This window comes from Gossypium hirsutum, chromosome D08 (assembly GCF_007990345.1).
Source record: "Gossypium hirsutum isolate 1008001.06 chromosome D08, Gossypium_hirsutum_v2.1, whole genome shotgun sequence".
Classification (NCBI taxonomy): Eukaryota; Viridiplantae; Streptophyta; class Magnoliopsida; order Malvales; family Malvaceae; genus Gossypium; species Gossypium hirsutum.
In genome coordinates, this window is record NC_053444.1 from 55,499,899 (window position 1) to 55,571,987 (window position 72,089).

At 36.1% G+C, this 72,089-nt stretch overlaps 2 protein-coding genes and 2 pseudogenes across 3 annotated transcripts; 3 read left to right on the forward strand and 1 right to left on the reverse strand.

Annotated features, from left to right (window-relative positions):
• The first annotated feature begins 7,076 nt into the window (after positions 1-7,076).
• Positions 7,077-21,292, forward strand: LOC121219870 (CSC1-like protein At1g32090; annotated as a pseudogene).
• A 1,642-nt stretch (positions 21,293-22,934) lies between these two features.
• Positions 22,935-26,257, forward strand: LOC107942427 (4-coumarate--CoA ligase-like 6). 2 transcript variants are annotated; one of them, XM_016876093.2, is made up of 6 exons: positions 22,935-24,164; positions 24,299-24,488; positions 24,773-24,918; positions 25,024-25,091; positions 25,468-25,570; positions 25,738-26,141. In XM_016876093.2, exons 1-6 carry the CDS (start codon positions 23,106-23,108, stop codon positions 25,849-25,851), a joined length of 1,680 nt encoding a protein of 559 aa, XP_016731582.2. In that variant the 5' UTR covers positions 22,935-23,105; the 3' UTR covers positions 25,852-26,141. The 2 variants fall into 2 exon arrangements, with proteins under 2 accessions (XP_016731582.2, XP_040954384.1); XM_041098450.1 differs by lacking the exon at positions 25,738-26,141 and adding an exon at positions 26,189-26,257 and having other exon boundaries at positions 22,976-24,164.
• An 11,563-nt stretch (positions 26,258-37,820) lies between these two features.
• Positions 37,821-47,069, reverse strand: LOC107939718 (uncharacterized; annotated as a pseudogene).
• Positions 41,109-43,484, forward strand: LOC121219872 (uncharacterized). Its single transcript, XM_041098451.1, has 3 exons — positions 41,109-41,263; positions 42,466-42,674; positions 42,784-43,484. The coding sequence occupies exons 2-3, from the start codon at positions 42,648-42,650 to the stop codon at positions 43,402-43,404; spliced, it is 648 nt and encodes a 215-aa protein (XP_040954385.1). The 5' UTR covers positions 41,109-41,263; positions 42,466-42,647; the 3' UTR covers positions 43,405-43,484.
• Positions 47,070-72,089: the final 25,020 nt, after the last annotated feature.

Consider the following 72,089-nt stretch of genomic DNA (forward strand, 5'->3'; position numbering starts at 1 on the left):
GCTGAACTAGTTCAAGATCATATTGCGCAACCAAGGCTAGCAAAATCCGAATAGACGAATGCTTCACAACTGGAGAAAACACTTCATTGTAGTCTATTCCTTCTTTCTGAGCGTAACCCTTTGCTACTAATCTAGCCTTGTATCGAATTTCATTTTTATCAGGAAATCCTTCCTTCTTTGCATATACCCATTTGCATCCAATTGCCTTCTTTCCCTTGGGTAGTGTCACCAACTCCCAAGTCTTATTTTTATGAAGAGACTGCATTTCTTCATTCATTGCTTGCTTCCACTTTACACCATCAGGGTTACTTATTACTTCTGTGTAAGTAGAAGGAACATCATCATCTGTAATTGGAAGTGCATAGGCCACTATATCATCAAAGCGAGCAGGCTTACGAATCTCTCTTCTTGGCCTTCTATATGCAATTGAATCTTGTTGCTGTAGAGATTCTTGGGTAGGAACCTCTTCATCATTTGTCCCTTCAATATTAGCTGGATCATCGTTAACCTTTTCAAGCTCCACCTGCTGCAAAATACTACTGGTTTTGTCATCCTTTTGTGAATCCTTGTACTTCAACATGGTTGATTCATCAAAAGTCACATCTCTACTGAAAACAATCTTCCTTGTATCAGGACACCAGAGACGATATCCTTTTACTCCATCAGTTATACCCAAGAATAATGCTTTCTTTGCTCTTGGGTCTAACTTAGATTCTTTTACATGATAATATGCAGTGGAACCAAATACATGCAAAGAATCATAATCAGTAGCAGATTTACCAATCCACATCTCCATAGGAGTTTTTCCATTTATTGCAGCTGATGGCAAACGGTTAATTAGATGGCACGCATATGTAACTGCCTCAGCCCAAAATTCTTTGCCCAATCCAGCATTGGACAACATACATCGAACTTTCTCCAGTATAGTTCGATTCATTCGTTCTGCCACCCCATTTTGCTGTGGTGTATCCCGAACAGTGAAGTGTCGCACAATGCCCTCATCTTGGCATACTTGTAGAAATGGATCGTTTTTGTACTCAGTACCATTATCTGATCGAAGTCGTTTGACCTTTCGACCAGTCTGAGTCTCCACCATCTTCTTCCATTTCAGAAATGCATCCAAAACTTCACTTTTTCTTTTCATTAGATACACCCATACTTTTCTTGAATAATCATCAACAAAAGTAACAAAATAGTGCATACCTCCCAAAGAAGCTACTTTGGTAGGTCCCCACACATCACTGTGAACGTAGTCCAGAATTCCTTTCGTATTGTGAATTGCTGGACCAAATTTTACCCTCTTCTGCTTGCCCAGAACACAATGTTCACAGAATTCCATTTTGCAAGAATTTGCACCTTTCAATAAGCCTTGCTTCACCAATGTCTGCAAAGCTTTTTCACCAGCATGTCCCAATCGCATATGCCATAATCTGGTAGCCTCTGAATCTACATCTTTTGTAGAAACTGTTGATGTTGATCCAATAACTGTACTTCCATTTAAAAAATAAAAGTTATTTCTTCTTGTGCCTTTCATCACCGTCAGTTGCCCAGCTACTACTTTTAGTAATCCATCTCTCAAAGTGATTGTGAGCCCTTTAGATTCTAGGGCACCTAATGAGATGAGATTTTTCTTCAGGCTAGGTACGTAGCGAACATCTGTCAAGACTTGGATTGAGCCGTCGTGATTCTTCAATTGGACTGTACCCACTTCCATTGTCTTACAAGCACTATCATTTCCCATAAGAACAATTCCACCTTATAGCTCTTTAAGACTAGAAAACCAGTCCTTATTAGGACACATATGGTAAGTACATCCTAAATCCAAAATCCACTCATCCGTTTGACATGCCATTGCCATGCCAACCAAGCTAAAGTCTGACTCCTCATCATGCTCCACTACACATGCATCAGAAATAGCTTTACCCTTTTGTAACTTAGGACAATTCTTTTTCCAATGCCCTTTCTCACGACAAAAAGCACATTCATCTTTGGCAGGTCTCCCTTTGGACTTACTCCTTCTACCAGATTTGTTGCTGCGCGAACGACTTCTTACTGTTAAGACTTCTGTAGTTGTATCTCTGTGATCTTTTTTATCTTTCTTTCGAGTCTCAGATCTATACAACGCACTACAGACTGCATCAAATGTGATTGTATCCTTCCCATGAAGCAATGTGGTGGTAAGATGATCATATTCATCAAGAAGAGAATTCAACAACAGTAATGCCTTGTCTTCATCTTCAAAATTCTCATCCAAATTTAGCAAGTCTGCTAAAATTTTATTGAATGAGTTCACATGGTCATTCATCGACATACCGGGTGCATACGTGAATCGATAAAGTTTCTTTTTCATATAAAGCCTATTTTCAAGACTTTTTGTTAGAAACTTTTCTTCCAGTGTATCCCACAACTTCTTCGCTGATGTCTCCCTCATGACAGAGTACTTCTGCTCTTTGGCCAAACATAGGCGAATTGTTCCACATGCCTGTCTATTGATCTTGGCCCACTCCTTATCATCCATCTTGTCAGGTTTTTCTTCAAGGGCTATATCCAGCTCTAGCTGACATAAGACATCCAGGATCTCACATTGCCACATACCAAAATTATTGGTACCATCAAATTTCTCTACTTCAAATTTCGCATTGGTCACAGTAGTCTTTGACGATGACTTTTCCATTTTTTTCTCCTCAATCCCAACTACAGTACGTGAACAGTGCCGTGAACGATCGTATTCCCCAAGTACGAATCTAGCTCTGATACCAATTGTTGTGCGGAAGCGTGTAAAAGAGTAAAATTATTGTACTAAAAAATCACACTAAGTTCAATTCCCAGGAAAGAGAGGTGGATCACAAGGATCGCTTAAGTACCAGGTCTTTCCTAGCCAGAATATCCCTCAATCGTAATTTAATAGCACAATAAATCACTACAATCACACACACAATTCATGCAGAATAATACAATAAAGAACACAAGAATTTAACGAGGTTCAGCAAATTTTGCCTACGTCCTCGGGCACTACCAAATATATTTCACTCCAAAATACAAGTGAGAATTTACAAAGAGAGAGAGAGAAAACAATGCCTTAAGTAGAGAATGGCAAGTTTGAGATACAGAATGAGAGATGGTTATGCCTATTTATAGTTGAGGTTCAGGGATCAACTTGCAAAGTCACTTTACAATTTAGGGACCATATATTGCAAATATCTCAGATTTTATTATGCCAATATCTCGATACCCATATCTTTGACTTTCCAATATTTGATACCCATATCTTTGACTTTCCTATATTTGATACCCATATCTTTGACTTTCCATTATTTGGTACCCATATCTTTGATTTTCCATAAATATCTATAATTCCCAATAATTTAAAAGAAATGGTTTGTTGTTAATAGTTTGGGCTTCAACTGTCATTTGCTCTAAAGTTGAGAATATGGTCGAGATGTCCAAGATTTTAGCCCAGTTAAGTTTTCTTTCGGCTAGACTGGCCGATTTAATACAAGAGAACCACCACCTTGTAGCACATGCAAGGCCACGAACATGAATATAAATTATGGAATATTATATCATGCTCCACCCACGTAAATGAGTAAAATGAGGTTGTGATATTATTGGCAAAAATTCAATCTTTGACTTTTGGAATACTTAGATTTAAGTTTTATTATTCAGTCATTGGCTGTGGGGGTAGGTGGGAGCATTCCCTCAGCTTTTTAAAAATTTACATACCACATCCTTTAAAATAAATTAAATTCTACCTCCAAACCCCCCCCAAACTAACCCTTTAAAGTTTTAAAAAATAGAAAATAATTTCTCTCAAAAATTTCAAATTTTTAAAAATTTCAAAGAAAGCTACAATAAAAAGAATAAATCATCAATTTTTAAAATATATATATAAACTAAAAAAAAATTTATCCAGAAAATTGAGAAAAGACAACAACCTAGAACAAACTAAAAGAAGAAAAAGAGTAGTAGTGGAAGAAAGCAACCAATTGACTAGAAAAGGCCCATTTCCAAAAAATTATATTGGAAACGGGTCATTTATTTCAAAAATAACAGGAATAGTCCGAATTTATTAAAATACGCTGAACTGGCATTGTTTTTAGGGGAAAGTCAGAAAAATGCATCTAGCTCAGTGCTTTTTTTCCCTCTGACCTGTAAAACACGTCTAGGTCAGCGCATTTTATTAAAGAGCTTCCAGGTCAGCACTCTTTTGCTCGTGTTCCAACGACTAAATTTTCAAAAAAGGTAAGTTTTTAAAAAAATTACAAAAATAGACATTTTTTTGAAAATTTACAAGAACGGGCCTTTATATAGACCCAAAGTTGCAGCACAATTTTTTTTAAAATTTTTTTAATTTCACCAATTAAAGTGGAAATTTCTAGCTTAGTGCATTTTAGTAAAACTGGACCATTCCCATTATTTTTGAAAAAAATGGCTCATTTCTTCTTTTTTTTTTGGAAATAGACCTTTTATGGTCAATTGGTCGAAAAAAGCTATTAACAAATTACAAGAGAAAGAAAAAGATATCATCACCAAAGAAGAACAAGAAAAAAAAATTAAGATATTCTTTAAATATTTTGACTTGCATTCTTTATTTCTTTTGTAGTCCTATACTTCCATATTATCTATAAGTACCCAAAAGAAAAAAATTTCCAAATTTTCCAAATTTTAGGGTTTAGAGTTTATAATTTTGTTAGAATTTTATTTTATTTTATTTATATGTTTTAGCTTAATTTTTTATATATGAACATGTAAAGTAAAAAGTATTTCTTAATTATTTTACTATATATAGTATTTGATATTTTCTTAGTTAAATAATCATGGTTTCCACTAAAAGTGAATGATTGCATTGCAATGACTTAGGTTTTGATATTTATTATATCAAATTTTAAGTTTTGATTTGGATTGTTTTAATGAAGAATCGAACAACTAATTATTTTTTCAAAAAAGAGCTCTCCAATTGATACGTACTTAATTGAGCCATCAATAATAGAGAATAAAAATTTTGTACATGAAGAACCCTCAACCAAAGCTCTTTGGATATTGGATGAAAAAGAGATGATATAAATTCTTTGGAATGTGATCCTGAGAAGCGTCCACCAATTTAGAGTTATTCGGTACACTAACAACTACTACTGAACGTGTATTTTTTGCTATGAAGATTGTGAAGCCGAAACTTCGAAATAAAATGAAAGATGATTATTTAAGGGGTTACTTGATCACATACATTGAAAAAGAAATTGCACAGACCTTTGAATATTTCTGTGACATGAAAGAAAGGATATTACAATTTAAAATGCCCAACTTGTTCAAATAAGTGAGTGATTTCTCTCTCTCTCTCTATATTTTTGTATTTTAGATCTTATGATTTCTATATGCAAAAATTATATTTTAATTTTGGTTTCTTTTTTTTTATAGATGGTAGAAGATCATAATAGTTTTTGGATTTGATATGTTGGTATTACTTATTAGAAATTGGAAGCACAATGCAATTATCAAGGTTAAAATGTTAAACTTGAATTTTATTCATATTTCAAATTATAAATAAATAAATATATATATATATATGTATACTTGAATTCTTGAATGGTTATACATGAAAATTAATAGTAAAAAAATATGTAGTCAACAATACTAATATAAGTTTATCCCTTCATATTTCTAGGTTTGCCATTGTGCACAATTGTCGTGTATGAACCTTTAAGTCCTATAATGCACATTTGTAGTAATGGGTGAGTTTTTGTTATTCGTACTCAGTATTTATTAAATTCAATTACTTATGAATATACCATATTTCTAACTATAAATCCTTTTTTTAAAAAATTAAAAATTATATAAAAATAAATTTGACAAATTCAAGATTTTTTTAAAAAAAATAATAATAAGCGAAAAAACATGAAATTTTAGAAGTTGGATAACAAGTTTGAAAAAATGTATAATTGTAAACTTAGTCTCTTAATGTTTATAATTTTTTATCAGTTGTCTTTTTTCTTTTTTAATTTGGCTCTTAAACTTAAAAAAAATAAAATAAAATTGATCATCATCAAAAAAGTTAAGTTGACTTCTTAATGGGAATATTGAGTAAAAAGCTGGGCCCACGGAATAGGGCTGTAATGGCATAGTTATTACACCCAACCAAACATGTTCTCATTCTTACTAAACACATACTTAATTTTTTACTTTTTCATATTTTTAGTTGTCCACTCACTGTTAATTTATGAATTTATGAAGGGAATAATCCAGGTTAGGTTTTCAGAGAAAATAAAACGAAAGGGTAAAGGTAGCAAAAGATGAAAATCATTTTCTTTAATCTTAAGTATTTGTGAAAGCAATGTTAAGTAGAGTAATAAATTATTGCCAGAATTTGAGGCGTTGATGGGGGCAACTTTGTCATCGTTTCATCCCAACTACGACTCCATGGAGCTTCCCTTTCCACCGCATGCACAAGGAAAACATGAATACCTGAAATATAAGATACCTCTTTTCACATTTCTTTAATTCATCAACAGGCTTTGACAAGAAAACAAAACATGAACAACAACAAATCAGCACATTAATCAATCCCATAAGCAAACCCCATAGTTGTTATTTACACCCCCAACTTTTCTCTTCTCCTTATTAAATTCAATAAACAAGTCATGTTCTCACATTCACATGCACATGGACATGAAAGCTTTTCCTAGTCAAATTTAAGTAATACACCCTTTTGATTAAATTATACAACTTGACTATGATAGAATCAAAGACAGAGTAGCAGCCTCGGTCCTGACAGATCAATTTTCCATTAATTTCCCACTTAAACAAGAAAAAGAAATTAAGTTTTGTATGTTTAAAAAAATATACTTTTCCTCTCTGGAACTCGGGAGCTCTCATTCTATTCCTTACATCAACAGTCACATAGTTTGGACAATTTGGTTGCTTCTTTGCATATCCTCCTTTGTGTCTATCTGACTATCTCTCTATCTCTCTTTATTTTTTAAAAGAAAAAAGAAAAAAAAACTTACTCACATATTTGGTTTGGGCATTTTGTTTTTCCCTATAGCCTAGCCTAGCCTTTGTCTTTCCTTTCATTTCCTCCAATGGCTACTCTTAGTGATATTGGGGTGTCTGCCTTAATCAATATTCTCACTGCATTTGCCTTATTGTTGGCTTTTGCTGTGCTGAGAATTCAACCAGTTAATGGTAGAGTTTACCTCCCAAAATGGTATATCAATGGAGGAAGGTCAAGCCCAAGAAGTGGTGGGAACTTTGTGGCCAAGTTTGTCAACCTCGAATTCAAGACTTATCTTACTTTCTTGAATTGGATGCCTTAAGCTTTGAAAATGAGTGAGAGCGAGCTTATCAACCATGTTGGCCTTGACTCTGCTGTTTTCTTCAGAATTTACTCTCTCGGGTACTCTTTTCTTTTCTTTTCTTGCGTTTATCTACTCGTTACTTCTGGTGTTACAAGTTGAAAAGTTAGCAGAAGACTTTTGCAGAGTTAATTGAAACGGGGAGTTTTGAGAATTAGTCATACGGGGCGTTTTGTATTTTTGTTGTTATAACAGAATTGTCCACGTCACTTTGTTAGTTTCCTTTATATTTTGCATGTATTGCATGGAAATATTTTATCTAGAAAATATTGAATTAATCCCTCTAATTCCAGAGTTCTTTTCATCCTCTGTCTCCTTTCTTCTTCAAATTTCTTCTTCTTTGTCTACTCAACTTTTAGTCTCGTATCAAGGGTATTAGAGCTTTCACGATCCCTCTTGATGGCTGGCGATGGGGTATCGACCAGATTGTAGAAGGAGGTAGGGAGCTTGCAGTAGGATATTTTAAAAATCCAAGAAAAATCGCTCAGTTGGAAACTAAAATGGAGAATCGGTTACAGGAGTTTAAAGTGGAGTTTCGAGGAGACTTACAGTCGTTGTTGGGCCAGTATTTTGGACCACCCCGAACAGTCTCTTCGGTGAATGCTGCAGTTGATAAGGGTAAAGGAGTTTTGAGGGCTCCTCCTGGGTTTTTACCTAAGAATACTGATTTCCCGTAAGGATAGACGGACCCTTATGTTGCGGATGGAGGTAGTGTACATGCGAGAGATTCTTCTTTTGTGGCAGGGGTTTCTACTAAATTCAGTCGTTTGAAGTGTCCTAAGTTCGATGGCACTGATTTCTAAGGTTGGTGGACCAAACTGGAACAGTATTTTGAAGCTGAAGGTATGCCTGAAGCCAGTAAGGTTCGCTTGGTGATGTTAAATTTGGAGGGCAGAGAGTTGGAATGGCATCATTTCTATTTTCAGCGAAAATGGTGGCTTGCCAATGCTGACTTGGCCGGCGTACATCAAGAGCCTTCAGGATCGTTTTGGTTGTGGACCATTTGGGGATCCAATGAGGGAGCTGGTCAACTTGAAACAGTAAGGTATTGTTGAGCAATTTCAAGATCTGTCTGTAAGACTGCTTAATCAATTGCATCTGCCAGAATCATTTGCTCTTAGTATCTTCATTGGGAATTTGAAGGCCGAAATAGGTTACTATTTAGATTTATTTGCACCTGCGACGTTGATAGAAGCTTTTCAGTTAGCTAGAAAAATCGAAGTTCTCGCGTCCTATTTCGGGAAGGGCCGTCCAACAGTGGGGGTCAGCTCGCCAAGGACTATAACCAGTACTCTATCTAATTCAAGGAATTCTTCCTTTCCCACAAAACCGGTGGCAAGTTCACAGTTTGCTTCTACTGTACCATCAACCATTTCAGGGTCTAAGATTATTTCTTCAGCATTGATGGCTGAAAAGAACAAAAGGGCCTTTGTTTCTGGTGTGGGGTTAAATACCATGCAGGTCACAAATGTATGAAATCCCAATTATATCAATTTTGTTTGGAACCTTTTCTAGATGGTGAAGTGGAAGAATTTCAGGAGTGTTCTGACAAATTGGATGGAAACGGGAATGAGGAAGATGGTCTTCAATCCCCTACAATTTCGCTACATGTTTTGACAGGCTTACAAGGGCACAACACTATGAGGGTGGCTGCTCGGGTGGGAACAAATTGGGTTATCATCCTGGTGGACTTGGGAAGTACGCATAATTTTATTGACATAAAGTTGGTCAATAGAGTATCTGTTGAAAGCTGGACTGCAATGCAACATGGAGCCAGAAGCATGCTACTGTCGAGACCAGCAGCTATCAAGCTCAGCTCATTTTGCTTGGCGCGCACGAATGGTTTTTGGACCAAATGAAGCAACTGACATTGCTGTTTTGTTTTGATGTAATTTAGTTCAGTTTGATTGTAACTAGCTTTAATAGTTAGCAGGATTAAGTTAGTGATTAGATAGCTGATGTAAAAGCTGATATGGCAGCTCATTTTGTATTTGACTTTAACTTACATTGGTTGTAAATTAGTGGAGGCAGTTAGATTAGTAGGTAACTATCAAATGAACAAATTGTAACTCCTTTTTATTTCAAATTTTGAATGAAAAAAAGAAAATGTTCAGTTACAATTCTTGCATACATTCAAGTTTCTTGCTTGCTGCTCTGCTTGTTTTTCTTTTCTGCTTCGATTACTCTTGCTTTTGATTGCAAATCTCTTTGTTGCTGCTGCTATTGTTCCAACAAATGGTATCATGAGCCCGAGTCTTTGAGGGGCCTTTGCTTGCATTCTGTTGATTTCAATTTAAAATCTACAGCAAAGCTTAAAACTAAAAAGGATCGAAGCACTTAAACTCAGTCTAGCAAGATGAGTTTCACTCCACCACCTCCACCAGTGTTCACTGGAGAAAATTATCACATTTGGATAGTTAAAATGAAGACTTATCTTCAGGCACACGATCTTTGGAGTGTGATTGAGAATGATGCTGAACCACCTCCACTGAGAGCCAATCCCACCATTGCACAGATGAGGCAGCATGCTGAGGAGCGAGCCAAGAAGCATAAGGCTATGGCCTGCTTGCAAAATGGAGTCTCTGATGTGATATTCACTCGCATCATGGCCTGTGACTCACCAAAACAGGCCTGGGAGAAGCTGAAGGAGGAGTTCATGGGGACTGACAAGACAAGGCAACAGCAAGTGATCAACCTCAGGAGAGATTTTGAAATTTGAGGATGAAGGAGTCTGAGACCATCAAGCAGTACTCATACAGGATAATGGCCATTGTCAACAGCATTAGGCTCTTGGGAGTGGACTTCACAGAGAGCAGAGTTGTTGAAAAGGTTATTACAACTCTCCCTGAGAAATTTGAGTCTAAAATCTCTTCACTTGAGGACTCGAGGGACTTATCAGCTATTTCATTGTCTGAGCTGATAAACTTCCTGTATGCACTTGAGCAAAGGAGGGCAAATAGGCAGGAGGAGAATCCTGAAGCTGCTTTCCAGGCTAAAGCCAGTGAAGGCTCAAGCATGAGTGCAAAAGGCAAGAAGCCTTGGCACAATAGAAAGGCCAAGTCAGGAAGAGATGAAGCAAAAATGGTGTTTCCACCATGTGTTCACTGCAAGAAGACAACACATTCAGAAAAATATTACTGGTTTAGGCCAGATATTCAGTGCAGAAAGTGCAAGCAGTTTGGTCATGTAGAGAAGGTGTGCAAAGGCAAACCAAGAGAGGCTACTCTACAACAAGCTAGACCAGCTGAGGACATGCAAGCTCAGGAGGAGCATGTGTTTACAGCAACCTGTTTTGTTGGCACAACAAAAACCAGCAATGATTGGCTACTAGACAGTGGCTGCTCACACCATATGGCAGCAGATGAGAAGTTGTTCAAGGGCTTAGACAGAAGCTTCCACTCTAAGATCAGAATTGGAGATGGCAAGCTGATTGAGGCTAAGGGCAAGGGCAGTGTGCTGGTTAGCACTGGTTCAGGTAACAAGCTGATCTCAGATGTGCTTTTTGTACCTGACTTAGACCAGAATTTGCTTAGTGTAGGCCAATTAGTTGAAAAGGGCTATACATTGGTTTTTAAGGATGGTTGCTGTACTGTTCAAGACATGAATGGTCTAGAGTTAATCTCAGTCTCCATGACCGATAGATGCTTTATGCTGGATGTTAGCCAAGTAGAAAGAAAGGCATACACCAGCCTTGCTGACAGCACTGACTTGTGGCATAGGAGACTAGGCCATGCCAATTTCAGATCGCTTGATCTGCTACATAGGCTGAATTTGGTTGATTACATTTCAAAAGTTGAGGTTAGTGGGAATGTTTGTGAGGTTTGTCAGCTTGGTAAGCAGGCTAGACTGCCTTTTCCTGCTGACAGTGCTTGGAGAGCTCAAAACAAGCTCTAATTGGTGCACTCTGATGTTTGTGGTCCTATGAGAACACCTTCAATCAGTGAGAACAGGTACTTTTCCCTGTTTATAGATGATTTAACAAGGTTGTGCTGGGTCTACTTCTTGAGGCAAAAGTCAAAAGTGTTTGAAGCCTTCTGTAAATTCAAGGCTTATGCTGAAAATCAGTCAGGCTGCAAAATTAGAGCTTTGAGGACTGATAATGGCTCTGAATATGTGTCTGAGAGATTTCAAAAGCTTTGTGACAGTGATGGGATTCATCATCAGCTCACAACAGTCTATACTCCTCAACAGAATAGAGTCTGTGAGAGGAAGAATAGGACTGTGCTGAACATGGCCAGGTGCCTCTTGTTTCAAGGCAAGCTTCCAAGTCAGTTTTGTGCTGAGGCAGTTAACACCTCAGTGTATCTGCTTAATAGACTGCCAACTAGAGCAGTCAAGGATAAGACTCCTTATGAGGCTTGGCATAGAGTTAAACCTGTAGTAACACACTTGAAAGTGTTTGGTTGTGTGTGTTATGCTCTTGTTCCAGTGGAAAAGAGAACCAAGCTCGAGAGCAGGGCCACTCCAGGAATCTTTGTTGGCTATAGCAACAACAAGAAGGGCTATAGAGTTTATGATCCTATAGCAAAGAAAGTCTTAGTCAGCAGAGATGTAAAATTTGATGAAGAAAAGGTGTGGAATTGGAATAGTGCTGAAGCTAACATGTTTGAAATGGATCAGTTGGACTTGGTTGCTGAGCCTACAGAAGATGAACCAAGTGAAGATGCTGTAGATGACACACCAGTGAGGGGCACCAGAACTTTGGCTGATGTCTATCAGAGGTGCAATGTTGCTGTGATTGAGCCCTCAGACTTTGAAGAGGCTGCTAAGGACAGAAGCTGGATGGAAGCTATGGAAGCTGAGCTGGAAATGATCAATAAAAATGAAACATGGGAGTTGGTGAGCAGACCAGAAAATAAGAAGGTTATTGGGGTTAAATGGGTGTACCGGACCAAGTACAATGCTGATGGCTCATTGAACAAGCACAAGGCCAGGCTTGTGGTGAAGGGTTACAGTCAGCAGTATGGTGTGGACTTCTTGGAGACTTTTGCTCCAGTGGCAAGACTGGACACAATCAAGCTACTGTTTGCTTTAGTAGCTCAGAAGCAGTGGAAAGTTCACCAATTGGATGTCAAATCTGCATTCCTGAATGGTTTTCTCAAGGAGGAGATCTTCATTGAGCAACCTGAAGGTTTTGAAGTTGCTGGACATGAAGACAAAGTGTACAAGCTAAGAAAGGCCCTCTATGGCCTGAAACAGGCACCAAGGGCCTGGTATGACAGAGTTGATGCTTATCTGACCAAGCTTGGATTTGTGAAGAGCCTTAGTGAACCTACTCTATATGTTAAGATGTCAGAATTTGAAACCTTGCTGATTGTCTCCTTGTATGTGGATGACTTGTTAGTGACAGGGAGCAAAGTTGAGCTCATTGATGAGTTCAAGATTCAAATGCAGCAAGTGTTTGAGATGACAGATTTAGGGGTCATGACTTACTTCCTTGGCATGGAAGTTCACCAGTCTGATCGGGGCATCTTCATCAGCCAACAAACATTTTCCTTGAAGATTCTTGGCAAATTTTGCATGCAAAATTGTAAAGCAGTAAGTACACCAGTGGCACAGGGTGAAAAATTAACCAGCAATGGTGATCAGCAAAGGGTTAATGAGAGGCATTATCGAAGCCTAGTTGGTTGTCTGTTGTATCTAACAACAACCAGGCCAGACATCATGTTTGGTGTTAGCCTGTTATCGAGATTCATACATTGTTGCAATGAGGCACATTTGAAAGCTGTAAAAAGGGTCCTTAGATACATCAAAGGCACAACTAACTTTGGTGTAATGTTTGAAAGTGGGAAGGAACTGAAATTAGAAGGTTACTCTGATAGTGATTGGGCAGGATCCCTCGATGACATGAAGAGTACCTCTGGATACTTCTTCACACTTGGATCGGGCATGTTTTGTTGGAGTTCAAAGAAGCAACAAACTGTTGCTCAGTCCACAGCTGAAGCAGAGTACATTGCTGCAGCAGGAACAGTTAATCAGGCCATTTGGCTAAGGAAGCTGCTTCATGACCTTAATGAAACTCAAGATGAAGCAACTGAAATTTGGGTGGATAATCAGTCTGCAGTTACGATAGCCAAGAACCCTGTGTTCCATGGTAAGACTAAGCATTTTAAAATCAAACTGCATTTTGTTAGAGAGGCTGAACAAGCAAAGGAAGTCAGCCTTGTGCATTGCAGCTCAGGGGCACAATTGGCTGACATAATGACCAAGCCTTTAGGGGCTGCTCGATTTGAATCTTTGAGAAGTGCAATTGGAATGTGTTGCATACAGTCCAAGGAGGAGTGTTGAAAGCTGGACTGCAATGCAACATGGAGCCAGAAGCATGCTACTGTCGAGACCAGCAGCTATCAAGCTTAGCTCATTTTGCTTGGCGCGCACGAATGGTTTTTGGACCAAATGAAGCAACTGACATTGCTGTTTTGTTTTGATGTAATTTAGTTCAGTTTGATTGTAACTAGCTTTAATAGTTAGCAGGATTAAGTTAGTGATTAGATAGCTGATGTAAAAGCTGATATGGCAGCTCATTTTGTATTTGACTTTAACTTACATTGGTTGTAAATTAGTGGAGGCAGTTAGATTAGTAGGTAACTATCAAATGAACAAATTGTAACTCCTTTTTATTTCAAATTTTGAATGAAAAAAAAGAAAATGTTCAGTTACAATTCTTGCTGTACATTCAAGTTTCTTGCTTGCTGCTCTGCTTGTTTTTCTTTTCTGCTTCGATTACTCTTGCTTCTGATTGCAAATCTCTTTGTTGCTGCTGCCATTGTTCCAACAGTATCCTTACCAGTGATACACCAGAAACAACTGAAAGTTTTGGTGGCTAATGGAAATTGCTTGTTTACCAAAGGTCTATGTAAAGGGGTCAAGTGGGAGGTGCAGGACCAGAAGTTCGAAACTGACTTCATGGTTTTATCCTTGAAGGGCTGTGATATGGTATTAGGGGTACAATGGTTATTGGTGTTGGGAGACATAATATGGAATTTCAGCTCTTTAACTATGCAGTTCAACTTAGCTGGGGAGTCATACGTTCTTCAAGGTATCATTCCCGGTTTGTTAGCAGCTATGAAGACAGAATGCAAACCGAGATGTTTTGCAGTAATCGGGGAGTCATTGGGACCTTATATAGCTGTATTAAGTTTACTCGAGTAGGTGACACTCTCTACCAATGGGGATATGAGCTAGAGAGATCAGCTTCAGAAACTGTAGTAGGAGTTTGATGACATATTCCAAGTTACAAAAAGTTTGCCCCCTAGGAGAATACATGATCACAAAATTCCTCTAACGGATGAAAAAACAGTAATCAAAATTAAGCCCTATAGATATCCAGCATTTCAGAAGACAGAGATAGAGAAGCTTATTCAGGAAATGCTTCAAGCGGGGTTTATTCGCGATAGTACCAGCTCATTTGCCTCTCCTATCGTCATGGTCAAAAAGAAGGATGGCAGCTGGCGATTATGTGTGGATTATAGGCAACTTAATCAGCATACAGTCAAGGATAAATTCCCTATCCCTGTGATCGAGGAATTATTAGACGAATTAAGGAACGCTCGAGTATTTTCTAAACTGGACTTAAGATCGGGATATCATCAGATCCGTATGTGGGAACCAAATGTACATAAAATGACATTTCGGATACATGAAGGGCACTACGAATTTCTCGTGATACCCTTTGGTCTCATGAACGCTCCCTCCAGTTTTCAGGCCCTCATAAACTCTATTTTTAAGTCATTATTAAAGAAATTCGTGCTAGTCTTCTTCGATGACATTCTTGTCTACTCGGCATCCTGGTCTGAGCACCTACAACACTTGAGGTCAGTTATTCTTATTTTAAGAGAACAACAATTGTATGCTAAACTATCAAAATGCTGCTTTGGTTCCCCTCAAATTCAATATTTGGGTCATGTGTTGCATGATAAAACGGTGTCTATGGATACCACTAAGGTGGATTGCATATCTGCATGGCCTACTCCTCGGTCAGTGAAGGAGCTGCGTAGTTTCCTTGGTCTCACAGGCTACTATAGACGGTTTATAAGGAATTATGGAGAAATTACTCAACTGTTAACTGATTTATTAAAGAAAAATTGTTGGGGATGGAACGATCGAGCTACTAAAGCCTTCCAAGCACTTAAACAAGCCCTGGTTACAGCTCCTGTGTTGGTACTTCCAAATTTTCAGCTTGAATTCACTGTGGATACAGATGCGAGTGGCGGGGGCATTGGTGCAGTTTTGCAACAACAGGGTAGGCCGATAGCATTCTTTAGCAAAGCTCTTGGGGTGCGACATCAAGCTTTATCCATTTATGAAAAAGAAATGCTAGCAGTTTTACTAGCAGCTCGAAAGTGGCATGCTTACTTGGTGGGTTGCCATTTTAAAATTCGCACAGATCATCAAAGCTTGCATTTTTTGTCGGATCAGATGGCTATTACTCCCTTCCAGCAGCGTTGGGTAGCTAAAATACTCGGTTACGATTTTGAAGTTTCCTACCAAAAAGGGATTAACAACAAAGTTGCGGACGCTCTCTCTCGACAAACATAACTTGAACATAGTCAGTACTATCAGATGTCAGTAAGTTCGATGATCTCGGATCTCTTGGTACAGGTGTAGCAATCTTATACTCAAGATGATTGATTGCAGCAAATTATTCAACACACCCAGCAACATCTGAATCCTGACCAAAAATATTCTTGGGATGGCCAATTTTTGTTCAGAAAAGGGAAAATAGTCGTGGGGAAGAATTCACAGTTACGACGGGAGTTATTTCTTCATTTTCATGCTAATGCTATCGGGGGTCATTCTGGGGTGCATGTGACTAGGAAGCGGCTTTCGAGTCAATTATACTAGAAGGGCCTTACTACGGATGTTAAGAGGTGGAGCCGTGAATGTATCACTTGTTAAAAGTGCAAAGGGGAATCAGTGGCTTCTCCTGGCCTCCTACAGCCCTTACCGATACCTGATAGAGCTTGGTCTGTGATTAGTATGGACTTTATTGAAGGGTTACCGGTTTCGAATTAGAAGAATTCCATTCTTGTCGTGGTTGACCATCTCACTAAATATGGTCATTTTTGGCTTTGATTCACCCCTACACAGCTAAAGATGTAGCTTCTGAGTATTTAAGTCATGTCTACAAGCTGCATGGTATGCCCGATTCTATCATATCAGATAAAGATAGAATCTTCGCTAGTAATTTTTGGCAGGAACTCTTCCGGAAGTCAGGGACTAAGCTTTTACTATCGACGGCCTACTACCCTCAGACGGATGGCCAGACTGAAGTTTTGAACCGATGCCTTGAGAATTACTTGCGTTGTATGACTGGGGAGACGCCTGCACACTGGTACCAATGGTTGCCTCTAGTTGAATGGTGGTATAATTCTTCTTACCATTCTTCTATCCAGCTCACCCCGTACGAGGCCCTGTATAGTCAGCCCCCACCTGCACACATGCCCTATCTGGCAGGTGTTTCTCCTGTGGCGGTTGTAGATAGAAGCTTATGGGCGCGGGAGGCTGCTCGAAAGTTACTTCATTTTTACCTCAAGAAAGCTCAGCACCGCATGAAGCACTTTGCAGACAAGCATCGCTCTGAGCGAAGCTTTCAAGTGGGTGATTTGGTCTATTTGCGGTTGCAACCTTATCAGCGACAATCACTTCGGAAGGTTTTTAATCAGAAGCTATCTCCCAAGTATTATGGTCCTTTTCCAGTGATTCAGAAAGCCGGGACAGTGGCTTATACCCTGCAACTTCCACAAAATTCTCGTATTCATCCTACATTTCATGTTTCACAATTAAAGAAGCATGTGGGATCTGTTCCAACTCAATTACAATTACCACTTGTGGATGCTCATGGTGCCTTACCAAAGGAGCCTGTTCGCATTATTGATAGAAGAATAGTTAAGAAGGGAAGTCAAGCTGTGACTGAAGTAATAGTAGAGTGGGCTGACTCTTTTCCAGAAGACGCGACCTGGGAATCATTTTCTGTCCTGCAAGCCAAATTTCCTCATTTTCAGCCTTGAGGACAAGGCTGCTCTCGGGGTAGGGAGTATTTTTATGAGTTGAAAAGTTAGTAGAAGACTTTTGCGGAGTTAATTGAAACGGGGAGTTTTGAGAATTAGTCATACGGGGAGTTTTGTGTTTTTGTTGTTATAACAGAATTATCCACGTCACTTTGTTAGTTTCCTTTATATTTTGCATGTATTGCATGGAAACATTTTATCCAGAAAATATTGAATTAATCCCTCTCATTCCAGAGTTCTTTTCATCCTCTGTCTCCTTTCTTCTTCAAATTTCTTCTTCTTTGTCTACTCTACTTTTGGTCTCGTATCATCTGGTTAATATGTTGTTTCTTTTGACACAAAGCTTGAATTTTGTACTATAATTTGCATTAAACTTATGCACATTGTGGTAAAAAACTTGACCTTTTTCTTTTCTTTTGAGAATTCCTACTCTGCGGTTTGTCAATTTTCTTGGCTTATTCTTCCATGATCTATCTCCTTGTTTTAGCGTAAGAGAAAGAAGCCTTAATATATTTGACCATTTTTTGACAGAGTTGTTTCCTCTCTTACAGCTTTAAGATTTTTGTACCCATAACTGTCGTGGCACTTCTTATCCTTATTCCAGTGAATGTGTCAAGTGGAACATTATTTTTCTTGAGGAAAGAATTGGTTGAGTGACATTGATAAGCTCTCAATATCAAATGTCCCCCCTAAATCTATAAGGCAAGTTCAGTATGAAATCTTTAATGAATATCTCTTTGCAAAATTTTCTAGCTTTTCTAATAAGTTATGGTGGGACTATTTCAGGTTTTTTGTTCATATAGGATTGGAATACTTGTTCACAATTTGGATTTGTTACATGCTTTAAAAGGAATATGATAATGTGGCAACAATGAGGCTGCGTTTCTTGGCTTCACAACGTAGGCGTGCAGAACAGTTCACTGTTAGTCAAAACATCCTATTTTTCTTTCTTGAATGACCCTAGAACGCATATCACTCCCACTTATATATAATTCACTATTCAGTGGTTTATTCAACCTTTCATGGGGTAGAAATTGGTGAACTTTGCAGGTTCTTGTGAGGAATGTGCCACAGATTTCGGTTAACTCCATATCAGATTCCCTGGACCAATTCTTTAAAACAAGTCACCCTGATACTTATCTTTGTTACCAGTAATACACTTATTTTGCTTAAGGATTTTATATGTTTCCAATTATAATGAGAGCAGTAGATGCATAATAAACATCTAGCATATCCTCGGTGGGGCTTTAGGCGGCTTTATAATTCCTGCCATTATTTTTGTACTCAGGCTGTTTATAATGCATACAAATTCGCTAAATTGGTGAGGAAAAGAGATAGGCTTCAAAATTGGCTAGACTATAACCAACTGAAGTTCGAAATACATTCTGAGAAGAGACCAACTAAAAAGGTCGTTTGTGCTTATAAGCTTTCATGATAGTAGCATAAGCTGTGTCAGCTTTATAGTTGTCCTTTGAGCTTTATATCAATTTAGCAGTTCATCAAATAGTTTACGGACCTGGTGAATGCTTTCAACTTTCAGACAGGATTTCTCGGGCTATGGGGTAAAAGAGTTGATTCCATTGATTTCTACAAACAACAAATAAAAGAATTCGATAAAAATGTAAGCTGCTGCTGATGTTTCATTCCAAGGCGTTCAATATATGGTTGAACCTGTTTTCCTTCTGCATTATTCTGGACCATTGGATGGCTCTAATATTCTATTTATTTCATTGTCTTTAATCGTCTCAGATGGCACTAGAGCGCCAGAAAGTTCTCAAAGACACGAAATCTATCCTGCCAGTTGCTTTTGTATCATTTAAATCGCGTTGGGGGGCTGCTGTTTGTGCACAGACACAACAAAGCAAAAATCCCACGCTGTGGTTAGCAAATTGGGCTCCAGAACCCCGTGATATTTATTGGCAAAATCTGGCTATACCATTCCTCTCGTTGACCATTCGGAAACTAATAATATCGTTATCAGTATTTGCTTTGGTATTTTTCTACATGATACCTATTGCTTTTGTGCAATCTCTTGCAAATTTAGAGGGTCTTGAAAGAGTTGCTCCTTTCCTTAGGCCGGTTATAGAACTGTAAGTTAGCTTCAATTTCTTAGCTTATAGATACTAGGATTGTGATTTACTTGTATGCATTTTTTTGTGCTAAAGTTCATCCTTGGAATCTATTGCTCACATTTTGGACTTATCTCTTTATATAACTTATAAAATGAAAGTGGGAAGCCATTAAACTATATACGAGTAATATTTTTGTTTATTAGCTAAGAATTGTAGGACTAATTCTGTAATATGACTTGTCTGCAACTTAGGACACTTTACTATGAGAACATAATCACCATTATAGCAGGTCTCGAACTATTAATATATTTGATCAAAGAATATATACAAGTATTTTGAAACTTTTTGTATTGCTTTAGCACCCTCACAAAGTGTTACTTGAAAATAATGTGCAGGAAGTTCATCAAATCTTTCTTGCAAGGTTTTCTTCCCGGTCTCGCTCTTAAAATCTCTTTGTATATACTGCCTACAGTTTTGATGATCATGTCAAAGATTGAGGGACATATAGCTTTATCAATTCTTGAACGACGAGCATCGGCAAAGTACTATTATTTTATGTTGGTGAATGTGTTCTTGGGGAGTATAGTGACTGGAACAGCTTTCGAGCAATTGCACTCTTTCCTTCACCAATCACCAACTCAGTTATCCTCTATCCGCTCGTACTATTATTTTAAGATGTTATAGAATTGTCTTAAAATTCTAGTTTCTTTTACTTGATATGAATTAATCTGACTTTGAAATTTTTTAGATTTTCCTTTCTTTTAAATGGCTTAGTGATGTCTAGGTGGAATGCCTATGTTTAATCTGCAGCTGTGAATATATCTTATTATCATATGTTCTGACTATTCCATTCTAATGCAGGATTCCTAGAACCATAGGAGTGTCAATACCGATGAAGGCCACTTTCTTTATTACATTTATAATGGTTGACGGATGGGCTGGTATAGCTGGTGAGATTCTCCGACTGAAACCGTTGGTTATTTTTCATCTTAAGAACATGTTTCTGCTTAAGACCGAGAGTGACAGAGAACAAGCCATGGACCCTGGCAGTGTGGACTCTCCAGAAACTCTCCGAATTACCGTCATCAGGTTAGTTCTTCGCAATGCTGCTGAATTTGTATACAACTCTCACTAGGAAGCTCATCGGTCATAGAGATGGAAAGTCATCTAATATTTGAAAGATGCTTTTGCAGATCATGTTATTCTGCTTGTGATCTCATTTACCATTTAATCATGCAGATAATTAACGTCTACAATCAACAGTATGAGAGTGGTGCCGCATTCTGGCCACATGTTCACAGCCGCATAATAGCAAGCTTAGTGATCTCTCAACTTCTATTTTTGGGTCTGCTCAGTACAAAAGAAGCTGCTAATTCAACTCCTCTGCTTGCTATCTTACCCATATTGACATTATCCTTCAATCAGTACTGCAAGCACCGTTTTGAGCCTGCATTCCGAAGGTATCACTCGAGGTAAGTCCCATACTTTGCAAATAGCTAACAAGGGCCAAAAGGTTCTTTTTATTTCATATGTGAAAATTTGTCCAAGCTATAGCTAAAGTTCCTTTTTCGTTGTTATCATGCAGAAAGCAATGAAAAAGGACATAATGGATCAAACCACAGAACCTGATATTAACTTAAAAACCTTTTTAGCTGATGCTTACTTGCACCCGATTTTCCGATCCTTTGAAGAAGAGGAATTGGTAGAAGTGAGAGTCGATAAAGTTCGAGTTGATAAGAACCAATCTTATGGCGACAATGGTTAAAGTCAAACTAGTGATGATCACAGTTCCCCTTCCCCAACTCATCATCCCACCACATCTCCGCCCCAAGATGTTTATCACCATGGCTTCCCACCCCAATATGCCTATAGCTTTTCCTCCCCTACCCATTATGGCTATCATTATGAAGCAGAGCCGGGGAATTCAAGGGACTAATATATGTATGCTTAGAACTAAGAAGTCTTAACCAATTTGTCACTAATTTATTACACCAGGCATTGATGATGAAGTCCTTTTCCATTTCTGTAAATTATTTTTAGCTAATATTCATATCACCATGTCAATTAAGGCTTTTTTCAGTAAATTATGATTGATGTTCCACCATGCTAAGTAATTGTTGGGGGAAGGGGGGGAGGGGGATCTTGGGTTAATATTCCATTTGGTATTTGAGTTTGGCTTCAATGTTCATTTAGGTATTTGAATTTGGTTTCAGTGTTCATTTAGGTACTTGAATTTTTTCAATTTGATATTTTATGGTTTTTTGTCTAAATTTGATACTTAAGTTTGGCTTCAATAATTAATATGATATCTAAATTTTTTTATTTTTTCATTAAGGGCTTATATTTTTTTTACTAGAGTACTTATGTGAAACATTGATTGGATAACATTTAATTTGATTTATGTATTAAATTTAACTTTAAAATCAAATTAAAATATCAAATAGTACATTAATCAAAAATCTTGAAAGGCTTGAATTTTAGAACTTTGACTGAAATTTTGCACACGTCGTAATGTTGAATACTAGAATTTTCCTCTTTTAGAACATTGCACTAGAGAAGACATGATTGGTGTGTTCTGAATTATGATCAACGTAACTTGCTGGCAAAATGATGATGAATTTTTAATTTCAATAATAAAAATTCAATCTTTTATGGAAAATAAAAATGTTTGTCATCGACTCGGGTGGCCGAGAAATCTGCCAGTCAATCTTGGCTATTATAAAGAAACAATTTATAAGGTCAACCCAATTATTTCGAAATATATTTTAAAAGAAAGGTCTACGTGAAAGTTTCAAAATCATAGGTCGGCGCAAGCATTTCTGAAATAACAAGCAGAAGGAAAAAGGGGTTGAATTCAGCCATAACCAAAAAATAAAGTTAAGTTTATAAGCAAGTTTAACGTATATACAGTGGAGTTTTTTTATGAAAATAAAAAAAAATTAAGTAAATAATATAAGTGGAAGGTTATTTACGAAAATAGTATGTTTGTTACTGTAACTTACGGTGTTGTGTTACTATGCCACAACATCACCTGTGACCTTAAAATTATACCATATTTTTTGATATTTTTTTAAAACTATATAAGTGGTATTGCTACACACTACTTTCTACAACATGTTGGGAATTGGAGGAGAAAACATGAAAAATTGGGGAGAATGAGGAGAAAAAAATAAATAAAATAGGGAATTAGTTTTTGTCATTGATACATTTTATTTATTTCCTTCTTGATTCTCCTTAATTCTCTATATTTTCTCCTCAAATCTCGACATAATGTAAAAAATAGTATCGCAACATTATGCAACGATATCATTTTATTATTTTGATCATATTTGTTTTGAAAAAAAATATAAAATTTATTTATGCTCTCAAAATTTTTTAAAATAGTGTCACTATAAAATAACGCGAAATCATGACTTACTATAACAATTGTACTATTTTTTTATATTATTTTCATTAAAAAAAACGGTATATAATCGTATCATTTGTTTAAGGGTTTAGGGGGTTTTTTTTTTGTCCTTTTATTCAATTTCTTTTCTTCACAACAAAAGCTGGCCATTACCAAACTATATTACGGTCACGGGACCTAAAAGTGCAAACTAAGCTACAATACCATTTTTCTTCTCTCCTCTGTTCTGCCTCTGTTCCTTTTTTCTTTTCTGTTAAGCGCTGCATCAATGGCAACAAGCTTGAACTTCTTCCCCCAGACCTCAGAACCCAAAACTACTCATCTTCCTGACTGGTATTCACCAGAAACAAGAATCTATTCCAGCACGTATTCCTCTATATCTCTCCCAACTGATCCATTTCTTGACATTGTTTCCTTCATTTTCTCTCACCAACATGATGGGGTTACTGCTTTGATTGATTCCTCATCTGGGTATTCAATATCTTACTCAAAGCTATTACCTTTGGTCCAATCAATGGCCTCAGGTCTCCACCACCTCGGTGTTTCCCAAGGGGATGTGGTCTTGCTTTTGTTGCCAAATTCTGTTAATTTCCCCATTATTTTCTTCAGCGTTTTATATTTGGGTGCAGTTGTTACCACCATGAATCCACTAAGTAATATGATGGAGGTCAAGAAACAAATTGTTGATTGTGGTGTGCGTTTTGCATTTACTCTGCTCGAAAATGTTGACAAACTTCAGAACTTGGGTGTTCATGCAATTGGGGTACCAGAAAACATGGACCTGGATTCAGAAAAGACTGGTTTTTTATCTTTTCGTAAGCTTATTGGGGGCCAATTTGGTAAGGCGCCAAGGCCTGTGATTAGGCAGCAGGACACGGCGGCAATAATGTATTCATCAGGTACTACAGGCGTTAGCAAGGGGGTTGTATTAACACATGGGAATTTTATAGCAACGACTGAGCTTTTTGTAAGATTTGAAGCTTCACAGTACGAATATTCAAGTTCAAAGAATGTGTATTTAGCTGTTCTTCCAATGTTCCATATATATGGATTATCACTTTTCGTGGTTGGATTATTGTCATTGGGTTCTAGCATTGTTATCATGAGGAGATTTGATGCCAGTGAACTGGTGAAAGTAATTGATGACTATGGAGTTACTCACTTTCCAGTTGTTCCACCTATACTGACAACATTGACAATGAGAGCCAAGCATGTTTGTGAAAATAGCTTGCAGAGTTTAAAACAGGTTTCCTGTGGTGCTGCTCCTTTGAGCGGGAAAACCATAGAGGACTTTGTTCAGGCTCTTCCTCATGTTGATTTCATTCAGGTACTAAGGCTTAAGTTTAATACATCCCTCTTAAGTTGTCATGCTCTTACAACTTGTAACTAATATAAGCTGTTTACATGTTGTCCATTGGGAGGTTAAATTACTTAGCTTGCTTCAGTTTTGTCTCTTTATAGGGCTATGGCATGACTGAATCAACTGCAGTAGGAACTCGTGGCTTCAACAATGAAAAACATCATAATTATTCTTCAATAGGACTTCTAGCACCAAACATGCAAGCTAAAGTGGTAGATTGGAATTCTGGTTCTTCTTTGCCTCCTGGCTTTCATGGCGAGCTTTGGCTAAGAGGACCTGCAATTATGCAACGTAATTAATTAACCCATCTTTGAATATGGTTTGTCCTATTTGTTTTAATATGAGAATGACATAAAACCGGTTCTTTCTATTCTTGTATTCTTATTCTCACCTTTATGTTTTCTACATGATCAGTGGTCCAGTCAGTCATAAAATGATGCAAATATGCCTGCATTTTGTTTAAAGCAGTTCATGTTGCAGGAAAAGGCAATTTGTTCACTTTATGATTTAAAAGCTAGAAACTTCCAAACATATTCTTGGGTAGCTTATTTATTAGGCTTCTCTTGATTTTCCAGGATACATAAATAATGTTGAGGCCACCAATATGACAATTGATAAAGATGGCTGGCTACGTACTGGTGACATTGTTTGTTTTGATGGAGACGGGTATTTGTATTTATCTGACCGCTTGAAAGAGATTATAAAGTACAAGGGCTATCAGGCATAACTTCTTTTCCCTTTCAATTTAATATACTTGATGAACAGACATAAGCTAGTGCTCTGAAATCAATTTAACATGGTGTTTATAATGTTATTGTTGTACCAGATCGCCCCTGCTGATTTAGAGGCTGTATTGATTTCCCATCCCGAGATACTAGATGCTGCTGTAACTTCGTAAGTATTAACTTTCACATTTTTGTCCGACATTGACATGTTGTGGAGAGAATTGTTTGTTGTCCTCCTTCCTAAAATGAATCTCAAATTGCAAGCATATGCATCTGATTTCTCAAAAGACAATGAAGCCATTAGACAACTATGTGTACGAGGAACAATAAACTATGAAGTCCAAAGTTCAGAACTAAAACCTAGCTGAATGTTATTTTATAGATCAAGGTCAATTAAATTGTCTATGGAATGAGTAATTGCAATTTGCAACCATGACAACATCACAAAACCTCTGAGCTTGGTGATGCTTCTTCTTTTTAGCCTTTATTTGCTTTTAGCGATGAAAAATAGAATTAAATCTCATCCATTTTTTTGGGTGCTTTAGAGCCGCTGATGAAGTATGCGGTGAGATTCCTGTGGCATTTGTGGTGAGGAGGCACGGTAGCACACTGACCAAAGGAGCTGTCATAGACTTCGTGGCTAATCAGGTGCATAAGTTCTTGCCATTTTTGGATGTCATATAATATCCCTTCCTTTCAGGCATTTACATTTACAAATCATACCCAACATAACAAAAGCCTAATACTCTTCGAAGCTCTTTTACTGGCCTGTTTATCAAGCACTTACCTTATACTTTCATCGTTATTTATATTAGGTTGCACCTTATAAGAAAGTAAGAAGGGTGGTGTTTACAGAATCAATTCCAAAGTCTGCTGCAGGAAAAAATCTTCGAAAAGAACTTAAGAGTTTCATAAGTTCTAGACTTTAAGATCTTTGTTCTGGGTAGAGCTGATTTTTTCGCAGATTTAATTCTGACAAGGTAGGACATTCAGCTATAAAGACAATTATAATTCCGTTTGTCTAGGTAAACAGCAGCAATCTGCTGCTACTTGTATTAGTCTTGAAGGGATAGTACAGTTTAATGGTTCATATGGTCTAAAAGACCTATGTGGCATTTCAGCATCATGTATAAGATACTTTTCGCTACCTTATCTTTGTCATTACTTTCAAGTTCAAGCCTTGTATTTAGTTAAAATTATCTTAATTCAGCCCTTCAAATCATGCAGTCCCTCTATATATAAAGAAATTATTATGTAAAATTGCAGTATATTTCCATATCAGCAGCTAAGGAAACTATTGAAGCAATGGTTAGCATGTAGCAATCACATGTTTTATTATTATTACTATTATTATTATTATTTGGATGTAATGATGTAACTTAGTTGTATTCCAACTAAGTTTGTTAGTGGTAGTAGGTGGTGATTTATTTTAAGTGGATGTAATGATGAAACTTAGTTGTATTCCAACTAAGTTTGTTAGTGGTAGTAGGTGGTGATTTATTTTAAGTGGATGTAATGATAAAACTTAGTTGTATTCCAACTAAGTTTGTTAGTGGTAGTAGGTGGTGATTTATTTTAAGTGGATGTAATGATGAAACTTAGTTGTATTCCAACTAAGTTGTCAAGTTGTAAGCTTGTATAAATAGGCTTTATGCCATTTTAAAAAAATGAATGAATTCAATCAAGATTTCATCCATATACTCTCTATTTTAGCTTTGCTTAAAATTTATTTCATTTTTCTTCTTTGTTTCTGCCGCAAGTCTCGATTCTTGCTCGGCAAGCTTTTTGTTGAACCTTGCTATTTGTTGCATTTAGCTCCAACAATTGGTATCAAGAGCCTATTTCTTAAGGGATCTGTTATACAAATTCATGGCTTCATCAAGCTTTTCACCAGCTGCACCTCAAGTCTTCAATGGAGAAGGCTACCACATATGGGTGGTTAAAATGAAGACCTACCTACAAGCTTTCGATCTGTGGGAGGTAGTCAACTCAGATGTTGAACCAGAGCCACTTAGAGGCAATCCAACAGTGGCTCAAATCAGGCAGCATGCTGATGAGAGGACCAAGAGGCACAAAGCCATGTCTTGCATCTAGAACTCAGTGTCAGATGTGATTTTCACAAGGATTATGGCCTGTGAATCACCAAAACAAGCCTGGGACAAGTTGCAAGAGGAGTTTCAAGGGACAGAGAGGACAACGTAGCAACAGTTGCTGAACTTAAGGAGAGATTTCGAGAATTTGAAGATGAAGGAAGAAGAAACTATCAAGCAGTACTCTGACAGGATTATGGCTGTGGTTAACAGCATAAAGCTCCTTGGAGAGCAGCTCAAGGAAGCTAGGATAGTGGAGAAGGTTATTGCAACTCTGCCCGAGAGGTATGAGGCAAAAATCTCATCTCTCGAGGACTCAAGGGACCTGTACACCATCTTCCTGACAGAGTTGATCAATGCTTTATATGCTCAAGAGCAAAGAAGAGCAAGCAGACTGGAGGAGCATCAAGAAGGTGCCTTTCAGGCAAGAACAAACACTGCCTACAAAGGCAAGAAGGCCTGGAGAGACAAGCCAAGGACTGATGTTGCAAGAAAAGAGGGTCAGACTTGCAAGCACTGCAGAAGGGCTGGTCATCCAAAAGAAAAATGCTGGTTCAATCCAGATGCTGTATGTCAGCATTGTAAAAAGAAGGGTCATGTTAAGAGAGTCTGCAAGAACAAGGCCAAATCAAGGCAGAGTCAGTTTCAACAGAAGAAAGCTGAGGCTCGAGTAGCTAAGGAGGACAGTGACCAAGAGGAGCAAGTCTTTGCTGTGTTATGCTCAGCTGCTCAAGAAAGGTTCTCATCTGGTTGGCTTCTAGACAGTGGATGCACCAACCACATGACACCTGATGCTGCAATCTTCAAGTCTTTAGACAGAAGCTGCAGAACTAAAGTCAAGATAGGAAATGGACATTTTATTCAAGTTGAAGGCAAGGGTGATGTGCTGATATGCACCCCCACAAGTACCAAAGTGATTTCAAATGTGCTTTTGGTGCCTGAAATTGACAGAAACCTGCTCAGCATAGCTCAGTTGCTGGAGAAAGGTTATTCTGTTGTGTTCAAAGACAACCAATGCCAAATCAATGATCCAAGTGGATCCAAGCTGATGGCAGTTCCTATGGCTAATAAGAGCTTTGTAGTTGACTGGACCAGGGAGTCAGACATTGCCTACACAGTCACATCAGATGAATCCAAGCTTTGGCATCAAAGACTGGGACATGCCAACTTCAGATCGATGGCTCGAATGGTCAGAGAGGACTTGGCTGAAAACTTCATCAACTCAGTGGATCATGATGATGTGTGTGAAGTGTGTCAGCTAGGAAAGCAGGCCAGACTCCCATTTCCTCGAATCAAGCCTGGAGAGCCTCTGAAAAACTCCAACTAGTGCACACTAATGTGTGTGGCCCTATGAGGACTGAGTCATTAAGTGGAAACAGGTACTTCATACTGTTCATTGATGATTTTTCAAGATATTGCTGGCTTTACTTCCTAAAACAGAAATCAGAGGCGGCCTTAGTGTTTTGGAAGTTCAAGACTGCTGCTGAGACTGAAACAGGTTGCAAGCTGAAGTCCATAAGGTCTAATAATGGGACTGAGTACACCTCAGCTCAGTTCCAAGCCTTCTGTGATAAGGCAGGCATCAAACATCAACTTACCAACACATATACACCTCAGCAAAATGGTGTAAGTGAAAGGAAGAATAGGAGTTTGATGGATATGGCCAGGTGCTTGATGATTCAGAAGAATCTGCTTAAAGCACTATGGGCAGAGGCAGTTAACACTGCAAACTACATTCAAAATAGGCTTCCAACCAAGGCCTTGGATCAGAAGACTCCATTCGAAGCTTGGTTTGGATTCAAGCCATCACTGGCTCATCTGAAGGTCTTTGGATGCATCTGTTATGCTCATGTACCTACTGTCAAAAGGGACAAATTGTCTGAAAGGGCTCGACCTGGTATTTTGGTGGGCTACAGCACTGTTAAGAAGGGCTATAGGATCTTGGATCCTTCAACAAAGAAAGTGTCAGTCAGTAGGGATGTGGTATTTGATGAAAAGTCATGTTGGAACTGGGAAAAACATGAACCTGAGGAAGTTTCAGAAGGACTTGCAGCAGATCAAGCTGAGCCAGATCAAAATGTTCCTGAAATGGACATTGATGATGAACCAGTTAGAGGAACAAGACCATTGACTGAGATTTATAAAGAGCTCATGTAGCCATAGCTGAACCAAGCAATTTTGAAGAGGCTGAAGCTCAGCAAGGGTGGAAGCAGGCAATGGCTGAGGAGATTAGCATGATTGAGAAGAACCAGACCTGGGAATTAGTTGAAAGGCCAGTCAAAAGGAAGATAATTGGGGTGAAATGGGTGTACAAAGCCAAGCAAAATGCTGATGGTACCTTGAACAAACTGAAAGCAAGGCTAGTTGTCAAGGGGTTCAGTCAGAGGTATGGCCTGGACTACCTGGAGACCTTTGCACCAGTGGCCAGGCTAGACACCATCAGATTACTGATTGCCTTAGTAGCACAGCTCGAGTGGAAGATCCATCAACTCGATGTGAAATCAGCCTTTCTGAATGGTTTCTTAGATGAAGAGATCTATGTTGAACAACCACAAGGGTTTGAGATAGCTGGCAGAGAGCATATGGTCTACAAACTGAAGAAGGCCCTATATGGCTTAAAACAGGCTCCAAGGGCCTGGTACAGCAGAATCGATGGCTACTTGACTAATTTGGGATTCGATCGAAGCAAGAGTGAGCCAATACTGTATGTCAAGAAGCAAGGGACACAAACACAGCTCATTGTATCCCTATATGTTGATGACCTGCTGGTGACAGGAGGAGATCGAGCAGTGCTGGTCGATTTCAAGACCAAGATGCAAGAAGTATTTGAAATGTCTGATCTAGGGGAAATGTCTTATTTCCTTGGAATGGAGGTGACTCAAGCACAAAATGGGATATTTCTAAGTCAGAGAAACTTTGCCACAAAGATTCTGACCAAGTTCTCCATGCAAAACAGTAAAGCAACTAAAACACCTGTTGCTGTTGGAGAAAAACTATCGAGCCAAGGTGATTTTGAGAAGGTTTGTGAAACAACCTACAGAAGTCTAGTTGGTTGTCTGTTATATTTAACTGCCACTAGACCAGACATAATGTATGCTGTAGGATTGCTCTCAAGGTTCTTGCATTGTTGCAATAAAAAGCATTTACAAGCTGCTAAGAGAGTGCTTAGATATGTCAAAGGCACTTTGAGCTATGGTTTAAGGTACAGCAAGGAAGGAAATCTGAAGCTGGTTGGCTACACTGATAGTGACTGGGCTGGCTCAATAGATGACATGAAAAGCACCTCAGGGTATGCTTTCAACCTTGGTTCAGCCATGTTTTGCTGGAGCTCGAAGAAGCAAAGTCTCGTGGCTCAATCTACTGCTGAAGCAGAATATGTGGCAGCTGCAAGTGCTGTCAACCAAGCCATTTGGCTAAGGAAAATCTTAGCTGATTTGAAAGTGCATCAAAAGGAAGCTACTGAGATCTTCTGTGACAACCAATCTTCAGTTGCAATTGCTAAAAATCCAGTGTTCCATAGAAGAACAAAGCATTTCAGCATCAAGTTGCATGTTGTTCGAGAAATGGAGCAAGCTCAGGAAGTGAAGCTGATCCATTGTAATTCTGAGGATCAACTTGCAGACATTTTGACTAAAGCCCTTAATGTCACAAGGTTCGAATGTCTAAGAAGGAAGTTAGATGTTTGCTCCATGCAAACCAAGGAGGAGTATTGAAGCAATGGTTAGCATGTAGCAATCACATGTTTTATTATTATTACTATTATTATTATTATTTGGATGTAATGATGTAACTTAGTTGTATTCCAACTAAGTTTGTTAGTAGTAGTAGGTGGTGATTTATTTTAAGTGGATGTAATGATGAAACTTAGTTGTATTCCAACTAAGTTTGTTAGTGGTAGTAGGTGGTGATTTATTTTAAGTGGATGTAATGATAAAACTTAGTTGTATTCCAACTAAGTTTGTTAGTGGTAGTAGGTGGTGATTTATTTTAAGTGGATGTAATGATGAAACTTAGTTGTATTCCAACTAAGTTGTCAAGTTGTAAGCTTGTATAAATAGGCTTTATGCCATTTTAAAAAAATGAATGAATTCAATCAAGATTTCATCCATATACTCTCTATTTTAGCTTTGCTTAAAATTTATTTCATTTTTCTTCTTTGTTTCTGCCGCAAGTCTCGATTCTTGCTCGGCAAGCTTTTTGTTGAACCTTGCTATTTGTTGTATTTAGCTCCAACAGAAACCTTGAATGGACTTCTGAAGTTTGAGAACTTCGTGTAACACATACAGCAGCAGAAACCAATCAAATCTTTGAGCTTAAAAGTCTCAGCTATTATTGATGGGTCACACTTTTCAATGAATTTTGATCGTTCACCATTTTTAATGTGGTTTAGCAATGTCCTCAATCTGTTCATAGGACAAAAATGGTGATGATGTTTCGTTTGATACCTGAACATATCATTTCAACTAATTTCAGTTTCATGCTGTATATGAGAGCTTGTCTATATTGCTTGTACATGCCTATTCATCCCTCACAGCTGCTGCAGTTGTAGTGACTGGTTCTGACTATTGCAAATTTTATGCGGGACATTGAACAAATTACTTTTTTATGACTCTATTAGCCTGAGGAATAGCTACTGCATCAAGGTATGTACCTCTTCAACAGGATTTATGAATTCCGTAAAAGCTTACCAGTATTACTATGCCTGATTATGCATTTGTTTGCCTCTCAAAATTCTCGATTTTCATACTCTTGATATTGTTCCCAGTCTTGATTATGCATTCTTTGTTAAAACTAGTTCTTTAGTCTTTACTTGGTTTTTCCCGTGCCCATAGATTGGAACAGGCTGTGTTGTATATTTGGCTGAATTTTTTCACTCAGCCCCGGTAAGCAGGCAAAGCTTGCTCATTGTTGTCGGCTGACACAATCAGTTTGTAACAGTTCTGTACATTTGCACGTGGGGCACAACTCTAAATTTGTCCCACAAGATTGATTTATCTTACAGCCAGAAAGCCTTGAACCACAATCTGTTTTTGTTATAGAAATAATCTGGAAATCTTATATATAGTAATTCAATTAACGGATTTCTAGTTTCTTCTTTCTTTTTCCTCTCAAATATTTTCCTTAGCATAAACTTGTTGGTAATAACTGTTTTCTTCTTTCTTTTTATCTTTCTACTACTAAGTGTGACTTAAAGGATGTTTAAGACCTAATAAGTACTTGGATTTTTAGCTTCTTGAATGCTCGAAAACCATTTAGTATCTCATGATAAATTGACGAATATAGAAAATGTTCATGTACCAGGAATTTTAATGCCAATTAGGAATTTGTTTTTGTTGATATTATGCTGCAGTGAAAACATGATGCCTGGAGCTGACGTTGGATCATCCATCTTTTTACCTTTTTCTTGGTTTTATAATTACAACTCCACATCCAAACCTGGTTCAAGTTCTATGCAACAAAACTCAAATATGCCGCAAAGATAAGGAAACAGAAGCCTTCTATGAAGGGTTCAAATCAAATTGTATCCAAGCTTCTAAGGCCAAAGCAGCCTGAGAACAAACCCTCTGGTCCTAAGAAAGCAAAGGGACCGATCGTTTTGGAAGCCAGACGTGAGAAGAAGAATATCTTGATGGAAAAGAAACTTTTGATTTTTCCAGGGTGCCTTTGCTGGGCGTTCCAAGAGTGGTACAAGTGGGGGATGCTGGTGGTTGGCAATCCTCGTATTGCACCATTATGTATCGGAATATCCTCTTCCTGAGTTCCAGCAGTGCTGGTGCTCGCATGGCATGGGAGAAAAATGAGCAATAGAGCATGTACAAAATTTGTTCTGAGACTTACAGCTGAGGGTCATGATCTCTCTCAACCAGTTGATTTGAAGGACCATTGCGATAGGCATGGGACAAACAATTTTGTTACAATCAAGCTTATACTTTACTCCATGAACTACCTTCATCTCTGTTGGAGCTAAGTGCAACAAATAGCAAGGTTCAACAAAAAGCTTGCCGAGCAAGAATCGAGACTTGCGGCAGAAACAAAGAAGAAAAATGAAATAAATTTTAAGCAAAGCTAAAATAGAGAGTATATGGATGAAATCTTGATTGAATTCATTCATTTTTTTAAAATGGCATAAAGCCTATTTATACAAGCTTACAACTTGACAACTTAGTTGGAATACAACTAAGTTTCATCATTACATCCACTTAAAATAAATCACCACCTACTACCACTAACAAACTTAGTTGGAATACAACTAAGTTTTATCATTACATCCACTTAAAATAAATCACCACCTACTACCACTAACAAACTTAGTTGGAATACAACTAAGTTACATCATTACATCCAAATAATAATAATAATAATAATAATAATAATAAAACATGTGATTGCTACATGCTAACCATTGCTTCAATACTCCTCCTTGGTTTGCATGGAGCAAACACCTAGCTTCCTTCTTAGACATTCGAACCTTGTGACATTAAGGGCTTTAGTCAAAATGTCTGCAAGTTGATCCTCAGAATTACAATGGATCAGCTTCACTTCTTGAGCTTGCTCCATTTCTCGAACAACATGCAACTTGATGCTGAAATGCTTTGTTCTTCCATGGAACACTGGATTTTTAGCAATTGCAACTGAAGATTGGTTGTCACAGAAGATCTCAGTAGCTTCCTTTTGATGCACTTTCAAATCAGCTAAGATTTTCCTTAGCCAAATGGCTTGGTTGACAGCACTTGCAGCTGCCACATATTCTGCTTCAGCAGTAGATTGAGCCACGAGACTTTGCTTCTTCGAGCTCCAGCAAAACATGGCTGAACCAAGGTTGAAAGCATACCCTGAGGTGCTTTTCATGTCATCTATCGAGCCAGCCCAGTCACTATCAGTGTAGCCAACCAGCTTCAGATTTCCTTCCTTGCTGTACCTTAAACCATAGCTCAAAGTGCCTTTGACATATCTAAGCACTCTCTTAGCAGCTTGTAAATGCTTTTTATTGCAACAATGCAAGAACCTTGAGAGCAATCCTACAGCATACATTATGTCTGGTCTAGTGGCAGTTAAATATAACAGACAACCAACTAGACTTCTGTAGGTTGTTTCACAAACCTTCTCAAAATCACCTTGGCTCGATAGTTTTTCTCCAACAGCAACATGTGTTTTAGTTGCTTTACTGTTTTGCATGGAGAACTTGGTCAGAATCTTTGTGGCAAAGTTTCTCTGACTTAGAAATATCCCATTTTGTGCTTGAGTCACCTCCATTCCAAGGAAATAAGACATTTCCCCTAGATCAGACATTTCAAATACTTCTTGCATCTTGGTCTTGAAATCGACCAGCACTGCTCGATCTCCTCCTGTCACCAGCAGGTCATCAACATATAGGGATACAATGAGCTGTGTTTGTGTCCCTTGCTTCTTGACATACAGTATTGGCTCACTCTTGCTTCGATCGAATCCCAAATTAGTCAAGTAGCCATCGATTCTGCTGTACCAGGCCCTTGGAGCCTGTTTTAAGCCATATAGGGCCTTCTTCAGTTTGTAGACCATATGCTCTCTGCCAGCTATCTCAAACCCTTGTGGTTGTTCAACATAGATCTCTTCATCTAAGAAACCATTCAGAAAGGCTGATTTCACATCGAGTTGATGGATCTTCCACTCGAGCTGTGCTACTAAGGCAATCAGTAATCTGATGGTGTCTAGCCTGGCCACTGGTGCAAAGGTCTCCAGGTAGTCCAGGCCATACCTCTGACTGAACCCCTTGACAACTAGCCTTGCTTTCAGTTTGTTCAAGGTACCATCAGCATTTTGCTTGGCTTTGTACACCCATTTCACCCCAATTATCTTCCTTTTGACTGGCCTTTCAACTAATTCCCAGGTCTGGTTCTTCTCAATCATGCTAATCTCCTCAGCCATTGCCTGCTTCCACTCTTGCTGAGCTTCAGCCTCTTCAAAATTGCTTGGTTCAGCTATGGCTACATGAGCTCTTTTATAAATCTCAGTCAATGGTCTTGTTCCTCTAATTGGTTCATCATCAATGTCCATTTCAGGAACATTTGATCTGGCTCAGCTTGGTCTGCTGCAAGTCCTTCTGAAACTTCCTCAGGTTCATGTTTTTCCCAGTTCCAACATGACTTTTCATCAAATACCACATCCCTACTGACTGACACTTTCTTTGTTGAAGGATCCAAGATCCTATAGCCCTTATTAACAGTGCTGTAGCCCACCAAAATACCAGGTCGAGCCCTTTCAGACAATTTGTCCCTTTTGACAGCAGGTACATGAGCATAACAGATGCATCCAAAGACCTTCAGATGAGCCAGTGATGGCTTGAATCCAAACCAGGCTTCGAATGGAGTCTTCTGATCCAAGGCCTTGGTTGGAAGCCTATTTTGAATGTAGTTTGCAGTGTTAACTGCCTCTGCCCATAGTGCTTTAGGCAGATTCTTCTGAATCATTAAGCACCTGGCCATATCCATCAAACTCCTATTCTTCCTTTCACTTACACCATTTTGCTGAGGTGTATATGTGTTGGTAAGTTGATGTTTGATGCCTGCCTTATCACAGAAGGCTTGGAACTGAGCTGAGGTGTACTCAGTCCCATTATCAGACCTTATGGACTTCAGCTTGCAACCTGTTTCAGTCTCAGCAGCAGTCTTGAACTTCCAAAACACTGAGGCCGCCTCTGATTTCTGTTTTAGGAAGTAAAGCCAGCAATATCTTGAAAAATCATCAATGAACAATATGAAGTACCTGTTTCCACTTAATGACTCAGTCCTCATAGGGCCACACACATCAGTGTGCACCAGTTGGAGTTTTTCAGAGGCTCTCCAGGCTTGATTCGAGGGAAATGGGAGTCTGGCCTGCTTTCCTAGCTGACACACTTCACACACATCATCATGATCCACTAAGTTGATGAAGTTTTCAGCCAAGTCCTCTCTGACCATTCGAGCCATCGATCTGAAGTTGGCATGTCCCAATCTTTGATGCCAAAGCTTGGATTCATCTGATGTGACTGTGTAGGCAATGTCTGACTCCCTGGTCCAGTCAACTACAAAGCTCTTATTAGCCATAGGAACTGCCATCAACTTGGATCCACTTGGATCATTGATTTGGCATTGGTTGTCTTTGAACACAACAGAATAACCTTTCTCCAGCAACTAAGCTATGCTGAGCAGGTTTCTGTCAATTTCAGGCACCAAAAGCACATTTGAAATCACTTTGGCACCTGTGAGGGTGCATATCAGCACATCACCCTTGCCTTCAGCTTGAATAAAATGTCCATTTCGTATCTTGACTTTAGTTCTGCAGCTTCTGTCTAAAGACTTGAAGATTGCAGCATCAGGTGTCATGTGGTTGGTGCATCCACTGTCTAGAAGCCAACCAGATGAGAACCTTTCTTGAGCAGTTGAGCATAACACAGCAAAGACTTGCTCCTCTTGGTCACTGTCCTCCTTAGCTACTCGAGCCTCAGCTTTCTTCTGTTGAAACTGACTCTGCCTTGATTTGGCCTTGCTCTTGCAGACTCTCTCAACATGACCCTTCTTTTTACAATGCTGACATACAGCATCTGGATTGAACCAGCATTTTTCTTTTGGATGACCAGCCCTTCTACAGTGCTTGCAAGTCTAACCCTCTTTTCTTGCAACATCAGTCCTTGGCTTGTCTCTCCAGGCCTTCTTGCCTTTGTAGGCAGTGTTTGTTCTTGCCTGAAAGGTACCTTCTTGATGCTCCTCCAGTCTGCTTGCTCTTCTTTGCTCTTGAGCATATAAAGCATTGATCAACTCTGTCAGGGAGATGGTGTACAGGTCCCTTGAGTCCTCGAGAGATGAGATTTTTGCCTCATACCTCTCGGGTAGAGTTGCAATAACCTTCTCCACTATCCTAGCTTCATTGAGCTGCTCTCCAAGGAGCCTTATGCTATTAACCACAGCCATAATCTTGTCAGAGTACTACTTGATAGTTTCTTCTTCCTTCATCTTCAAATTCTCGAAATCTCTCCTTAAGTTCAGCAACTGTTGCTGCCTTGTCCTCTCTGTCCCTTGAAACTCCTCTTGCAACTTGTCCCAGGCTTGTTTTGGTGATTCACAGGCCATAATCCTTGTGAAAATCACATCTGACACTGAGTTCTGGATGCAAGACATGGCTTTGTGCCTCTTGGTCCTCTCGTCAGCATGCTGCCTGATTTGAGCCACTGTTGGATTGCCTCTAAGTGGCTCTGGTTCAACATCTGAGTTGACTACCTCCCACAGATCGAAAGCTTGTAGGTAGGTCTTCATTTTAACCGCCCATATGTGGTAGCCTTCTCCATTGAAGACTTGAGGTGCAGCTGGTGAAAAGCTTGATGAAGCCATGAATTTGTATAACAGATCCCTTAAGAAATAAGCTCTGATACCAATTGTTGGAGCTAAGTGCAACAAATAGCAATGTTCAACAAAAAGCTTGCCGAGCAAGAATCGAGACTTGCGGCAGAAACAAAGAAGAAAAATGAAATAAATTTTAAGCAAAGCTAAAATAGAGAGTATATGGATGAAATCTTGATTGAATTCATTCATTTTTTTAAAATGGCATAAAGCCTATTTATACAAGCTTACAACTTGACAACTTAGTTTGAATACAACTATGTTTCATCATTACATCCACTTAAAATAAATCACCACCTACTACCACTAACAAACTTAGTTGGAATACAACTAAGTTTTATCATTACATCTACTTAAAATAAATCACCAACTACTACCACTAACAAACTTAGTTGGAATACAACTAAGTTACATCATTACATCCAAATAATAATAATAATAATAATAATAATAATAATAATAATAATAATAATAAAACATGTGATTGCTACATGCTAACCATTGCTTCAATAATCTCGTCCGTCATCATTCTCCTTAACTTTAAACCTGATGGCGAAAGCACCTTGTTATAATCCGATTTAGCGAACTCCACAAGTTGCGTCATGCGGGGACTGGTTATGTCTTTTATCGGTCCCCATTTTCTGACTAAACTCACCTTCCTAGCATTGGAACAACCCAAAGAAAGGATTGTGAGAAAACCAGGCAGAGAACAAAACCTAAGTTTTTCTCTTTCTTTATTTGTAAAATCCAACCTAATTGATTTTGTTTTCATTTTTTGGATATTAGTTACGGGGGCTATTTCTGTATTTTGGTTGTTGATTGATCATTTAAATTTATAGTTGTTTTTTTGGTTCCAAGACTGTCCTTGATGATTGTTGAATTTATTATCTCAACTTCGTATTGCTGGATTGCCATATTAAAGCAGGTGATGTACAACTGTGATATATATGATAGTTAGCTGTGGTAATAACCCTTTTTAACTATTTTTACTTTGTTACAACAAATATGTCACTTGAGATTTTATCAAATGTGTTTACAGTTTTGGTAACAACAGTCTACACTTTGGACAAAACTTTATGAACCATCAGGTGAAATTAAATAAACTTTTTTTTTGAAGAAAAATGTTAATATGGATAAATACGACAATTCAAATAAACCCATTTATTTTATGACGGCAACGGAAGGTACAATATCTATAACATTGATAAGATTAGTAAATTGTACAAATTAGGAAGAAAGTGAATACAAATACTGCCTCAAGTATTAAATTTATTTATATATTTAAAAAAAAGAGGAGTTAAATTACTTTCCGGCAATGAGTTTGGCGACGGTAGTGGTTTGGAAGCAATGGCCGAGACCAAAGTGAGCGACGAGTAACCAGACAAAGGTAATAAGCTCCCCACCTTTACCTATTTGCTCAACATGTGCACTTGGTCTGCATTGGGTTGCAGCATAGGAGAGTAATTCCACCCATACCTTGCTTATTAACACCCGCTTTCTGTTTCCAAATTTATTCAGCTCTTTGGCCAGCCTGCATGCATCAAACAACACCGACTTACTTCGATCTCCCTTGAGATACACAGGTTTAACGTCTGTGTTCACGCCATAAATTATTTCACAGGCCCCTTTATCAGAATTTCTTGCTCCTAACGTGTATCTTGCAAACAACCTTTCAGCCTCAGCAAGAGTGTCTTGGAATCTTATTTTGGCGAGACCTACCAAGGTGGACATGATAGATGGGCGCATGACCAGAAGATATAACATGTAATCTGAGAGAAGCTTACTAGTGGTCTCATACGGTGGCAATGGCGATGATGATGCTGATGGCGATGGCAAGTCATTGTGGTAGCAGAGGTCAGTGGCAATGTGCCACAATATAATCCTCTCATCGAGTTCTGCCTCATGGCTCATAAATTCAGTCCAGTCAATGTGGCTGTACTCAGCTGACATTAGAACCCATTCACCTCTACCTGAAGATATTCGCTTAGCAACATGTTGAGAAATTAGTGCTTCTTCAGATTTTTCTTTGATCTCCTGAAAGACGAGATCCCATAAAACTTTAGCGAGCGGCTCATGTGACACATAAGCCATTTCATCCAAAAACTCCTTAATGCCCATCTTTTCAGCGATGGTTTCTAGAATGTAGCAAAGTTTGCTGACAAAAGAGAGGGGCCAGAGTATTAGCTTCAGCTTTCCCACCAAGTTGGCAATTAGAGCCCGCCCTGGCACTACCTTCGGAATTAGGTCCCACCAACTGGTGAATTTCAGCATTGTGGTTGGACTACTTTTCCGGCAATACCTTACGAAATTGTGTCCTGAGACAGACCCAGACCATCTGCGAAACAAGGGTGTACGCAAGACTTGTATTTCATTTTCTGGAATCAAGTGCCAACTAGAATTGGTGAGAGCAAGGCAGCAGCGGTAGATAAGCGCCAAAGGCTTTAAAGCAGGATGAACAGGGGAAGCAAAAGTCCAATCAGAGAAAAAGAGCATGAGGAAGGCTACAAATTCCAAGGCAAGGGCACCCAGGAGCAAGCTGTAGGTGATTTTGACACTAAATGGCTCATATGTACTTTGGTTGGTATGGAAATGGAAAAGCGCAAGAGCCGCTAAAATTGATCCACAGGCTATGATTCGGAAAACATAGCCTACCGAGGAATGCATTATCATCATCTTGGTATAGAAAACCCCATACAAGAAGTTGAGTTCAACCTCTATGACTCTTAGTGCATCTTCCGGCTCCCTCACCTTGAAGAAGTCTCGGCTCTCTTTTCGCGCGTGTCTGCTAAACACGAGATCCACAACAAGGCCCTTGAAGGTTTCAAAAAAGTGATAAGCGTAATGCAACACTTCTAAATCACTCAACTTGCCTAGCTTCACATCCTTGTCTTCTTTCTCAGCCTGTTCTACTGTTATGGTTTTCGTGGGAAGGTGGCCATCTCTCATACAAGAAAATTTGTCCATAAGCAGTGCATAATCGGGGCCCGGATCTTTATCTTAGAGCAAGTATTTGCGGAAGCTGTCGGTGCTTGCCCGGTACAAAGCCCAAATCCGCTCAGAATACTTGATGATTCCGGCAATAAACATGAGGAATGTGGGCAACTCCAGCTTGTTGTGGGAAAGGGATTGAAAGAAGACAGAGAGAGAAGCTATGGCTTGGAGAATGAGGCTAATGGTGGGTTTGGATGGGCGATTGGGTATGGTGCGGTGTGGTGTGTTTAGCTTACTTTTTGTCTCACGTTAAAGTATAGCGCTACAGTATCTAATTTCACTGCCACCGCTGTTTTTACACTAACCGCCAGGGATTCAAATAACGGAACGTTTTTAGAATAACGGCCGTTATATAGCAGTAGCACCGCCGATCGAAACCGCTATTGCTGAAAATAACGGAGGGAAGCGGATTCACACCGATAACGGTGGATAGCGGCCGCAATTTAACAGATAACGGACAATTGCGGCAATAACGGGCCGCTATTCCCGTTATTTTCCGTTTCCGTAAATTAAAAAAAAATCAAGTGCTGTAGATGGACATGGATGGTGATTCTGGTGAATGAAATATTGAAGTGAATAGTGAAAAGTGAGAAGAAAGACTGAATAATTGTACTTCATAATAAAACAAAAGACAAGGGAATATATTCCCTCCCAACCTGCAAAATCGGTCAAGTTTCAAACTTTCAATCAAAACAAAGTAAAGTAAAATAAAAGACTGAAAGTCGATTAAAAAATCAAAACTCACTCACACAATACAAGTCAGTACTCAGTAAGTCAGACTCACAAACTCACATTTCACAGAATCACAAGCAAACGAAAAGGCAAAATATATTTCTTCATTCTCCATATTTCGGCAAGGCAAAAAACACAGCCACAGGGCACAGGCAGCAAGCAAAGCAATAGATCAAGTAAGTAGAGAAAACTAACCCAGTAAAGTACTTGCATGTCTTGAATCTGCAACATAGAGTGATTTTTTGATATTTTTATCCCTAGATCTATATTCTACACAAAAAAAGGGGGGTTTAAAATGTTTTCGGCGATTTTCGACCACCGTGCACGGCGGCGCTGTCGCCGGTGATTGGCGGCTGCCACGGTGGCCGATGGCCGGATTCTGGGCAACGGCAGAGAAGAAAGATAATTGAGAGAAAAAGGCAAAAAAATTATTTGAAGAATGGCTGAAATGAAGATTCTGAATTTTTTTTATTTAAATAGGCCTTCAAAATGACGCCGTTTTGGGCAGGCCACTCTGGCACTCAAACGACGCCGTTTCGGCCTAACCCGCGCACTTACCCGACCCGTTTCCTAGGATCCGCGTGTTTTTAACAGAAGGGTTAATTGCGCTTTTAGCCCTTCCTATTTTTTATTATTTACAATCAAGCTTATTTCTTTTTTAATTTTGTCCTATAATTTATTTCGTATTTCAATTTGGTCCACCTTGAAGCTGTGCGTTTTTAAGGATGGGGATTATTTCCCATTTGATCCATTTTTGTTATTTGTGCATTCAATTTGGTCCTTTTTCTTTTTATTTATTTCGGATTTGCCGCAAATTTATGTTTTAAGTTCGATTTAGTCCCCTTTTTTGTTATTTTTGCTATTTTATTATTAAATTAATTAATTTAATATTACTATTACTATTATTATTTTTTCTTTTTTCTTTTATTATTTATTTACTTGTTATTATTACCATATTATTAAAATTTAATTAGTTTTGCATTATTATTTCAATTATATTTCTTTTCATATTTATTTACCTAAATATTTTAAATACATTTATTTTATTATATCATTTTATTTATCTATATAGTATATCCTTTCATATAATTTTTAATTTTAAGATTTTTATTATTGTTATTATTATTATTAATACCATCATCATCATCATCATCATGATTATTATTATTATTATTATTATTTATTACCATTATTATTATTATTAAATTTTTTTACACAATATTTATTTATTTATTTCTATAATATTAGGTCTTTACTTTAGCTTTAAATTTTGTTTACTTTTTTTGGTATTATATTGTTGATAATATAACTATATAAGTAATGAGTTGCTTATATTTCTAAATATAATTTTATGTTTCTTATATAAATAAAAATAAAGCATGCCACCACGTGAAGAGTTCCCGACTAAAGGATTGGAGGGTGCACCAAGTAATGATATAGGTTGGCACTTTGGAACTCCAGTGCCAAATGCGAGAGGAAGTATCGTATGTAAACTTTGTGGTAAAGTTGTGAAAGGAGGAATAACACGATTTAAAGAGCACATTGCTCATAAAACCGGCAATGTTGCACCATGCCCTAATGTTACTGGTATGTGATACTTTATTATTATTATTAAATGTTATTGTAAATTTATCAATAAAGATTATATATAATTGATAATAATATAAAGTGTGAATTATTTTTATTTTATTAACAGGTGTCATTAGAGAGTATGATGAATGTACTAAAAGAAAGCAACACAAAGAAAATAGACAAAAAGAGGAGAAAAGATGAATTCTTATCTCAATTAACAGAAGAGGAGGATGAGCACGAGGGATTCATTGATGAGGTTTCTGCTATAAGGCAAGCAACTCGAGAAAGTATCCAATCACAACACGAGTGGCATAGAAGGGAAGAATTCAGACGAAGTACTGGTGGTTGGGATAACATTTATGAAAAAGGGCGATCTTCTCATGGATCAGCTAGAGAACATAATAGAGAAAGAACAAGTAAATCTATTCCAGGTGAGTCTGAGTTTACCTTAAGGGGAGCTATACCTGAATTGGTTAGAAGCAAAAGTTCAAAGCAACCAAAGGTCAATGACTCTTTTTTAAAGAGTTTTCGAAGGAAGATAGGTGAAGCGGTATCTAAATTTATAATATATGAAAGACTTCCTTTTCAATTAGCAAGCTCTCCATGGTTGTATAACTTAATTCAAGTGGCAACAGAAGTTGGACAAGGTGTAAAGCTCCCAACACCTTATGAGGTTTCAGATGTGTATTTGGAGTCAGAGTATCAACGAGTTCATGATTGGGTAAATGTACTAAAGACTCATTAGAAAGAATTGGGTGCAACTCTAATGTGTGATGGTTGGACCAACAGTTTGAATCAAATGCACATCATTAATTTACTTGTTTATTGCAGTAAAGGAACCATTTTTTGGAAATCGGTAGATGTCTCAAGTGTCCGTAGTAGAGATACTGAATTCTACTACCGTTTGTTAGATTCAGTTGTAGAAGAAATTGGAGAAAATTACATTGTCCAAATAGTGACTGATAATGAGGCAGCAATGAAAGCTGCTGGAAAAAAATTAATGTTGAAAAGACAACATCTATATTGGACCTCATGTGCAGCTCACTGTTTAGATTTATGCCTTGAAGATATTGGGAAAAAGCCCAGTGTAGCAAAAGTGTTAGATGAGGCAAAGAAAGTGACTTGCTTTATATACAATCACATTTGGACTGTTGATTTGATGAAGAAGTATACACAAGGGAAACAAATACTTCGACCCGCTCTTACTCGATTTGCAATTCATTTCATTCAACTTGAAGAGATAATAAGACAAAAGCAAGGTTTGAGAGAAATGTTTAATTCAAAGGTCAGTATTTTATAATTAGTTAATATAATTACTTAAATATAGTAACCTTTAGTGATTTTATTAGTTCCAAATAATTTAAATTATATTATTTTAAAATTTTTCTTATGAATATATAGGAATTTAAAGAATCAAAATGGGGAAAGCAAAAGTCAGGGCCTGCTTATGAAGCCAAAAAATTGTTTTGGGAAAAGATTTTTGGAAAAAAGCCAATGACCTCAGAAAAGTTTATGAGCCCTTAGTAAGAGTATTGAGACTTGTGGATAGCGATGAAAAACCAACGATGGGCTTTATTTATGAGGCTGTTGATAGGACTAAACGAGCAATTCAACAAAATTGTCGATATTTCACAGAGTTTGAAAAGATTATTGACAATAGATGGAATTTTATGCATTCCGACTTGCATTCAGCTGGTAAGATAAAATGTTTCATATAATTAAGAACTATTTTTATATTTTTTTATTTTAAGCTTTAGATTATTATTATTTGATGATATTCTTATAAATTATACTTAGGTTATTTTCTCAACCCTCAATTTCAATTTGGGGTGGAGCATTTTGAGAATGTACTAATAGAAACATTAGAAGGTACACGATCAGTAATTGAAAGATTAGAACCTTCTATGGATACTCAAGTCAGAATGGTTAATCAGGTTAGATTCAACTACTATTATTTGTAACTTAGTTAAATAATTTGAAATAGAATTTTCATTTTTATTTTTATTTTTACTCTATCTTTTATTTATGCAGTTGTTACTATTTAAAGATAAACATGGGACGTTCGGTACTCCACAAGCACAAAGAGCTTGGAAGCAAATGAATCCGGGTAAACAGTTAATTAAATTATTTAATTTAATTTATATTATTTAATTATATTGTACATTTTAAAGTTATTTTGAAATTTAAATAATATTGTGCAGCTGAGTGGTGGATGATATACGGCACATGTGTTCCCGAATTACAAAAATTAGCAATTAAAGTGCTTAGTCAAACAACTTCAGCATCAAATTGCGAACGAAATTGGAGCACATTTAGTTATATTCACACCAAGGCAAGAAATAGGTTAAAGTATAAAAAACTTGAAAAACTAGTGTTTACCTATTATAATATGAGGCTTAAGATGAGGCATCAACAAAGAATGAGCACTGATGATATAAATGCTAGTTTTAATCCTATCAGCCTTGATTATATCTTTGAAGATGTTGATCCACTATCAGAATGGCTTCATGAGAAAGAGAATCCATTGTTAGATGGTGAAAATACCGGTGTGTTGCCTGTGGATACCTCTGATGATGAAATGGATGTTGATCAATCGCAACAACAAATTTTGTCTCATTCAAGTTCTAGTTCAACTCCAAGTTAGAGTGGCGATGGACCCGATGGTGGTGGTTTAAGTCCAATTGATGAGGATGACGGATATAGTGGTGATAGAGGTGAAATTAGGTCTTCTAGTCAGTATGGATGAGAATATGGGGGTGGTACCATTGGTGGACATTTTCGTGACAGATCAGAGTTTGATGGAAATATGTTTCCTGAACCTAGGAGAGATAGAAGTGAACCTAGAGCTCCATCAAAGGGAAAAGGCAAGAAGCATACTTCTATAGGCTCTTCATCTGGTAGTGGTAGGAGATCGAGTTCTAGTAACCTTGGGTATAGTGATTCATCTACTAGTACTCAAGGTTTTTATCCACCAGAACAACCTTCACATGGTTATCCACAACCATATGGTTATTATCCACCATTTCCTAATTATGGTGTGCCATACCAGCCTCAAATGTATCCTCCTCCACCAATGAATCACCCACCTCTACCTTTCATGTATCCTCCTCCTCAAATATATCCTCCATATCAATTGAATGAAAACCAAGGTGAAAATGTTACTTTTTTTGGATATATTTTTGGACAAAGGCCAAGAGAATCAAGTCAAGAACGCTCCCAAAGTGAAGGTGAAGGATTTGATATTCCTCGTCATTCCACTAATTGGTGAAAACTAAATCGTGCCACTATCATTATTTGTAAGGTATGTTTTTTTAAAGAAATCTTTTGTTATTATTCTTAATTTTGATGATATTAAAACATTTAAAATAATATATATCTTTAGATAAATGAATGAAGTATATTTTATGAAAAGATAATATAGAATCGAAGCATGTTAAATTATATATGAAAGTATAATGAGATGAGAATAAGTGGTAGGAAATAGGAATAATTAATGAGAATCTATTCATTAATTTATCTATTCCTTTTTCCCTTTTGCAGCATATTTATATCTTCACTATCTTCAAAGCTGTCAAGAAATATTGAAGACATCTTTCATGTATGAATTCTCAATTCTTTTATCTATAAAAACTTTCAAACTTATTAAATATGATAAATGTTTAATATTTCCTTTTTTTTACTTTGTTATTAGTTAATATAACATTCTTAGAAAATTCGTAAATAAATATAAGAATAATTAATGATTATAAAAGTTGTGTTCTCATGTCATATTAATAAAGGTTCATAACTGTTAGAAAACACTCTAAAAATCATTAAAAGTGACTTTTTATAATTATAATTATAATTACTATGTTTTACAGTAAGTTGTGCGAATTTGAAAAAAATTCACGACCGCGATACCCGCAGTGACAGCAATAGCGTCCGTTATGTCCGCGACCGCGACAAACGCGACGCGACCGAAAACGCGACCGCGACCGCAATTCAAATCCCTGCTAACCGCAAGTAAACGCACCGCCCATCCAAACTCACCCTAAGCATGTGCCTTTGCCAGAGTTCATTATCTTCAAGAGAAAAGGCTGTGATGGGATCGGGACAGCCAAGGTGCAGTAAGAGAAATGGAGCCCAAAATGCCAAAAGATCATCTTCTTCCTTACGGGAAGAATCACATGGGCTGCGTGCGTTATTGCTTATGAGACCGATAGCAAAACTAGCAGTTGCATCAGCGATCAAGTAAGCACACCAGATTATCAACAAGCCTCTGTCCCTTGTGGATCTTCTGAATGGGGCCACCAATGTGAGGAAGCTCTGCAACATGAGGCTGAAGAGAATAGCCCCTACGATATTCCAATGCTCCCACAACTTCTTGATAAATAGTAGAGGAACTGCTAGACCTGTAATGAGCTTCAACATTTCCTGCCTTCTCTCTCTCTCTCTCTCTCTCTCTCTCTCTCTCTCAATTATCTTGTTATGTATAAGCAACGTAAAACTACACCCACCGCCAATCAACACACATATACATTCATCGTCTCCATCTCTTGCTTCTTCTTCTTTTTTTGAAAAAAAATAATATTTTAGACGCCTTTCAGATCTCAGGCCGGGTTTACCATAGTCTCCATCTCTTGCTTTCATTTTTTTTTCTTTTTATTTTAAAAAAATAATATTTTTTTCTTTTGTTTATGAGAATTATTTATATAACATAATAATTTCAATAATTCAAATTGAAATTGATTATGAGTGCATAACTAATTTCAAGAATAACTAGTTCAAACATTGATCGACTTGATATGTTAAAAAGGATTACACCTTTTAATTACGTGTTACATATAAAAACTTTATAAAAAATTTATGATTGATGTTATGGATGATCAAAAGTAGGTGTTCATGGGCCGGGTAGTCCGGCCCCACGGCTCGCCCGAAATATGAGTTTAGGCAAAAAAATGACCTCGGGCACACTTTTTTGGCCCGGGTCCGAGCCTGGTCCTGCCCGAATATATAATAAATATATTTTTTATTTTTTATTTTAAAATATTTTTAAAATACTTTTTTGGTGTTTATTAAAAAAATGGGTCGGGCTCGGGCTTAGAAATTTTTTTCCCCGACCGGGCCTAGACAAAATTTCAGGCTCATATTTTGGGCAGGGCCGGGCTCGAGCCTAGGACACGGGCCGAAATCAAAAGTAATATATTTTAATGGTGAAAAAAGTAACATATTTGTTATACAAGGAATACAGAACACGTTACGTGTCATAGCTCGCCACTTATATGGTTCTATCCTGCTCGTGCATATCTTCTGAGGTATAATAAATATATATTTTATTTTTTATTTTAAAATATTTTTAAAATACTCTTTTGGTGTTTATTAAAAAAATGGGTCGGGCTCGGGCTTAGAAATTTTTTTCCCCGGCCGGGCCTGGATAAAATTTTAAGCCCATATTTTGGGCAGGGCCGGGCTCGGGCCTAGGACGAGGGCCGAAATCAAAAGTAATATATTTTAATGGTGAAAAAAGTAACATATTTGTTATACAAAGAATACATAACACGTTACGTGTCATAGCTCGCCACTTATATGGTTTTATCCTGCTCGTCCATATCTTCTGAGGTACTAGTGATCGCCACTTACATGGTTTTACGTTGTTCTTCTATATCCTTTGGGGCATCTGGAACACATGTAACCTCTAAGGGGGTAATGTGTCACCACACATAGTGCCTAACTACCCCTAGCACATAACACTGTTGGACTATGTCTTATATACATATATATATGCAATTAAGCTACTCTGAAATGGAAAAAAGAAAATAAACACTTAACAATTTGGTGCGATGAGTGTGGACACACTTCCGACGATCAGAAATACCAAAAAATGAAAATGGCTCACCCAAATAAAAATTTCCCAACCAATTTACCATCTAACCGAGGTTGAAGATTTGAGGTTGGTAGTCAACCCCAAGAGATGGATCTTTTTGCTGGATGATTTGCAGACCGACTAGAGAACTTAGGTAGTTCAAGATAGGGAGGTACCTTTAATTTTTTTTATTTTAATTTTTCTTCTGATCAGGGGTCATCTAATCCTTCTGATTAGGAGGCACCACAACAACAGCTAGTAAGTTTGCAGGAACAAATACGACTAATGAAGAAGTAGATGTTGTAGCAAAATATAAGGTTTGAGCAACAACAAATATATCATTAGGAGTTGTTAAGGCAAAATGAGGAGATGGGGAGGAAAATACAGTCAGATCATTCCGATCTCTAGGGTAATGTCATACCTCTATAGGAGGAAGCTTTTGGAATGCATGCAAGACCATGGCAACAGGAGATGGTTGCTTTACGGTGGGATGTGTAGGCATTACATCTCGACGTCTGAGATATGGACTTGCTTTTCTACTCTAACAATCCTTTGGCTCTGGAGGTTGTGGTAGTGGGATTGCTGTCAGAGTTCAAGATACCGAAGGAGATGTTTGAGAGAAGAAGAGACCCATGATCACATCTCATGCAATACACAGATTACATGAATGTGTTGGGAGCTTTGGATGCGGTGAAGTGCAAAGCTTTTTCGACGACTTTCATGGGGAGAACGAAGGATTGGTACCTATCTTTGCCACAGAATTCCATTAGAAGTTTCACACAGTTGGGTCAAATGTTTTTGAGAATATTTCGTACTCATAGAACGATAATGAGCACCCCAATAGGCTTAATGTTAGTGAAGCAGAGGGAAAAAGAGTCCCTACAGGATAATGTAAAGCTATTTCATATAGTGAATTTAAACATGAAAAAGTTGAAGGATTAGTGGGCCATTGATGCCTTCATCATGGGGGGTCTAAAATGAGCATGTCCAATACTCATTCATAGACAACAGGCCGCAGAGCCTGGTGGATTTGTACGAGAGAGCACACGAGTTCGCTAAAGTTGGGGAGATAAAAAGAACAGCTCACAGTATTTTTTAAAGAAAGGATAGGCAACATAAAGGTCGCTAGAATGTTCGTAGTTAGTAGGGTTCTAACCCACAGGGCTTGCGAGTCCAAGGTGGGGGATAGTATAAAAGTTATTCTCAATGAGGATCTCCTAGAGGTTTTTAGAGGGTACCAGGGGAATCTATGAGAATATACACTCCTCAAGGTAGATGCGAAGCTAATACCCCATTAAATTCTCTACATGTTTATATTTTTAGTCAGTTTAAGAATTTGGGCATCTTATCAACTCCCCTTCCACGCCCATGCAACTTAATCAAATGAGGAATAATTTGAGGGATAGGTTTAGTTTCCATAACAATAAGGGGCACACAACGGAGGGTTACTTTTCTTTAAAAATGACATTGAGGAGGCTCTTCGGAATGGTGAGTTAAAGGAATTTATAGTAAGTGATGCTTTAGTGTTCGGACAAGGTTCATGATGTTAAAATAAGGGAATACAACAGGTTAAGGGTACAATATATGTCATTATCGGTATCGATGAAGAATGGGCCACATCTAGAACGAAAAGAAAAGCTCATTTGAGAAGTGTAATGTCTATTGGAGCAGTAAAAAAGCTGCATCAATAGGAAAAATGGCAAGTAGAATTTAGCACAGAAAATAAGGATTTAGTTTGTGATGAAGAGGAGAATGATCCTATAGTGGTTACAACGATAATTGCAGGTTTTGAAGTTAAAAGAATTTTGTTGGTTAGTGGGAGTGCTGTCAAAGTTTTGACTTGGGAAGCCTATCAAAAGATGAGGTTGAAAGAATAGGCTTTGAAGAGGGTGAACCCTTTGTATGGCTTCGTTAATCATTTAGTAGATGTTAAATGATGTATTACTTTGCCTGTTACCCTAGGAGATGGTGAGCATGCCACTACAGAGTGTGTTCAGTTTTTTGTAGTAGACCACCCCATGACTTACAATACTATTTTCGGTCATCTTATTATGAGGACGACTAAATTGATAATAGGTAATTTTTGTATGAAGATTAAATTTCCCAACAGGACGGGGGTGATATTCATGAAGTCTAATCAGTATTTGGCCAGACAATGCCACATGTCTGTGAAGTAGACCCACAAACAAGAATCAGGAGGTCAGGGTTCGCAACAAAGCAACGGAACTTACCAGGTGATGGGGTTAGAAGATTTGGATGTAAAATTACAAACCGGAGATGGCAAAGGCCATAGAAACTCTTTAGTTGTTTTATGATGATGTTGAAAGTTTGCTAGAATATCGGAGGCGTTAACGAGAAAGGAAAAAGAATGTTTGGGAAGGTGTTTACAGAGACACTCACACTATGTTTGGTTGGGTGTATTGGATTAGCCAATACACCCCTAATCCGTGGGCCCCACTTAAGCCCCTCTTAAGCAGGTGTTTGGTTCAATGTATTGCCTAATACACCCCTAATACGTTACGCCCTTAATCCCCGAAATTCTCTGTTTTCTAATCCCTGCCTTGTCCTCAGTTTACATCCGTTTTAGTTTTCACGCCCTAATTTGCCCTCTGTCCCCTGTCTCTCCTTTATCTCCTTCATTGCTTGCTTCGCCTTCGGCCAGTAGCCCCAAATTCTTCTCGAGCATGCCATAGAGAAAGGCAAGAAGAGAGCTGCTTCTCCTTTCTTTCTTTGTTTTCTGTAACAGACCCAGAAGTTTTAACCTAGTTTCAGGTATTTTTTCTTCATATAAACTATGATCATTTTCCTTGTATGTTAATATCATTCATTTACTGAGGTTTTTAGCTCTTTTGGTTTTATATTGCACCATTTTAAAAAAAAGATCTTTATGTTTTTTATTAGTGGGTGATTTCTTTTTTTTTTCTTTACTTCATGATTAAGTATATAGGCTTTGTTGGTTCGTTCTAACAGGGAATTGGAAGTTGTTTCATTTTGGGTTTAAATTGTTAAAAGCATTAATTAATCAAAGGAAAAGAAGCATTTTTAAGGGGGATTTGGGGTTGCATGTGTTCTTCTGTTGTTCTTATTGATTTGTTGTGTAAAAAAAAGCACTTGGTGTTAATTGAAGTTATTTGCAATGCATTTGACTGGTTTTATTTTGCGAGCGACTGATTTTGTTGTCATTTAAAGTATGCTAAAGTGAATGGTGAATTGCTTACTAAAAGAGGTGAACGGTTTTATCTGTTAAGGATGCAAGTCTATCATCTGTGCTTTTAGGTTCCTCCTTTAAGTTATTTAGCAAATTTTTTTTGACATATTCATCGCACACACTTTGTTCCATGTTTGATTCTTGCTCCTTTTTAACTTTCATTGTTGAGAAAAACTTTAAGATAGACTTCTTTTCATGTGTTTTCAGTGGTACCTACAAACATAGTTGAAGAAGTAATTAGTGGATTTCTTGGAATAAACCCTGACACCATGAGTTTCTAGTTAAATGCAACCTTTTTTCCGTAACAAAGCTAAGCAGAGCAAGACAATGAAGACAAGTTAAAAATCATTGAAACCAAATAGAAACTCATTCTTGAAGTTGTATCTGGACCAATGATCTAGACCAACTGTCAGCTGATGAATCCCTAAACTATGAAACCAAATAACATAAATTCCTTTAAATTCGAAGTGCTAGTCATCTCCTATTACACATCATGAAATATTCCTATTTAGCTTTTTCTTCTTTGTTAGGTTATGTTATTTATGTGTTTCTTATTCGTTATGTTATGGGCATGTTGTTTTACTTCTTCAAACGTATTGCTTTACTTTTTCTTCTTCTTTTTTTATTATTGAAATTGTATTTTTATTTTCACCTCTCAGTCCCAACCTCCCTTGCTTGCTTCGCCTCCGGCCACTAGCACTACTCCCTTAGTCCCTTGGCTTGCTTGCTCCACCCATAACTAAGCCTCTTGTATTCACTGAGTCACTGTAAGTTTTTTTGCAATTAAATTATTTGATTTTTTTTTACTGTTACTGAGATTAGTATTGAAGAACTATGAGCCTTTTAACTTAATTCTCTCTAATATGATACTGGCAAGATTGTTAACTCTACCATAAAAAATTACATTACCAGAACATAAAACCAGCAGCACTCCAAGTTACCAAAATAATTACCTATTGTCATTTCAATCGTTCTTCTATGGTTCTAAGATTATAAGCTCCCTTAGAAGAAATAAGAAAGCTTACTTTGATAGCCTTATCTAATAAAACATCCTTCAATACACTCCGCTTCAATTATTGGATAGAATATAATTCTGGTAATGTCTTATTTGCATGTAACTCTTTAACCTACTCTCCATCTCATATATATATCGACTTTGAAGGCTTTCTGAGCATTGCCCTTTCTCATTATAGTTATTTTATTATCCAAGTCATCATGAATGTCCAATCTACTTGAATCTAAAGGTAGTTGCATAATGATGTTATTTGCATGATTTTGGTGAATTTTTCGCATTCTTTTATCATGCTTGTTCATGAGTGGATTCAATAAATTATGCATCAACTAATTGAGGAAACTTGCTTACAAATGCATCCTACAGCAGTTGACCAAACTCATATTAACCACTGCTTCAAACATTTTAATACAACGTTATTCGAGTAAAAGCTATTTCACTAAATTACACGCCCTTCAAATGGAAGCCTGGAGTGATTCAACTGTATGAACACCATGGTCTCAACCGAAATATTTATTTTCGGTTTAATTTAAACAATATATTTAAACAATATAGTTGTTTTTATTAAAGACTCAAATAATTATTGAATTAATTTACAAGGCTTTTTTATATAATAAGCTCTCTATTTTTAAATTATGTATAAACAATCAATCAAGTTCCAATTTCGATGCTTATATAATGTCCAAATTTAAGATTAAATCTACATATTTTAATGAAAATATAATTCGGTACTTATATAAACAATCAATCAAGTTCCAATTAACATTTTTTAGGCATGTTTAATTAATTTAACCCTTTATTTGATTGTTTTATGAAATCCATTTATTATGCTACTATTATAAAATTATAGAAAAAAAATTAATTTGATTTGACGGGATGGGAAAAACATGTAATCTTTTTTTTTCAACTGTTATTTTTAAATTCTTTAAATTAAATAGTATCTTGTATGGTTGAAGTTTTAAAAATCTTTAAAATTTTATGTTAGAGTCTCATCCTATGCCATTTGTGTGCGAATTTTTAGTTAATATTTATTTCGGTTTAAGTTTTAAATGTATTTTTTATATATATTTTTTTATGTTTAGAGTTTGTGGTTTTCTCTTTTAATAATGTCGTCTCTAAAGTTTAAATTTGAGTCTTTCCATTAGGAACGCAATACCCGACCATTTATTAATAATTTTGAATGTATTTTGTATTTTTGAAAATTTGAAAGGCTAATGCTTCTAACGTGTATTATTTTGTATTGTAATTAAGATTGTATTATGTTTCTTTAAAAAAGTTTTTATTTTTTAAAATTTTCATAGTTTTTTAAAATCAACTTCAATGCAAAATAACTCGATTACTGATTACTTATAATAAATTTAGGGAAAATTAGGGTTCTATTGGTTTGATTTAATTGAGTCTTTTGAATTTTTTCAACTGTCTATTATATTACTTATAATATTTTTGTTTTGAGCTTTTAGATTTATTTTAACAAAAAGAGCTTTATTTATGGCTTTTTGAATATTATTTGACAAAATTTCAAAAACATTTTCATAAATGTTTCTAGAAAATAATAATCTTTCAAAAACTTTTAAATTATTTTCACTACTGTAAATATAATAATTTTATTTTTATATCATAAAATATTAAAATTAATTATATAATAAATAAAAATAGAAATGATTTGGGTTTCACATTTTAAAACTAGCATTTCATAAACCGTCCAAACACATTAGTTCAAGTTAATTTTTGGTTTTTCGAATTTTCCTGCTTACCCTTAAGAAGAACCCATGTGTTAAAATAAATCAAAACTCGAATCCCGAACCTCAACTACGTGTTGATTAAATCGATTATAAAATAGGTAGTTGTTTTAAGGCTACAATGTTAATAAAATAAAATAAAATAAAAGATTGAAAAGTTGAAGAGAGTTAATTGTAAAGAAAAGTAATCACCCAAGTCCCAAGTAGAAATTTGGTAATGATAATAATATATATTTGGCATATTTTAATTAAAATATAATTCGGTACTTATATAAACAATCAATCAAGTTCCAATTTCGATGCTTATATAATTGTTATTAAATTAATAATATTCAAATTCCTTATTTAATTCAAATTGATTATAATATTATTTTCAAATAAATTATCAAATTATAAAATGACACTCAATTGACATAATTATTCATAAAGAGTTTATTCCTTTTTCAAATGCGTATAATGTTAATTACTCATGTTTTTGTTTTTGTTGCATCAACGGAGAAAATGCTCTAAAAATTAAAATTGATAAAATCTTACTGAAGATTAACAATATCTCAACAAAAATTGAATGAATTATCTATTTTATTAATTGAAAAAGATATCTTATACGATATTTATTTTAATAAATTTGCATCTCTAAAGTGTGAGGGGATTGATACTGAGTTCTAATTTTAATATGGTGCAGTAATGGCTCGTCTGCCCTTAATTGCACAAAGTGTGAGGCGTAAAAGAATCGGTGCTGCATTGACAATTTGGTTGGAAATCTGTAGAATCGCGATTTGGTTCTTATTTAGAATGGGTGCCAGCCTTAGCCTACATACTTATAGACCAAGGATTAGGTCCTATACCGTAGATTTTTATGCACAACGGGATTATGTGAAGAGGCTTGTATATGCTAGTGACGAGACTTGTATTGAACAAGTTAGGATGAATAGAACTGCCTTTTTTAAACTATGTGAGATGTTAGAATCGATAGGGGGATTGAAGTCGTCAAGGTTCATGCTTGTTGATGAGCAAGTAGCAATGTTTTTACATATCATCTCCCATCACATTAAAAATCGAGTTATCAAGCATCACTTTAGAAGGTCCAGGGAAACTGTAAGCAGAGCATTTCATAGTGTTTTAAATGCTGTCATACGCTTACAAGATGTCTTATTTAAAAAGCCGGAGCCAATTACAGCCGATTCTTCTGACACAAGGTGGAAATGGTTTAAGGTATTAGACTGAGTTTTATATAGATTGTACAACATTTAGTTGACTTAGAATTAAATTAGTATTCTAACTCAAGGTTTTATATCATGTGATATAGAATTGCTTAGGTGCTCTTGATGGAACCCACATCAAGATTAGGGTGCCAACAGTTGATAAACCTAGATATCGAACCCGAAAAGGTGACATAGCAACAAATATGCTAGGTGTTTGTACACCTGAGATGCAATTTGTTTATGTTCTTCCTGGTTGGGAAGGTTCAGTTGCCGATGGACGGGTGCTTCGAGATGCCATTAGTAGAAGACATGGACTAAAAGTTCCTCATGGTACAGTGTATAGTTAGAGGAATTTGAATTATTCATTAAGATCAAACTTTGTTTGCTCAATTAATCATTTTTAAAAAAAATTATTTTATAGGTTGTTATTATCTAGTTGATGCTGGATACACAAATTGTGAGGGATTTCTTGCACCATTTAAAGGATAGCGATATCATCTGAACGAGTGGCGTCAGGGTTATCAACCAAGTTCTCCGCAAGAGTTTTTTAATATGAAACATGCCTCAGCACGTAATGTCATTGAAAAATGCTTTGGCTTATTAAAACTTAGATGGGGAATACTTAGGAGTCCATCGTTTTATCCTGTAAGGGTGCACAATAGAATTATTATTGCATGTTGTTTGCTCCATAATTTTATTCGAACCCATATGAGTATTGATCCCATTGAAGCGGAGGTGGGAGAAGGATTACCTACTAATGTGGTGGATGACGATGAACCGAATATCACAAATATTCATCCATCGGATGCTTGGGCAACTTGGAGGATGGAACTAGCCAACCAAATGTTCGATGAATGGCAAGCATCTAGAAATTAGTTAGGTTTAGGGACAAATTGAGTTTGAATTGATTTGTTGATGTTATTTTATGTATCTAGTTTATGAAACTTTGGTGGTCTTTGATTAAAATTCTGTATTGTACTAAACTTTGTTGAATTATAATTTAATTATCTTTTCATTCAGCATGTGTTATAAATTTAAATTTAGTATTAAACTACCGATATAATATTATAAACTGTTCACCTTTTGATTCATGATATTCAAAATAGTAAATAATGTTAATTTTTTTTTCTTAAGAACAATATGTCAGGTGTTCCACCAACGGGTGCTTTTTCTCAAGCTTCTTGAGGAAGCAAAAGAAAATGGGTTCCAGAAGAGGATGCAGCCTTGGTTTCTTGCATGGTGGATTTGCACAATGTAGGAACATTTAATGCTGATACCGGGTTCAAAGCCGGTTATTTGAACGAGTTAGAGAAAATGCTAGAAAAGGCTTTACCAAGAGCAATGTTGAAGGCGAGCCCAAATATTGAATCTCGGATTAGGTGCCTAAAAAGGGAATGGTCAGTCGTCTACGACATGCTTAATGGTCAAAACAACAGCGGTTTTGGTTGGGACGAGCATAGGCAGCTCGTTGTTGCTGAAGATGCAGTTTGGGAATCCTATGTTAAGGTAAAATGTATTTCAAGTATTTATTTGTTTTTTACAAAACTTATAACTAATATGATTTTCTCGTTTTTTTTAGAGTCACAAAGAAGCCTCTCAGTTCAGACATCGTTCTTTCCTTTACTACAACCAGCTTACTGCCATATACGCAAGAGATCGGGCGACTGAGAAAGACGCTCAAATAGCTGCTGATGTTCTTGAAGAAATACATGCTGAGGATGAACGTACTACAGATATGAATGAAGAGAGAAACACATTCTATGACTGCGAAGCTGACGTCTCTTTAGACAATATGAATGTTTCTGGTACGGATCCGCGAGGAGATAGAGACCAAGGGGGTTCCTCATCTTCAAACAAGAGAAAGAAGAAATCTGATGCTCGTGATAATGTGTATTCTTCATTTGATGAGGCTGCCACTTTGTTAGGGGAAAAGATCCAGGCCGTTGGCGATCAAATCAGTAGGAGTATTGCCTCCGAGGTGGTTGTTCAGCAGAAGTCAGAAGAACATCAAAAGATGGAAGAGAAAGCTTCAAATTTATATTCAGCCTTATGGTCAATTGAAGGTTTAACCGACGATCAGCGGTATGATGCTTTGAGTAAAATTCCCGATCATCCAGCTCAAATGATCGTTTTCTATAGTTTACCTTCTGTTGCCGGATTGGAATGGGTCAGAAGATTTCTTTCTCACCATTAAATATCAATGTTCAAACTTTTTGATGTTCTAAAACTATATAAAATATGGATTATGATGTACAATTTCATTTTCATCTAACCTTTTCTTAATATAAGTTAATTATGTTTATGCAAAATATAATTCTCAAGTTATATATTGATTTTAGTAAATTCATATAAAAACATTTTATTATTAAGAATTTTATGAAATTATATATCACTATTAAATTATATTTAATATTAATTATTTTAAATTGTATAAATTCATATAAGAAAATTTATTATCAAGAATTTTATGAAATTTAATATTAATTATTAAATTATATGTAATAATTATTATTTTAAATTATACAAATTCATAAAATATAATTTATTAGTTATAATTATTTTAAATTATTTTAAATCATATATTTTAATTAAAATATATTTAATATTAATTATTTCAAATTTTCATTTACAGTATCATATATTATGATTTGAGTAAATTCATATAAGAATATTAATTATTAAGAATTTTATTAAATTATATATTTTAATTATAATATATTTAATAATTATGTTAATTTATATTTTACAGTATCATATATTATGATTTGAGTAAATTCGTATAAGAATATTAATTATTAAGAATTTTATTAAATTATATATTTTAATTATAATATATTTAATAATAATTATGTTTAAATATGATTAAATTATTTATTATTGATATTAATAATCTTATTAAAATTTAAATAACAATAACAATAATAATTTACCAAAACAAATTTCTGCTAATTATAAGAATTTTATTAAATTATATATTTTAATTAAAATATATTTAATAATAATTATGTTTAAATATGATTAAATTATTTATTATTGATAATAATAATCTTATTAAAATTTAAATAACAATAACAATAATCATTTACCAAAACAAATTTATGCTAAGGGTATTCTAGTCATTTTAATTTTTTCCATTATGCTATTACATCTCTATTCCATTCAACCAAGCACAAGATTACTATTACGCCTCTATTCTATTACATTCAACCAAACAGTTGATTTGCTATTACACCTCTAATCCAATACAGCGAACCAAACGCACTCTCAAATGTCTTCGCATGGTTTGTGGAAGATATGCCAGGAGTGGATCTTAAGGTCATTGTCCATAGTTTGAATGTAAGTCTAGATGTAAAATCTATACGGCAGAAAAGATAAAGTTTGCTTTATCGGTGTTGGGAGTTAGAAGACAAGAGGTGGGCAAGTTGTCATCAGGATTTATCAGAGAAGTAAAGTACCTTACATGGCTCTCGAATGTAGTCATGGTGAAAAAAGCCAATGGCAAGTGGAGAATGTGCATTAACTTTACTAACCTCAATAAGGCATGCCCTAAGGACAATTTTCCTCGGCTAGCCATTGATAGATTGGTGGATGCGTCATCAAGGCACAAGTTTATGAGTTTCATGGATACATTTTCTGGTTATAACTAGATTTCTTTGGCAAAGGAAGATCAAGAAAAAATGACTTTTATAATGGATGCAGATCCTTTTTGCTATCGAGTTATGCCTTTTAGGTTGAATAATGAAGGGGCGACATACCAACATTTAGTGAACAAGATTTTCAAGGATCAGATTGGTCGCAAAGTCAAGGTCTACATTGATGATATGTTGGTAAAAAGCAATACTCTGGAACAACATATTGAGGACCTCGTAGAGGTGTTCGCAGTATTGTGTACTTATAATGTGAGATTAAATTCGAAGAAGCGTGCTTTTGGAGTTGGATATGAAAAGTTTCTCGGTTTTATGATTTCTAAGAGGGCATTGAAGCAAATCTGGAAAAGATTCAAGCAATCCTGAACATGTCTTTACCTAAAACGATAAAGGACATTCAATGTTTAATATATAGAATAGTGGTATTGAGACTTTTCTCAAGGCATTGAAGGCTCCGCTCAAGTGGATAGAGCCATGCCAAGTAGCTTTTGATCAGCTCAAGCAGTATTTATGTCACCTCCTTTGTTGAGATCGCCTAAAATAGGAGAGGTCATTATCCTGTATATAGCAGCTTCAGAAGAGACTGTGGCAGCGGTATTGGTCAAAATCAAAGGTACACAACAGTACCTAGTATATTTTGTTAGCAAGGTTTTACAGAGTGGCGAACTGAGGTACTCCAGAATAGAGAAAGTTATCTTTGCGTTAATAACGGCAGCTCAAAAGTTGCGACCATATTTTCAAGCTTACCCGGTGAATGTTATTACAGATCAACCAATTAAAGATATTCTTTCCAAAATGGACACCTTTGGAAGGATGACAAAATGGGGAATGGAGTTGGCAGATTTTAGTTTAGATTATGCCCCTCGAAGGAACATCAAAGCTTAAATTTTGCTGACTTTATAGCATAACGCTACTTTAATAGCTTAATAGTGGTACTAGGTAACACATTTATATGATAACAAGTAATTTATCTAACATAAATGTGTGAATGTGTAAACATATATTTAGATTAACACTTTTGTGAGTATAATGTTAAGAATGTCACTTTCATCTAAAAAATAGAAGTGGCATCGCCACCAAAGGAACAAACTAATTAGGTGGCAAAGTCAAAGTGTTGGACAATTTATGTGGATGGATCCATGGTGAATAAAGGAGCAGGAGCAGGTATCCTGCTTATAGACCTTGAACGAAATGAGTGGTAGTATGACATTTCTTTCAGATTTCGAGCATCCAACAATATGGCAAATATTAGGCTCTAATATCTGGGTTACAATTGGCCAAACAGCTAGGAGCTAATGAATTGATTATGTCTACTGATTCTCAATTAGTTGCAAAATAGATGACAAGGGAATACGAGGTGAATGAAGCTAATCTATTCAAATATCACTCAACAACCCTTAAACTCCTAGCTAAGTTTGAAAAGGCTAAGATCCAACAGATCTCAAAAGTAGCCAACACCAAAGCTGTCGCCTTATCTAAACTTGCTTCCTCTATCCTAATAAAGTAAAGAGGAAAAATATTATTGAAACACAAAGCTTTCCCTAGTTGCGATCACCCTCAAGTGCTTTCTATTTAACATGAAAAAACTTGGATGACCTTCATTTTTCAGGCCTTGCAATAAGACATTTATGGTTTGAGTAGCAAAAAGTTAGCGAAGATTCAATACAAATTAACCAGATGCATCATATTAAATAGTGTATTGTACAAAAAAGGGTATTTCGAACCCTTGTTAAAAAGCCTCACTCTTGACGAAGCAGAATATATTCTAAGGGAAGTCCATAAAGGCATATGCGGTGATCATTTAGGGGAGAGGTCATTAGCTCAAAAAGTCCCGCAACAAGGATATTATTGACTGACCATCCAAAAATAGGCCCACCAATTAGTGCATACATGCGATGCTTGCCAGAGGTTTGTACCAATACAACGATCACCAGCTGAGCCTCTCCAAAGGGTGACCAGACTTTGTCCATTTGCGACATGGGGGATAGATATTTTGGGACCATTTTCGATTATGACAGCATAAAAGAAATTCGTAGTAGGAGCCATTGATTATTTCACCAAATGGATAGAGGCAGAGGCTTTAACTACGATAATAGAGAAACAAATGGAGTCTTTTGTGTGGAATCCTATTTTTTTTAGGTTTGGTAACCCACATTTAATCATAACAGACAATGAAACTCAATTTCAAGAGAAATTTAAGAAAATTTGTATAGATCTACAGATATCGCTTCCTCAAATTTCAGTAAAAACCCTGCAAACGAATGGACAAGTGAACGCAATGAATAAGAAGAAATTTAATCAAAGATCTTATGATCCCTAAGGACCTTGTCGCACATGGCTATAGGAGAGACGCCCTTTTCTTTAGTGTATGGAGCAGAAGCGATCATTCCGACAGACATAGGTCTTCACTTCCATAGAACCACCTATTTTAGTACCGAAGCCAACCAAGATGCTTTAAGGCTCAGTTGAGACCTCATTAAAGAAAGGAGGGAGAATGCTGAAATTAGAACTGCAGTACGACCCCAACAAGTTGCAAGATACTACAATGTTAAAGTAAAGGGTAAACAATTCCCGATTGGTGATCTAGTCTTAAGGAAAACCAAAGCTAGTTTACTGGGTTCTCAAAAAGGAAAGCTAGCTCCCAGTTGGGAAGGACCATATAAAGTGGTGGAGAAGATATGATTAGGAGCCTATAGGATCACAAAAATTGACGGTCTAACTCTGCCCTGCACATGGATTGCCCGCCACCTGAATAAGTATTATGTGTGAGTAATTCATCTTTACTTTTAATGTACTCATGATCATCAATAATTTTATTTCTTATTGCTAAGTGCTAAATCCTGTGAAATTTTAGAGCTCATTGATTTAAGATCACAGCTTTGACTAACAATTCATTGATTTGTGATCATGAATTATTCACTCATAGCTCACGAATTTACAATTGCAACTTTATTTAAACAGTGTGTTGATTTAAGATCATAATAGATATTTTAGATCTCACTAATGTAATATCGCAACTCCACCCAACAGTTTATTAATTTACGATCATGAACGATTAATTCATCGCTCACCAATTTACGATCACCGCTTTACTTAAACAATATGTTGATTTAAGATCACAACTGATATTTTAGAGTTCACTAATTTAAGATCACAACTCCACCCAATAGTTCTTTAATTTACGATCATGAACGATTCATTCATAGTTTGTTAATTTAAGATTGCAACTTCACTCAATAATTTGTTGATTTAAGATCACGAATAATTTTTTATAGCTTGCTGATTTAAGATCATAACTTCACTTAACAGTTCATTGATTTACGATCAAGACTGATTTTTTGTAACTCCACAATTTTATATCGCAATTTCTCTTAATAGCTCGTTGATTTAAAATTACAAATGATTTTTCATAGCTTGTCGATTTAAGATTGTAACTTCACTCAACAATTTACTAATTTAAGGTTGCACTGGATTATTAATATTTGACTAAGTTATAGTAGTAATTTTATAAAGTTGAATTTTAGTAATAGAGTTATGAGATAACTCACCAATTTAAGATTGTAGTAGGTAGACAAGTTAGTTGACTCATAATCATACTTATAATTAAGGTTGATCATTATTTGTGTACACTTGCACAAACAAATTCGATTTGATTCACGAACTTTACTTGAGAGAATGCAGTTCTTGTAATTAACATGCCTTGATAAGTAAACGTTAGTCTCAACAAAGTAATATAAAGTACATGATGAACGATTGCTTCAACAAAGATAGATAGAAAAGATAGACAAAACTAGGCAAACAAAACAATTCAAATTTAACACTAGTTCTCACAAGTAAGAGACAGTGATAATTGATCTAAAATGATAAGTGTACTTTAATACAAACTGAAAGTCTAATTATCTATACTATTAATAAAAACATTGACTGAGTTGGTGTCACTTAGGGGTGAGCAAAATTCAATTCGATTCGAAAAAATTTAAAAAAATTTAAATTTCGAGTTAATCTAATCGAGTTATTCGAATTATTCAAATTATTCGAGTCAACTCAAATAAGAAATTTCGGATTTCAAGTTCGAGTCAAATTGAATTTTTACAATTCGAATAACTCGAATAATTTGAATAACAAATTAGTATAAATACTCTTTTGGTCCCTATCAATTTTGAAAATGAGAAAAACATTAGTTTTGATAAATGTTTACCCAATAGTCTTACTTTCCTTCTCAAATCATCCCACTTTCCCTTTTTCCTTTATCAAAATTAATCTAAAAGCTTGTACTTCATCTACTAGTTAAATAATCGATTCATGTAAATATAACATTAAGTATAAATAATAAGATTCGTTAACTTGACTTGACTTGACTCAAAATTTTTTGACTCAATTCGACTTGACTCGATCGAATATTCAGCCCTAGTCACTAGGTACCAATTCAGTTAAGAAATTATGAAAATGTCTTTCAGTAATTTAAATAAGTCATATTATTTGAGGGTATTTTAGTCTTTTTATTAAAAAACAAGAAAAATATGCATATGATGGGATTTAAACTTACACCTATTAGATCAATAAAATATTAAATTATCACTCAACCAAAGCATTATTTTAATATTTTTATACATAATTTTTAATATGCACAATTTACTATATCTACTAGGTGAATCGTACATATTTCATGGGTTATTATGATTAGTTAATTTCAGACCATACATTTTATTATTTATTGCATATTATTTTTAAGTACACATCTATATTGTAAATATGTAGTTTTCACATGCATATGCATGTGATAGGATTTCCAGTATAAAAAATATCACTAATTGTATTAGTGTCACAAATTAGCTCGATATATAATTTTTAAAAAATAGATAAATTTTTAATATTAAATTTTCACTAATTTAATAACTTTTTTAACGCGATATAGAAAATGACATTAAACTAATAATAGTGGGATATGATTGATGACAAAAATGTAAACTATATATATATATGATTATTAAACTGTTGTTCAAGTTATCAAACTATGATACTGATGAAATTAGAAACTAAAATTAATATCATTGAAAATTTTTCATCACTCTTGTTGATATAATAATATTTATCGAGACTTTCTTTGTGAAGCCAAGAAACATGATTAGAGATGAAGTATGGGGTTTTGGCCCCTAAAACTTCTCAATGTATTCGAATATTACTGCCCGTTTTAAAACTTCCCAATATTATTATCATTTTTTTATTCTCAGTTATATTAATACACAATATAATAATTATGAATAATTAAATAAAAATGAACAAAATATGGTTATAAATTCTTTTTCAGCAAAAGTTTCTTGGAAGGCATGGATATATACTTGGCTGTGATTCTTAAAAAAGCATGGAAGGTAGAGGAATAAAGCAAATTTAGTGGAGTTTGTGAAGTAAATAAGTGTTACGATACACGTTGTTACTAATATTACTTTTAACTTTTGATATAAATTAATTACTATATTATATTATATTAAAATACAATTATAATTCTATAAAAATTATAAATTTTAATTGTTCAATAAATTGTAATATTAGTATACAACAATATAAATTATGTGAAAAGTTATATAAAAAAGTAACTTATTTTTTTATGAGATTTGATAAAAAAAGTTTTTATCTTTTTTTTTTATGAAATGAAAAATGTGTAATGATAAGTTTAGCCCTTAATTTATATATATATATATATATATTATCAATTTGGCCCTCATTATTTTTTTAAAATTAAATTTGGCAATTAAATTTTTAAAAAGAGTCAAAATATTTTTTTACCAGAATTGTTGACTAAAACATTAAATTTGATAGTCCATGTGTATTTCATGTTAACATGACACATTTGTCTTTTATGCCACGTCAACAAATAATTTAAAAATCATAAAAATATTTAAAAATAATTAAATTCAAATTTCAAAAAATATAAAAAGTTCCTAAAAATTCAAAACAAAAAAAGAATAAAAAGCATGAAGTATATGTGGATTGACATGCAAGTTACATGTTTAAAATCCTAACATTTTAGTTAGTATTTTTGTTAAGAAAAACAAGCTAAATTAACAATATATGACGTTTTTTTATTTGGCCTTTTAGGTCGTTTTCTTTTAAATTAGGGAAATAGGTTGATTTTGGAGAGAGTGTGGGAAAGCACATCCTGCTGGATTTGAGGGGTCGGGTGCGCCTTAGAACACATACATTTCATATGTCATGGTGGGATAGGAAAATTACCTCAGAAACTCATCTTAAGGAAGTCAAGTTTTGGGGTGGCAGTGGTTACTGCGGTCACGGGTCGAAGTCTAGGTGGAGGTCCCATTCAGCAGTCGTGATGCGGTCACGGGTTTGAGTATAATTGAGGGTTAGTTGATGGCTGTTATGTGGTCACGAGTTCAAGCTTTTTGGATACCCGCAAATGATGCCTTATATATACCATACATAAAATTGAGGCCATAATCATAGGAAAAAATAGAGGGATTTTCGATGTAATTAACGCAATTTTTTTTCTTTATTTCTAAGTAGACAGTATCTTTAACCTTTCATTCTTATCCGAAAACTGACATTGAGGTGGAAACAAGAGGGATCTCATGAGGAAAGTAGATGTTTTGACGGAAGTAGAGGTCAAACTCAGGTCAACACATCAACAATTGTAGTTATTAATGGGTTGTTTAATAACACAACCATCGCTGCCTCGAAAAAACATCATCTTTACTCTACCGAAATAGTCGTTCTCCGCCTGAGATTCTTCCTGAGTCTATAAAGGTGTCGGCCTTCGGATAAGTAAGAAGGTTAAAAGTACCAGTTGCCTAAAAATGGAGAAAAAAATTACGTTGATTATAGTGGGAAGCCCCACAATTGTTCCGTATGATTATGCCTTCAAACTTCTCTATGGTATTTAAAAAGCAACATTTCTATGTATCCAAAAAGTTTGAGCTCATAGTCGCGTAACGACTATCAACTGGCTCCCCCATTATACCTTGATCCATGACCGCATAACGATCGTTGATTGAGACCTCTATGTAGACTTTCCACCCATGACTGTACAAAACAAAATCATCTTGAAACCTAACTTCTACGGGATAAGTTTTGGAGGTAATGGTCTCATCTCGATAGGATATATGAGATGTATACATCTCGGAGTGATATCGCATCAGTGACGACTCAAGAATACCTCAAACAATCGAAATTATTAGTAATCTAAATTTTAACACTGAGAAATATTGTATAGTGGAGGGATAGAGAGGCTGGGAGAGATAATGTTTGAAGGGTAATGAAGTATGGAGTGGGAGCCCCATTTTATAAACACGAGGGAAATGTGAGATTGTACAGTAGAAAATTCCCATGGTCAAAAACGTGTCATAGGACTAGCGTCTTCATTGAATATATTCAAAATGTGCTTAAAATCTACAAAAAATTCGAGGACTTAGGTACTTTTATTTCCAGTCTTTGAAAACGTTAGAGAAAGCTCGTCTAGTTTGGTAAGCTTCCTTGCTAACATGGTAGGAAAGTGCTCCTAGCTGGATAAGCTTTCTCTAACATTTTTTAAAAGATGAAAAATAAAAGTACCTGACCTTGAGAATCATGGTGAAATCTGATGCATGTTTTGAGGCACTAAATACCCTATGAAGCACATTTCTGATGAAATTTATGTGATCTGTGAAACGCGCTTTCGAGCCCCAAATAACGTTTCATTATCAGTATTTGATGAAAGTGCATCCTGATAAAGGGATTTTGGAGCACATATTCCCTTTCTCCTTGTTCTATTTTCCTATTAAAGTAACAAAATATTCATAACTTAGGTACGTAGCAAATTCATATTAAACATCGAAGAGTTGAGTTGCGAGATTTATTTGCATTTTTTTGGATAACCATCAAGAGATTTTCTTCCTTATGCTCATCCAATTCGTATTCGATATTGAATTTAGTCAATAAGTGAAATTTGTTATTTACTAAGATAGTTAAATCTGTAATACGAAAGTTAAGGTGGTATTTGTAGGAGCCCAATCCACCGTGTCATTTAATTGCGTGAATTATGAACTAGAATCAGGAGGAAAGTAGGGGTTCAAGTCGGGAAAAAATTTTAAGGTTGCAATGTAGATATCTTACTTCTATTGACCCATAGAGGTATGAGCTATTTGATGAGAAAGGCGAGCTCGAGGGAGTCATATCATCGCACTGCTCAAGCAAAAATGTTGTAATAGAGTTATATGTCGAGTTTCTTGAGGCCGATGGAGCTGGTCCATCTTCAACCACCGTTGCGGCTAATGTTGGAACTGAAGCTGAAGTAGGAAGTCGTACTACACGGTTGTGCGGTGAGTTCACTAACTTGTTGCAAAACTCCTACTATGATTTCCCTGAAACGCTTATGGTAGATGTTCTTCGATTTTCGGCACGAATTTAAACTTTGGTGGCCACTACTAGTCAAGGTTTAAGCATAACCCAAACCTCGACACTGTAAGCCTTTAGTGTAAGTTGGACCTTCGGTTAATGTAAAGAAAAGAGTATTCCACCGATTCTTTTGGACCTTCGATCAATGTAGGGAAATTTTTTGACACTGCAAGCCTTTGGTGCAAATTGATGGCACCTGGCTGTACAGGAGGTATCAACATCGATTTTTTATTGTCATTGCCCAAGATGGTAACCAGAGGATTCTACCTATTGCGTTTGCAATAACTTCCTCCAAAAAAGTACTTAGGTTGTATGTTTTGGTATGTTTTATACTTCTTTGGATGTGTTTTTGAAGGCATATTGATGGTTGATTTTGTTTGGCTTAGTACCTAATGAATTTGTATTGTTTTTTCCTTGTTTTGGAAGCTATTTTAGGTGTACATGGCTTGGGACACAAGCTGTCACACGGTTGTGTACCACACATAGTCACACTATTCGGCCTTGTGGACTATTTAATTTTGGTGCAGGTTTATCACACACAGCCACAGGTTGTTACACGGTTTGAAAACTCGATAGTGTGATCCAAATTTTGAATTGTACATGGTTTGGCCACATGGCCATATTCCTGGGCCACACGAACTAGGCTCTGTCACATGACCGTGTGACCCCTATTTCCAAAATTTTCAAAATTTTCCATTTTTTTGTTTTGTTTCAAATTAGTCCCTGATTGTTTCCAAACTATTTTTAAGGTTCCCTAAGCTCAATTTAAGGCCTATAAGAGTATATATGCAATGTCTAACGTGTGTATTGAATATTGATATTTAAATTACTATTTGAATGGTTTGTGATGTTATTTGATTGAATGTGTGCCGTAATACTCTATAATCCTAATCTGATAACGGAGACATATTAAGGGTGTTATAGGGTGATTTAGGTAATAGAATAATGTAACAATTTGTTTTCAGTGAAATCAAAATAGTGGTTTCGAAACCACAAATCCAAGTCCAAAAGAAAATTTATTTTAATATTTTTCATGGTCTGCATTATGATTGAAATGTCGTATGAAAATTTTGTAAAAAATTGTATCAATTACATGTCTAATTAAATGGAAAGGACCAAATTGCATAAAATGCGAAAGTTGAGTTCTTGTAGCTATAGGAATCAAATAGCTATGGAATTAAAAATTGGAGGTCATTATATGGCAAATAGAACATTAAGAGGAGTTAGTAGATAAGTATGATTAGTCATCAATGGAAAATTAAATAAAGAAAAGGATTAAATTGGAAAGTAAAAGATAAAAAGATGATAAATAATAAAATAAACTAAAATATCATAATTTTCATCATCTTTCCCAAATAAAAGACATGGAAACCCTAGTTTGGAAGCTTGAACAAAGACAATCTTACTTGGCTTAATTAAGTGAGTAATCTTGCCCCGTTTTTAGTAATTTTTATATTTTCGAGATCGTAATAACCTAATCTAGCTATCTCGGGGATTAATTTGAAAATTTATTAAGGTTCCATGGATGAGTATGCATGAATTATGAAGTTTTATGGTAGAAATGCAGAGGTTGTTGATAGATAAACAACTTTTGTAAATGAAATTTTTATAAAATTGTGATTTAGGGACTAAATTAAAAAGATGTAAAATCCATGGAAAAGTTTTGACTTTTTTGAAATACGTGGACTATTATTGTTATAGGTAAAAATTGGTTAGGCTTGGAATAAGGATTAAATTACTTGAATATCATTTTCCGAGCCTAGGGACGAAATCATAATTAATTAAAAGTATAAGGGCAAAATGGTAATTTTTCCAAAGATGTAAATTGGATTGAATTGCATATAAATTGATGTTAAATTCATTCACATATATCCGGATAGATCAAATACAGAGGTAGATCGGATAAAAGAGAAAGTAACAGATTAGTAGATTTTGCATACACGAACATTGTCGAGGTAACGTCGTGTAACTAAATTGTATATTTATATTTTTGAATTGAATGTTGTGTATGTGAATTAAATTGTGTAATTGATATGTATGAAAATTGAACACACATCCAAATATATCCGACAAGTACTAAGTTTAGTTTGAAAAAATAAAATTTGATGGATACAAGGTTCTCTATTGGTTATGGTCTTGCATGTGTTGCGGACACACCACAGCTCGAAAGAGCGTCTCGTTATTAGCTCTCATGAGCTTCCCGTTAAATGGTTCTTGCGAGCTTCCCCTTAATAGCTCTTTAGAGCATCCCGATTGGTTGTGAACTTGCATGTGTTGTGGACACACCATAGCTCTTATGAGCGTCTCGGTATATGGCTCCTTGGAGCTTCCAGATTAAAGGCTCTTATGGGCTTCCTGATTAATGGCTCTTCAGAGCTTTTCGATATTAGCTCGCTTGAACTTCCCGACATTGGCTTGTATGAGCTTCCCGTTAATGGCTCTCTGAAGCTTCCCGTTTGTGTGCATGCATGAGCATTCCCGAATATGAATTAACATATTACAGGTTTGTACACTTCAAGTGTACTACCCAGGTATCTATCGATATTTTAAATGATTCAACAGACAAAATCCTGATATCAAAAAATAAATGAATTCAAAGTGAATCGTTATCTGTATATACACGAAATACATGGGAATTTGATATTGATGAGCTCATACATGATTCTTGATATTCATGTGAAACAAATGACTAACATGTTTGATGAAGTTGTGTGTTTAGGCTATTAGCCAAATTTCTTGGATGCATTTTGTATGTTTATTTTAATGAAAATGAATGGTAAGTTAATTTCTCGTTATACGAACTTACTAAAAATTAAATGCTTACTCTGTTTTATTTGCTCTATTTTATAGTACTAGGAAGCTCTTAAAGGTTAGAAGTTGGTCGGAGCTACATCACATTATTCTTCGGACTCTTCGGTATAAATATAGCAAACTAATTTTGATTATAAAGGCATGTATAGGTGATTTTGGCCAAAGATGGCATGTAAATGTTTGGTTGACTTGTGTTTGATATGTTTTGATGAATATACATATAAGTAGATTTATCATGTTTAAAGTATGAGTTTGATTATGCATATATGCATTTGATACCTAGGTAAGTATGAATATTAGGATGACATGATAATAAATTGTAATTTGAGGTTCCCAAGAGCACATTGGTTGTATGTGGTATTATGTCATGTTTAAGACATGATTATGGACTGTTTTGAGTGCTTTGATATGGTTTGTGAATGTGCAAATTGTTGTGTTAGGTTGAAGCCAAAATTGGGTGAGAAATGTGGCCTGGAAAATGGTCTATTTTCGCCCAAATGGGTAGAGACACGGGCGTGTGTCTCAGCCGTGTGTGACACACGGCCTAGCACATGGGCGTGTGTTTTGGTCGTGTCCCCTGAAACTTTGAAAAATTTCAAAATTTTCTGAAAAATTCTTTAAGTTTCCAGTTTAGTTCCGACTTGATTCTAATATTTATTTTGGGCCTCGATGGCTCATATAAGTATGATTGATTTATGATTGATTTCTGATATGAATGTGAAGTGATATGAAATGTCTATATTTGATATGTAAATTTCGATAATGCTCTGTAACCCTATTCTGATGACGGATATGAGTTAGGGGTGTTACAAATAAAGTTAAGGTACCACTTTTGATAAAAAATGTTTAAATATTGTTAAAGGTGCTCGACTCCTTCGTAAGAAGTCTTTCAAGTGTTGTTTGTTAAGCAACTGATCAAACCTTTAACAAAGATTGATATTGTCCTTGCCTCCATCGAGATACTACCCCTTTCAGATTTTGTTGTCAAAGCATTGATTGAACAAAATGACAAGATGTCGTGTCGGTGATAATACTTCAATGAACAAGCAAGCAATGATCACCAGGCAATAGGAAGAGGTTTTCTTGGAGAAGAAAGACTTCATTTGTTCATTAGCATTTGGTATGACACCCTTGGAATGGTATAAAGGACCAAAGAGCTTCACATTCTGTATCCTTGAATTAAAATAGGAGAGGATTGAGAAAAGCCATATTTTTCTACCCTTGGGTTACAGTGGGAGAATGATGGTACAAATTTTGCGTCCCAGTGGATTGAACTTGGAGGTTTACAGTGGGGGCAATCTGACTAAGTGTTTCTTCAGAAAAGCCAGCTGAACAAGAAGGCGTTATAGTACGTCAGTGATAAAGCCTTAATAAACTTTGAGCAATGACAACCTAAGCGAATCATTCTCGAAAAAAATAAAATTCTGCATTCATTCGAATGATATTCATACGAGGCTAGTTAGGAGCATTTGATTTATTCTGATCATGACATCCTAATCACTATGCATAATTAGGTTCATAAAATTAATTATACAGGTCATGTTCCCCAACAGATCGGTGAAATCACAAAGCCTTATATCCTTG

What these genes read in the sequence shown, in the direction of transcription:
- LOC107942427 (XM_016876093.2), top strand. Translation starts at nt 23,106, where the DNA reads ATGGCAACAAGCTTGAACTTCTTCCCCCAGACCTCAGAACCCAAAACT. An exon ending in AGGACCTGCAATTATGCAAC is followed by an intron (nt 24,489 to 24,772) that starts GTAATTAATTAA and finishes TTGATTTTCCAG; the next exon opens with GATACATAAATAATGTTGAG. An exon ending in CTAGATGCTGCTGTAACTTC is followed by an intron (nt 25,092 to 25,467) that starts GTAAGTATTAAC and finishes TGGGTGCTTTAG; the next exon opens with AGCCGCTGATGAAGTATGCG.
- LOC121219872 (XM_041098451.1), top strand. Translation starts at nt 42,648, where the DNA reads ATGTTGCACCATGCCCTAATGTTACTG. An exon ending in ACCATGCCCTAATGTTACTG is followed by an intron (nt 42,675 to 42,783) that starts GTATGTGATACT and finishes TTTTATTAACAG; the next exon opens with GTGTCATTAGAGAGTATGAT.